Genomic DNA, 54,786 nt, shown 5'->3' on the forward strand with positions numbered 1-54,786 from the left:
GGGCAACCTCCTTTCCTTGGCTCCAAGGAGTTAGCTTTGAACAAACATCTTTGAAACTCTTCTCTCTCCCCATGACCATTACTAAGTAGTGGTTCCCAGGCTCCGGGGACAGCAAGCACATTGTCTAGGAGGTGTACGGTGCAGATGCCTTGCAGGCTCAAATCACCTACTCTTGACCACTCATGGACCGCCCCCCACCCTCCCCACCCCTGGACAAAGACTGGGTCTCTCCATGAAAGCACTCACCAACTACAGGCACTGCAGGGAGCAGCTTCTGCAGCCACGGTGGGGACAACATGTCTTTTGCTTTTCAAGCACCTAAAGCATACTTCCTCCAGTGAATGGAATTCCGATGCAGGAAGTGATTTGCATACCAGGATATTGATGTCATCAAAAGGAGTTTAAGTCATTTCTCTCTGAGAAGACTGTAACCCAATCCTTTCAGTTACCTCCTCTAGGAAAAGCAAAAGGAGGTACTGAGAGCCACAATGCCCTGGATACTCAAGAGCCGCGGCGATTGGCCCAATACAGAAGGCCAGCACCCACCCAGGGAACAGCTTCCCAGCCCCTGCTTCCCAGCCTGACCCTGAGCCACTTGGGCTCCATGGGGCAGACCACAGTCAATCCTCCATTCAATACATTTTATTGCTAAGGACAAGGTAATGCACCAGTTTTCAAAATAATTTGGTTTATAGAGTTCATACGTAACAAAAAAGGGGAAGTATTATAAATCTGACTCCTGTATACAGAGCAAGGTATGAAGCCCTCCAATATTGGGCCCAGGCAAACAAATTCAAGAGGAGCAAAAACCTGTTGAACCCCTTCAGTGTTGCCCTCTAGTCCCCCCCCCCACCCTTAACCAGCCCCACCCCACCCCTGACCAAGGGCGTAGCTACACCTGCCCTTGGCCTCCAGTGGCCCCAGTTCATCCTAACCCATAGATAGCCCCTGAATAACTGCAGTTTCCCCTGCATGAAAATCACCCACCAGGCTCTGCCTGTTTCCATCATTAAAATTCTCCCTTCAAGGTAGGCCCCACCCACACCCTCTAACACAGTGCCATAGGGGCTTCCGTGCCTGAAGTTTGAGGGCTCATAGTACATAACCTCCGAGTTCTACTTCAAGGGTGGACAGAGGTGGCAGCCAGCTCCTTAGCATCCCAATACTGCAGCTTTGCCAGCACTCTCTTGAAATCAGTCCAGGAAGGGGCAGATGGCAGCTCACCTCTAGCCATCCCCCAGGGCCCTTACTCAGCTTAGCTGAGGGCAGAATTTCACATTTTGTTTGCCTTGCAGAGGCAAAGATAAAGTGAAGCCCAGGGGCTGGCAGAAGCTAGTCCAGACCAAGCACACACACACTCATGCACACACACACACACACACACACACACACACACACACACGTACCTGCACACCCACACACACATTCTCAAGCACACAAACACACAGGTGTACACTCGCACACTCACACATACATAAATACAAAAGGGGATTGGGTCAAGCACCAGCACCTCTCTGCCTTGCTGGTGCAGGTGGGCGGTAGGAAGCTAGTCCTAGGCTAAGAAAGAGCAATCCGCCCAGCAGGAGCAGCTGACCCGTTTGGACTGGGGGCTGATGAGGTCACAGCATCCCGGTGTCAGCCCATCAGCTGGGGACGAGCAGCTGCTGCCAAGCGCCCGCAACCGGCTTGTGTTTTCATGGCAGAATTTGTTGAGGGAGGAGTGAGGAGGTGATAGGTCGAACACGTCATTCCTTCTTTGTACAGCTTCACTTTCTACGACTTCTGAGTTCCAAGTGTCTGCTGTGCTGTGGAACCCTAGAGTGCTCTCGCCTTGATGGCTGGGAACCTCTACTCCATGATGGCCCGGTACAGTGCCGGCTCGATGTAATCCTCCCGGTATCTCGAGTTGATGACCCGTTGCCTTTTCTTTTCTTGCTTTACTTCCTTCTCCGTGAAAATCTCATTGAACCGCATGTCTGAAGCTACTGACTACAAAGGAAAAGGCAAGCAAGTTGTCACTTTTGACATGGAACGGTAAACAGCAAAGGGACAATGACCTGCCAGAAAGCTCACTCACCAGTCTAGACTTGACTCTCTTGGGAAGCTCTTCATCCAGAGTGTATACATCGTCTCTCTTAACCACCAGCTGCGAGCCATCCTCAAACTCCACCTGACAACCAAGCAAAGGCCCTTTAGCTAGGGTACCAGAGTACCTGTGGGACCTGCGCACACAGTGGCAGTTTCTGGTCGCTGAAGGAAGGCAACACGGCAGGAAGGACCGACTGTCATGCCTAAAGGCACTACAGCAAAGCACAATAGCCCAGGTCTGTGAAGGCAACTGACGGGCAAGTTCCTTCAAGAGCAAAGACAAGCTTCTTGCCCAAGAGAAAACACTAAATGAAGTACCCTCCCACCCTCAAATGCCAGTTAAAGAACCTTTGGCTACCTGGTACATCTGGATAGGGTGGGAGGCCACAAACTTAGCCCCATAGACTTGACCATCTGTCCATCTGACTTGAACCACTTCGCCTTCAGCAGGAGGCCCCAGCTGGAGACAGTCCTGACTCTGAGGAAAGAGCAGAGGAGGAACGTGAAGAGCAGCTCCACCCAACCTCAGCGGTAAGTGCCAATGGCCCGGGAAGGACTCCTGCCCACTTGCTGCAGGGAAGGCAGCTAGCTCTGGGCTGAAAGTCAAACTGCAGTAAGTCAAACAAGGTCTGCCTCGTTCTATCTGCCCTAATTCCTGCTGCCTCTAGGTGACCAAACAAGCAAAACAAAAACCCCAGACAGGTAGAATAAACTCAGTAACTGTAGTTAACACAGAAGCAGGAGTGGGTTCTCGAAACCACAATCCCTGTGTCCTCTCCACTGAGCTGCTGCAACGTCCCTGGGCTCTACCGTAGAGGAATGCTAGGACTGTGTTTGAGTGTGTTCTATGACTCGTGCTTTTGAGATAGAGGCATGGGAAGAAAGGAAGGGAGCATCTAGAGAGAGAGAGGAGGCTCCCAGGAGACTGGCAGAAACGCTGAGTGAAGCCCAGCTTTGGCTGAGCAGTGACCTGCTGTGAAACAGACAAAAGCAAAGTCTAGGAATGTAGCTCCAGACCTGGTGCCCAGATCCACTAAAAAATAAGAACAAAACACAAACCACTAGCCTTTTCACCGTGTAGATATTTCTGGAAAAATCTATGTTATGTATAAAAAGACAGACCATGTGTGCGAATCTAAGACACCAAACTTTCGGAGTTTCTACTGTGTTCATTACTACAATGGATGCAAGGTTAGGGGTAAAAAAAAAAAAGCTTGGGTGCACAGAGCAGAAATGAATCGAGAGGGATTTACCTTGCTGTTTTCTACTGTTGTATTGTGTATGTGAGTATCTGTAAGACACTTGAGGCTAAAAGTACTTACTACGTGTGAAAAATTTGTGTCTAAGCTGGGAGTGTGGGGTTCAGTGGTAGGTCTCTAAAGCCCTGGATTCAATCCCCAGCACCAGTAGATGGAAAAAAAAAAATACTCAGAAAAAAATCACTTGTGACCTGTGCAATTGTGTAGTTACATAACCTTTTTTCTTTTTAAATTCCAGGTTGAATATGAACGCATACATCTTTAGTCCCAGCACTAGGGAGGGAGGAGATAGCAGATCTTTGAGTTCGAGGCCAGCCAGGGCTACAGAGAACCCTAGCTTTATTTGGGGAGAGTGAATGATAAACTCTGGTTACTGTGTGTTCTTAGCAGACACCTTCCTAAACCCAAGTGAAGAGGGCTGGAGAGATGGCTCAATGGTTAAGAGCACTGACTGCTCTTCCAGAGGTCCTGAGTTCAATTCCCAGCAACCACATGGTGGCTCACAACCATCTGTAATGAGATCTGATGCCCTCTTCTGGTGTGTCTGAGGACAGCTACAGTGTACAAATTGCCAATAACAAAACTCAACTTTTTGAGCATTTCAGAAAAGTAGCCCTCTTACCTGGGAACACAAAGCTTCTCAGAATTAATTAAACGATGTCTTTATGATGCATGTGTGCATGTGCCAGAGTGCACATGTGTCTATGTGCCACAGGACACATGTGGAGGACAGAGGACAAACTGCAGGAGTTGGGTATCTATCTCCCTCTGACATGTGGGACTTACAGTTGGACTCAGGTCTTCAGGCCTTGCAACAAATACCTTTACCCACTAAGACATCTCAGCCCTTCCCAGAATTTACTCTTCCAGGGAGATGGGCTAAGAATATTAATTTGATTTTTAAAAATGCATTAATAGTAAAAATTAGCATCATTTGGAAAGATCTCCACAGCCCAGCATGGCAATATTTTCTGAATGACCAGCATACATATAACAAATCAGGCACAAGACCCTCCAGTGCAAGATGGGTGGACGGACTTCATGTATGTCTCATGGAAGGCTCAATAGACTTTTAGATTTCACACTATTTGTAACTTTTTTAAAAAACTGTTCCTTAGTCAGGTACAGTGGCACACACCTGTGCTGCCAGTACGCAGGAGTTTGTGGCCTTACTGAGTTACATAAGGCCTTGTTCCCAAAAGCTAAAAGATCGAATTGTCCCAGTAACAAGACCTGGTAGCATAGTACTGTAATCTCAACCAGTCAGGAGGCAGGAAGGTCGGGAGTTCAAGGCCAGCCTCAGCTATAGATAGATTCTATTTCATATCTTAAAAATGTGAAGGGACCAAGCGGCTCTACGAACACAGCTAAGGCCCTAGTTCCAACACCCAGTACCAGAAGGAAGTCATTTCAACTCTTGGAAATGCTACTAAAATGTTCTTCTCAGTGGACCAGGGACAGGGCACCTCTGTGAGTTGCAGGCAGCCAGTGCTACACAGGGAGACATTGCCTTAAGAAATTAAATGTTACCTCAATTCCAACTGCCATTCTATGTCAGGTTGTCTTTTTACACTTTTTCCCATTTACTTTCTTTTTGTCTTTCACATAGGCTCACTGTGTAGTGAGGACCAGATCTGAATTCTAGAGCCACTGGTCTCAGTCTCTTAAGAGCTGGGTTCATAGGAAAGCACTACCGTGCTCTGCACATCAATCAAAGCAATGTAAATGAAGAACTGACCTGAAAGAAGATTTGTAAAACTGAAGAAATATGGCAATATGGCACATGCGCGTACACACACACACACACACACACACACACACACACACACACACACACGGAGACACATACGTACCCAGTGTTTTAAGCTCCCTTTGAGAGCTTAAAAATTTCCTAGAACAAAAAGCACCGGGACAGGAGCAGTGTTCTGAGTTAGAGCAAATGACCTTCTCATACAGCTACAGCACAGCACTGGGTCTGAGAGATTACGGCCGTGCTACTACCACGACCTTCCTCGTTCACAGGAGCACTCGGCCTTGTACCTGGTGGTTGGAAGGAGAATGGCCCCCTAGGATCCTCAGTCCTTACTTGATGGAACTGCATGGGGAGGATTAGGAGATACAGCCTTGATGGTGACAATGTCACTGGGGGAGGCTCTGGGGCTTCAAAAAACTCTTAACTGTGTGAGAGTGTGAGTGTGTGTTCGCACGCATGTGAACCTATGTCATCACGCCCACCCATCCCCCTATATTCTATTTGCAGATCAAGATGTGAGCTCTCAGCTGTCCCTGCTGCTACGTCTTTGCACCATGGACGCTTAAACCATAAGCCACAAATTAAGTGCTTTCATTTCTAAGTAGCCATGGTCATATTGTTTTGTCAGAGTAGCAGAGAGTAACTAAGACACTAATTAATATGCTTTTGGAGATGAAGCTGCTAATGTAGTGTAAATGCATGGAGAATTATTACAGAAGAAATGGCTTTGCCCTTCTATGTTGGGTGCATATGCTAGCACGTGAAAAGGAAGGCAAAGGCTGAGGAACCTGAGCTAAGTTAGGAAGAGCGAGCCAGGAAAGCCGGGCTCAGGTCCAGGTGTGGCTCTAGTGTTTCAGGTATTGATAAAGCTTTTTCGTGCAGTTTCTCTGTAGCTCCTGTTAGGAGCCCAAAGCAAGTCACATCCACATCCCAGAGAGGCATGGCAGAAATGAGGGTTGGACTGTTCTTTTAAAGACTCACACAGCTTTAATACAATGAAAAGCACCCGTTTGCTTCCAGTGTGTGAGCTTGCATCCTGCACTAGATGCTATCAGTGAAAGTATCAAGTATCTTTCAGTGAACTGCAGGAAACACTCCCTGGACTTCTTGGGAAGCCGAGTACCCCAGCATGAACACTCTTTCTTGAAAGGGAGCCGGGAATACAGGCTTCTTTCTGTTTGGGAACTGACAAGGGGCAGGCAAGGAGGCCGGTCGCCAGCTGGCAATGCTGAGAAGATGCCCCTAAGTCTCTCAGAAGCCACTCCCAGACGTTACCACTATGTCCTCAGGATAAAGGTTGTCGCTGAAGGAGCCGTCATCGAAGTTGACTTCGTAGAAGGTCTCGGTGGTGAGTCTGACCACCTCACACTGGTAGAAGCGGCCGTTCTTGTGCTTGCTGATGACCTTCTGGCCAGCCGTGATGCTCAGCAAGGCCCCCTTCGCACGCTACAAGAAACAGCCTGGGTTAACTGGATCACACAGACAGTCCTAAGAAGCCCCCCATGGGGGATGGGGAAAATAAGTGTGGCAAAAGAAAGACCAAACAAAAATGGAAGGCAGAACAGGCCTCTCCAGACACCTACGTTCCAGCCAGGGCCATGTGTCTTCTATAAACCACTCACCTGAGCTCTAAGTCAGCTCGTTCTTAGAGGGTACCATCTTTTTCTCTGATTATTTTGTTTTGTTCTCAAATTTGCAGCAATGTCCTGGCTCAGCCATGGTATATCCTATCCAAAACTCCATGAACTCACTACCCTTCATGATTTTCCTGAAACTAACCAAATAATACATTCTAATGTGTACACTTCCGGTCATAGCATCTGGATAGAGATTCAGTAGGTGCCCTGGGTCCTAGGCCCCAAACATCCCTGTCTGAGCATTAGCTCTACCCTCAGAAGAAGGGAACAAGAACTGAGGTTTCCTAAGATCCTCTGCTCCAAACAAACTGCCCCATTAACAGGGCTTGTACCTCACCTCACAGGGCCTCACTGCTGGTACCTCACCTCACAGGGCCTCACACTGCTTTTACCTTTTATTCTGAGCTTGTCCTTGATGTGATGGCAAGTCCAGCCACTCCCCAAACCCTGCCCAGACACTGCTCCACACACACCTCTTCACTGTGCTCTGAACACATGTGGTATTCATGCTCCTACCTCAGGGCCTTTGCACTGCTATTCCCTTACCCAAGATGCTTCACTACACACTTGCCCACACTCTGGCTCCCTTGCTCCCCAAAGACTACTTCACCGATCCCACTCTTCACAAGCTACTCTTCCTCCTCTCTAACCTGGACTGATTTTACCCACTGCACCATTCATGTTCAGACATACTGTATACTTACTAGTTTCCTGTGGATCCTTAAACTTGACTCTATGTACCTCATGATACTACATGAGGGGCTGGGTGACTTGTGCGCTGGTAAATTCCTAGCTGAGCCTGGGATGTGGCAGATGCTTAACTGACATTTGAAGAATGGATTATAAAGCAATACTGGTAGTGCAAATTCCCTCCTAGTTCCAGCAGTCTGCAGGTTTAATACTGAAGATAGTTCTGTCTGCCTTCTTGTTCATGACCAAGCTCAGGTCCCAACTGCCAAATGGGGTTTGATGCTATCTCAGGCTTTGACTCCAGCACAGCCTGTCCTGAGGTCTCGCCCATACCTTCAGGAGAAAGCGCAAAGGAGCCCGCCTGTAATCTCAGTAACCCCGCGGGTAAGACAACGGCCGCAGGCTTGCGGTGAGAGGGACCGCGCAGAGAGCTGGAAGCATGAAGCCCCAGAGAGAAACCCAGTACAGAGCCAAAAGGAAGGCCAGCTGTACCAGATGACTTCTCTGTCATCCCAAATGGCAACATGGAGAGCTCCCTGCCCTGAGTTCTTTCTTGCCTCGCCATACCACACTGTTGAGAGCTTGCGTATGGGATTGCCAGGGCTCATTTTCCAATGAAAACGGGGTCGAACTATCCTGCTGAAAATATCTCAATCTTTGCTCCCATCATTACCCCCAAGCTACCTGCTGGTTGCTCACGGCAACTACTCAAGGGCCAGTGAGGTGACTCTGCATGTAAAAGTACTTATGTCCCGGGGCTGGAGAAATGGCTCAGCGGTTAAGAGCACTGGCTGCTCTTCCAAAGGACTGGAGTTCAATTCCCAGCAACCACATGGTGGCTCACAACCATCTGTAATGGGATCCAACATCCTCTTCCGGTGTGTCTGAAGACAGCTACAGTTAAAAAAAAAAAAAAAAAAAAAAAAAAAAAGTACTTATGGCCCAAGCCCGAAGGTCTGAGATCAATACTAGAAACTCACATTTCGAAAGCTAGCCAAGTGTGGTAAAGCACACCTTTAAACCCTGAATTTTGGAGGTGGAGGGAGGCAGATCTGTGAGTTCAAGGGATCCGTGGTCTGCACAGTGAGTTCTGAGGAAGCGAAGACTACAGACCCTGTCTCAAAAAACGAAAACAAAACAAAAGCCAGCCACTGTGACAGGCACAGTGAAATCACAGCATGCCCATCTCAAGGCCAGAGGTGTCACCTGGAGAATCACTAGAAATCGAGTGGTCAGCTGGCCTGGGTGGGCCACACGAGGCAGCAGAAGCAGGAAACCCTGCATCGAAAAGGCGGAAGGGGAGAACTGACTCTCAGACCCTGTTCTGCTTCCCACGTGCACTTCGGTGTATGTGCACAGCTGCACGTGAATGACTTAAAATCATGACCTTCCAGAAGTTATCCTCTTTCAAAAAGAGAAGGAAACTTCTATGTGGTGGTCCGGGGCCTTCCCCCTTGGGCGCTGCTTACCTTCTATGACTAGCCGCCGGATTCCCAGAACCACCCTGAATGCTCATTCTTGTAAGACATACTCCTCCGTTTCTGAATCTTATGATTACACACTGACTCCCTTCTACTTCCTCAGGGCCACCCAGGCCCCTTCAGGACTCCACAGGTCGTGTCCCACATGTTAATGGCTAACTCGTTACCATTTCCGTCAAGGGTATGTGATGATGTGATAAATCGGCAGCAGGCAGAGAAAATGACCCCCGAAACCTGTGACGCCCTCTCACCTCCAAGTTGGGAATCTTGTGGCGGAAGCACGTGATGAAGACAACAAAAGGCCAGTCGTCTGGCTGCATCAACACCCCAGCAGCCTGGGCGCAGCTCACATGGAAGGCAGTAGGGCAGCGGCCGTGTGAGCACTGCACACAGCAGCCGGCATTCCGTCTCCGCCGCTTCTTACAAAAGACACACTTCTGCAGGGGAGAGAGGGCACACGATTCTGTGGAATGGCTGTCCCCCCCTTCTTGTTTTCCCTCCAAAATTCACAAAGCCCAGCCATCAGAAGCCAACCCCCTCCCTATACATGGGAGCACCCAGGGTCTGCTTTGCCCCTGTGCCCAGTGTAAAGTCCCCAGGAGACAGCTCAGCCGTGGGGGTACAATGAGGCTGACTGAACAGAGCCAAGCCAAACTGCACGCTGCAACTCCAGACTCATCAGTGGGGGACCATGCAAATCCGAAGCCCACTCTGGCTTACCAGTTTGAAGCGGGGCAGAGGGATTTTGCTCACATCCACTGGACTTCTTTCGGCAATGTTGACAAACCTTGCTTCTAGAATTGCCACAGCACATGAAACATGAACCCATCTGCCAAAAGAGAAAGGGCTCACTCAAGTCACCTGTTTCTGTGGCCCCAGGGACCTGCTGACAAAACGTCCTCCATCACCCAGGTCCCGGGACTCAGGAGGGAACGTGTCATTTACCATGTGTAGTACTGTGCACACACTGCCCAAGGCCTGTGGAATGTTGGGGTTCTACTGATGGTATGTGTCAAATGCACAAGGCCTTGGGTTCAGCCCCAGCTAGATCTACCCATAGGAAAACCTACAGGAGCTATGGACTTGGAAGTCTGCACTACTGGGAGGGCCATTACTGGGGACAGGAACACGTCTGGTTTTGTGACCTTAGAGGGCAGAACATGGATCAAAGGTTAAAGGGCAAAGGTGAGAGGTTCAACTAGCACCATTTCTACTCTAAACAAAGTGTTACCAGCCATCCCCTCCCTGCCCTGGGAGAATGAGTGACCACTAGGAACATATGTGTAATGGTGCATATGTGTAAAGGAATGAGGCACAGACACACAGCAGCATAGGGATCCTGCAATGGGCTTTATTCAGAGGCAGGCTATCCACCCATGTGTGCAACTAACTCTACACAGAAGCCCTCACAGAGCAAACCCTCAACAGCTTGTGTTTCCTCCTCAGAGAAGGTAGGCCTGAGACAGCACAAAGATACAGCTCAATGAGAATAAGCTGAGAAGCCCAGAAACTTCCAGAAACTTCTATGGCGCTGACAGTGGGTGGCCGGCCTAAGCTCTCCTCGGTGCCTGACAGTTCCCCCTTGAGGACATTTGCCTGATCTCCAAACAGCAGGTCTAACCAGGGAAAAGTACTTGGCACAGTACTTGCCTGTAATCTCGGTCTGTAGGAGGCTGAGGCAGGAGGATCAACAGTTAGATGCCGACTACACAGGACATCTCAGGAGACCCTGTCTTGAAAGAAAGAAACAGGTCCAGAGAGCTAACTCGGTGGTTAAGAGCACTGGCTACTCTTCCAGGACATCTAATAAGTTCAATTCCCAGAACCCACATAGTGGCTCACAACTGTTCGTAAATCTAGACCCCAGAGGTCTTTGTCTGGCCTCTGTGGAAACCTGTGCACAGGCTGCCCAGATATACAATGAAGAAAAAACATCAACACACATGAAATAAATTTTTTTTTTTCTTAAAAAAAAAAAAAAAAAAAAAAGGAAGGCATGCAGGCAACTGCAACCAGGCCTACTTCCTCACTCCCAGACCACAAAATGCCGGCATCATTTTCTGAGGGCGGTCATCTCTCAAGGAAGGACACTACCTACTACTTTGCCTCTGAGGAAAAGGCAAAGCGAGAGAGGCAGTCTAGGGCAGTCTTGTTCATTCTGTTCCAGCCCCATGTCATGTGCTGCCCTCGAAGCACTGCACAGGCTGCAGGACTGGACATGGGCATCGCAGACTCCCCAGGAACTCACCTGTCATCGTTTGCTCTCTGCAGGGCCCCTCCACGCAATGAGCATAAACAGCAGTCCTGCCCAGAAAGCAGAAGTAAACGGTTACCAACAATTCACCATAGACAGCCTGCCCTCCTGAGACTTCCTGTGGACAACTAAACTCTGCCAGAAAGCAGTGCAGTGGCAGGGAGGCCTTTAAGTACATGCCCTGTGGCCAGGACTCCCCCGGAAGAGACGGGCCACATGCATCATTAGAACTACATAATGAATCACTTGAGCCCCATTCTGAGACTCCAGACCCAGAGCCAGATTCTAAGGGAGTGATGGCCACTCCATGGGACAGCTACCTGATCTGCCCCCACAACACTAGCACAGCTCTCAGCTCCACTCGCTCTGACATCATGAAGTACCAAAAATCCTAAGCCAGCTGCTGTGGATATAAATTATGTCCAGCATAGAAAGAGCCTAGCCCCACAGTCACCACAATCTCCTGGAGAAGCATGGGCATACTCACTTCCTCCAGGGCGTTGGCTGAACATCGAGAGCACATCCATTCTGCAGAAGCCTTTGCAGGGGGGACACCATAGCAACCTAACAAGAAAGTCAGGAAGAGCAAATGAAACCCAACCCAGGGGCTGGCATTAGAATGTAGATGCCCTGTTCTCTTCCACAGACACCATTCCCAAAGATAGTAAACCATACAGACATCATTCAATTCTGGGCCAGAGTCCCCAGGGCTCAACCATACAGTAAAATCCCAAGACCCAGGAAAGTCAGAAACTGTGGATTCACTGGTATATCTCCCTAGTAAGTATCCAGGGACTAACTCCACCAGCCACCAACTTCCCAAGAGGGCATAAGCATCCTTTGCAGCAGGAAACCGAGAAGGTCATTTGGTGACAACAACCAAACAGGAAGTTTCCCGTGCTGCTGGGACAAAATGAGAGGAGGCGAGAAGTACTCACTAGCGTGGACTCGGACACTGCACTTCTTACAGGACACCAGCATGCTGGTGCCATCCTCCTCTAGGTAAGGGGTGGACAGATTGATGTCTGTGCTGCAGCCAGTTGTGGTAAAGCACATTTCGGGGATCAATGGCTTAGTCCTCTGAGTCTGGGCAGCTGGTTCTGAAGCATTCCCACAGCTCTGACCGAAGCCTCCAAACTCCACCTAAGTGAACGGCAGAGAACGGGCACGGGGCAGTGAGCGCACGGCTCCTAGCCCTCCACCTGCTCCGTCAGCAGAAAGCTGGGCCTCTTACGGGTGTGACTGCAGCTATAGCTCCCGGGTGCACAGCCATTATCCTGAAGCTACTAATTGAAGTTACCTCTAATGACTCAAATTCAATTTCTCACAGCAGCATCAAACAAAGGGCCCTGGGGGACAACTGAGAAAAGGGAGCAAGTAAGAGGCACCTGGGACTTCGGTCTCTCCAAACCAAGCGATAATAAAACGCACCGAGACACCAACAGCAAGGCACTGCCTGTCCCCCAGGTGCCGCGCCACATGGCAGCCCCAATCGGAGACAGCTCCTAGAGTCCATGCTCCTAATGGACCAGCACTGACTGCCTCTGCTGGGCCACGTCAGCAGGCCACCTGAACTGTGACACTGTCACATGGCTGGGTCCCCACTTGTGATTCCTGGCTCAGGGCCTCTCTAGAGAGAACATTATGTTCCATACTGCCCTTGGCAAACTACAGTCACTACAAATATCCTATGGCTCTGCCACTGGATGGCACCATGATCCCCATTCCAAGGACAGAGCCTGGAAGCGTGTCACCCTCTGAGCCTATGCCATACAAGAAACTCTGGCCCCCACCTAGTAGATCTGCTGACAGTGACAATCAGGCAGTCACGTCCCTCACGAACACAGGCACAAACAGTTCTTTGCTTTGCTTTCAATTAATACAAAGAAGTCGCTGTTGATCCAGCTTGTGGGTCTAGATGCCATCCTTCTACAAGCATGAGCCTGGGGCCCTGCCAAGCTCAGGGCAGCTGTGCCACCTTAACGGCCACAGGGAAACTGCTTACCTATTGCCACCCTGCCCATCTAAGCCTGAATTGGTTACTCGGCACCTGCTGCTGTGAATTCCTGTCTCATCTGCTGAAGCTTGACTCAAAGCAATCCATGATGTGAGGTCACCGTGGCCCAACATGTTGACCACAGTTGAGCCCAGGCTTCACTGTGTCAGAGCATCTGCCTTCCCACCTCCCTGGGCTCCCAACTGCCTTCTGCTCAAGCAGCACTCACTATGACAACAAAGAGGGGGGGAAAGAAGATGGCATGAGGGGACCTTGCTCTTCACCCAAGGATGATGTCAAATGGGAAAGAAAATGCATTCTTGTACCCTAACTGACCAGGACTGCATAGGAGCAAGCAGAAAGAGCCCCAGACCAGGGAGATAAGAAACATTATGCTCTGCAAACAGCGAGGTCTGTGTCATAAACAAGGGTCACAAGATCAAAGCATTCCTAAGGGTTATCTGCCTAGCAAAGCCACACCAGCAATACAGAACATGGATGCTAGGGGAAAGGCCCCCTAAAGACAAGCAGTGACAAGCCTTACACCCATAATTAAACCCAGCTTCCTCCGACTGCTGCTGGCCCAGGATGCCTGACGGCAGCAGAGCACGCTCACCTGATGGTAGGTCTGGAAGATCATACACACAGCACAGTGAGGGGCCTGCTGGGCCATGATCTCATTGAATTCCTTCTCAGCCTCAAAGTTCGGAGGTCGGTTCTGCCACAGCTGGCTCAGAGGCTTGGCCCAAGCCTCTGTCTCCTCAGCCTCTTCCTCGGGGGTCAGCTGTTCAGAAGTCTCTAGAAGAGGAAACAGAAGCAACAGTTAGTACCAGCCTGCACTAGGAGGTCTGCCTATAGTGTGGAGGAGCTCAGCCAGCACCCCTGGTCCCAGGTTAGGACTAAACCCAAGATTCCAGAGGGTGATAAAAGGCAAGGGCCAAACAATTATCAACAGACTCCTTTAAGGCCTGGGTGGCTTAGCTGGGATGTGAGCTGGGGCATAGAGGAACAGGGTGGCTGTTGGAACTGCTTTTTCTGGTCAGACAGACTCAGGGTCTCTATTCTTCTTCATATTTTGGGTGCTCACCCACTCTGTTCCCTGTAACAGCTGCCACATTCAACCCTCTGCCCTCTGTGGGCAGCAGAATAAAGCAGCAGCCTACCAGGAACTATGCTGTTTGCTGCCTCCAAAATGCCAGCAAGTTAAGACCTTTCTCCTCTGGGCTTTCCCTTCAGCTGCGCTGGGGAAGCAAGGAAAGACAGAACCGGTAAGGCCGAAAGATGTTAGTTACATCATGGCCCTAGGTCAGGACTTTCCGGCTCACTCTGAGAAGTCCGGGACGGGGGGAGGAGACAATCTGCCTGTCTTGGGCAGGACTTCCCAGGATCTCAGAAGGGGAATCTTCTTCCTGGCCATAAAATGTCTACGTCACCTTCCAGCCAGGAGCTTGTGAATAGAGCTCACAGGCACAACCCAGCCAGTCAGGAGATAAAACTGGCTGCTGCATTTTCAAAGATTGGGGCCGAGAGAGAGAAGTGCTGATCCTGGAGACCACCAAGCACTGTAAAGCCTGAACTGTTAACTTGCTGGCCTTTCTCATCTCTCTTCAGTGTGCTGGGCAGCAGGCCTCACAACTCAGGCACCCTTAACCACAGCCAAGGACAAATCCTCCCGGGCCCATCTTCCCAGGAGACTGGGAGTCACCGCAGAATGGAAAACGGTGGAAGTATTCTCACAGAACAATAAAGGCGCAAAGCCCACTAGTTCCTGGCACACACGGGGTCAAGGAGCAGGGCAGAGCCTTAACAATTCTGAATGCTGGGGGGGAGAGACACTCTGATAGAAGCAGGAGCAAACCTCAGAACAGACTGTTGTAATAAACAGGCACAGTGGCTCAGGTGGCTCACATCTGTAGAAACTGCTGCTGACTGTCGTTCGTATCCCTCTGACCATGCATTCAGTGACAGGAAACTGGCTTTGACGGTGTACCCATCAGGTATTGCCATGAGGGTACTGCATAGGGGACTATGTATTTACAATCCACCGAGTGCTGCTGGCTAAGATTAAAAAAACTCCTTCCCCCAAAGGCCTCGAGATCTCTGCAAAGCAGCTTCGAGTGAGCTGTGGTGGACACACCTATACTAGGTGCCCATTTGCTCACTCCAGGCAACTCTAGCACAATGCAGATAAACCACTTCTTCCTCCACCTTCATGTCAGGTTTCATCTAAAGGGATCCGGCAGCTGCCATTGTGCAAAGCCAGCCCCCATATGAAGGGCCACTGTAGCGTAAGGAGGTCAGTGTGAGCGAGCCAAACAGCCTCTGAGAGCCCCATGGTTTAGACTGGAGCCAGAGTGCCTGACCCAAACATGAGGGACCAAGATAGTACAGCAGGGACAGAAATAGACAAGCTCATAGCCCCGTCTTCACATACTGACATCTGCTCTACTCACAAAGCCAAAAGTGGCGCAAGCTTCAGAGCCACACTTCCTTGTTCTCCGTGCATAGATCTCTCAGTTCCCTCTTCTGTCTCTTTCCCAGGTCCTCCTGCTTCTGTCCTACCTCCAGCCTCTCCTCAGGCTTCTTGCCCTTCTTGGTGAATGAGACCCTTTCGTTTAAAAAGAATCCCACACATCAATGTCTTCCCTCACCAACTTCCTCTATCCACACTAAACTTGGGTTTCTGATGCCAAAAGCCTTAGGACACAAAGATGAGGCCATCAATCAACTCACCTTCCTCCCTGTGGACTGCCCTCCCTGCTCTACAGACAGCTGCCCAATCCGGCTGGTGCCATCTTTGCTACTTCCGCTTCTCCCACCCCACCAGCATCCGAACGGCCTCGGCAGGCTCGTGAGAGGAGCTGTGCACGGCCCCACGCCAGTCTTGCTCCTCAGCTGACTTCAGGCTGCGCTCCCATTCCCCGTCTCGGTGCTCACTCATGCTGTGCCTCAGCCTGGATGAGGCTCCTTTCTTTCCGCCCCACTACTCTGTGGGCACCTTGAGGGCGTGGACATATCTTAGCCAGTTTTGTCAGCACAGGGCTTGGCACCATTAACGAAACTTAGTATCCTGAAAAAAGCCAACCCTGTACCTCCTAGGAAAAGAAAGAGCCTATGTACAATTACACAGCCCATCAGCCCTCTGTCCTCTGCCCTCAGTGTCTGGGAGAAAAAGGGCCAAGGCTTGGGCCCATCCCTGACCTCTGATGCCGTGAGGGCGAGGCTCGGTGTGGGGACTTGCTTCCCCTCTACTGAAGAGAGGAGACTACTCACCGTCATCGCTGCCGCACTCCTGCAACACCAGCGGGTGGTGGCGGGGGAGCTTGCTCAAGGGCTGCCGGCGACCCTTGGTCTTCTTAGTCTCCTCCAGGGAGAGCATGTACTCATCTGCAACCTGGGCAAACCAGAGCCAGTTAGGTGATGAAACCACAGGGTGCTGTGACGACACACCCTGCAAACACCTGAGCGCCTGGGCACTCGGGAGGTGAGGTTAGAGGACAAAGAAGTCAAAGGCCGCATGGGCCACATGTGGAGTACAAAGTCTCCAAACTGGGAGGAAGGGAGGGAATGCAGGAGAGATGGAAGAGGGGAGCTGAGCAAAGCGGGGTACAGGAAACAAATGTAAAATCAATTTGGGGGCTGGAGAGATGGCTCAGTGGTTGCTTTTCTGGAGGTCTTGGACCATCTGTCTCCAGGGAGTTCAACACCCTCTTCTGTTTTTCTCAGGCACTGTACACACACATATGGATGCCAAATACACACAAATAAAATAAAAAATTAGAGAAATCTACAAAACATGACTCAGAAAAGCATAAGCCACAGTGCCATGCAAACTAGTCTATACCAGCATACTTCAGGGCTCAGGGCAAAACTCTGTTTATGTCAAACTACAGGACAAGGCAGGGACTCTCCCACTTAAAGGTCCCAGCCAGGAAACACACCCGGACATCAGAGGAGTCAAGGCACCCTTTCCTTTGGAGGTAACAATGTAACAATGTAACAATGCTGGCAGATGGACCACCAAGAACTTAGAAGACACACACAAAGGGAGGTGGCACCTAAGCCACTGCAAGGTGTGAACCCACTAACCCAGCTCCAACTCCACCTTCCACCCTCTGGAGACTCCAGTGGCCACTCCTAGCGCCCTTGGTGATGTGAGCTTCCTCTTCTCCAAGAAAGAGCACCGGCCAAGACAGAGTGCCTGCCCCCTGGCCCAGATGACATGGGAAGGTTGTTTAACACTGCATTTGCATCATGCATGAGCAAACATAATTAGGTTTAAGATGTACAGGACTGATTAATAAATACTCCAGGAGATTCTTTTTAATCAACATACTTAAAAGTCAGTTATACTGACGTTACGAGACACAGACTTGGCAGAACCGTTGAGGGGGGAAATGAGGCCTACTTTTCAGCACTTATGCCTTGGATCTACGGAAAAGTGGTGGCACTAAAGGCCCTTTGGAGGTCTCGTGGACCAGTGGAATGCAGAACATGTCAGAGCTTCAAGACAGCACTTGGGAAAACAGTTCCAAGCAGGCACAGTCAGGCAGAGCCTGTTCCTGAGAGTGTAAGTATACACAGTTTCCATTCAACACACGCTGACTGACACCTTCTGTGTGCAAAGGCCCCTCAGGAACAGAATGGGTGTGAAGCAACATACAACAGGACAGGCTCCAGACTCCCTGAGTGAAAGATCCATGGAATGTACCGGAATGAGGCAAAGAGAATGTGACACACTTCCAAACTGACCCTGCCTACATGGTATGCCCAAGACAGTTTTTCTAATGTACAATGGGGCACCACGGTGTAGTTCAGGGGCACTACCCTTGCTGAGCACATCCGTCCAGGCCAGACTTAACCCTCTGCGTCATAAAGTGGACAATGTGTGTAAGGAAGGTTCCTCAGCACCTGACCAGAGTCAAGTGAGGAGCCCTACACAGCCCTAACCCCAGCTAAAAAAGAAGTGTGGAGTCCCACAAAGCTCCAAAGGCTTCATGGAGGAGGAGGTGCCTAGGACACATGGCAAAGCGGTATCTAGACCTACTGTCTACTTATCTCAGCAGAGAAAGGAACAGGAAGGACTCGCACACACCTCAGCCTGTCTCTGAGGAGAGCAAGAGAAGTAAAATTGGTCTGAGGATGGAGTTGCCTCCAGGATGGACCATCTAAACATGATCTACAGCCAAAGAGAAAAGTCAGTAAAATGGAGACAGCAAGACACGTGACAGACAGAATGCCATCACTTAACCCTGTGAACACGGTATGTTGATGACAATGGAGACCTAAGACTGAGAGCCAGGAGACTACCCCCGATGATCTGGGCAGAACAGCTATCGTCTCTAAGGCACATACAGCAACAGCACCAAAGGGGTCAGGAGCCTGGTGCAGAATGTTCCTGCCTTCGATAAAGCTGGGCCCCAGGTTCCAGAAATTTCTGTCTCCTCTCTCGCATGTGGCACACAGAGTTGAAGCCGCTGTTGCCAATGAGGCTTGTCTTGCACAGACGCGTCTGTCCCCGGTCTTGCCTGAACAAGCAGTTCTGCGGCAGGCTTATCTCCGAGGCCTCCTAAGCCATGGGAACCCCACTGCCCTGACACTTCCGCAGGGCACTGTCACCAAAGGTGGACAGAGCCTGGATTTGGATGGCAACAAACACACTGAAAGCAAGTGAAACAGCAGGGCAGGTGTGAGTACCTAAGACGCACAGAGCTCTCAGGAACCCTCATCTTTCCAAACACACAGACAGTGCTGTCAGATTTTTTGGGACAGGCAAAGCTGTTGAACCTCCATGAGAACCTAGCTAAGCCTCCATGCTGCCTTCTCACTAAAACAAACCTGGCCTTCAGTCACTCACTCCACAAGCACACAAAGCTCATGGGCCAGGCTCGGACGATCTTCCTGGTGCTGAGCAGGGATGCTGTATGTAGGAGGCTAGCTTCTACATGCTTATCTTCCTTTCTAGCCTGACGCCTGCAGGGCTCCCAAGGAGAGTGAAGCACAATGGGAAGAGATGGCTTCTGACAAGAGCTGGGTTACACTGAGGAAGGTACCTATTCCAGGAGACCATGGAAACAATGCCTGTCTCCTCCCATTCCAAAAACATTACTGGAGAGGACACTGGAAACAGATGTTAAATTTGCCATTATGTTTCATTACATTTAAAAACCAAAGCAAAAGCCCTATGTATAGCCATCCCCTTCCAGCCCTTCCGCCTGTGCCGTGACGCCCACTTCAGCCCCCAACTTCAGCCACAGCCCTGGCTGGATCTTTCCCCATCAGCTGCAACCTCCCCCACTTCGCAGGCTCCTGCCCTCTGATTCAGGGAGCACCCGGCCACATTTCCCACTATCATGGAGCCGACTACACCATTCTATACTGAATCTGACCTCCCCGTGATCCTTCTCATCTTCTGTGTCCTGTGTCCATCCTGTGACATGTCCCCGCCCCCTCACCATCTACCTCTACCACACTGGTGCATGCCCTCTGACCACCTCATGAGCAGGTGACTTTCAATATGCCCTAACCGAAACTCACTAACCAAACACTAAAAACTCCTTTAGTTTTGCTTGAGGTCTCTTATTTTCCTCAGATGATGCTCTTGCCACTCCAGGAAGCTGTAGCCCAGTTCCCTGAGATGTGTTACATGTCAGCCATCCTGTCTCCTGGTCCTGAGTTCCTTCCTTCCAGAAACTCAGATGCTCCTTCTGCCCCAACTGCGTCATGCAGCCTAAACCCACCCTCATTACCTTCTCTCAAACCAAAGGGGCAGGTTCCCAATGAGATTTTCTTTTCTTTTCTTTACTTTAGATTTTATACAGGGTTTTTCTGTGTAGCTCTGTATAGCTCTGGCTGTCCTAGAACTTGCTCTATAGACCAGGCTGGCCTCAAACTCACAGAGATTCTCCTGCCTCCTGAGTGGCTGGAACTAAAGGGGTATGTCGCCAAAGCCTGGCAAAGAGCTTTTCTTCTTCTTTTTTAAATCTTTTTTCCTCCTTTCCTGGAGTACAATAAATAAAAGTAAGCTGGGTTTGGTAGCACATTCTTAGCCCAGCACTAGGGAGGCAAAGGCAGGTGGATCTCTGTATGTTCAAGGATAGCCTTGTTTACAAAGTGATCCCACGATAGCCACTGATACACAGTGAGACCCAAAAGATAAGGAAAATACTGAAGAGAGGAGTTGCGAGGCGTCTGGTGTTTAAAGTAGTAAAAGCTGAGTGGAGAACCGGGCACAACAAGAATTTAAGGTCAGATCTGCATGACAGGCACCGGCAAACGCCCCAGCACTCATGCAATCTCTGCCCATCTCAGAGTCTCTAAGCACAGCACACAGAGCAGACAGACCCATCATGCTCTGACCCTGGTGTGGGCTACTGGAACCATGAAGAAGAGAACACACTCCTTCCCTAGACCCCTGTTCCAATCGCCTTCCGGTGTATTCCTCCTGGTGTATTCCTCCAAACTTCAAGACTGAGCCAAAGGTCTCCTTTCTACAGCTATGAGGAACTCTTTCAGCTCAACAAGACCTAGCAGGCTGCCAGCTCTTTCAATGGGGGCTCTGCTACCCATCATCACCCAGTCCTGAGACTGTATGCTCCTGTCTGTACTTCCGGCTCTCGGGGAGGCCCTGGAAGGGAGAACACAGGCCCTAAGGACTCCACAGCAAAGCAAGCAGGCCAATCAGCCAAAACCTTGCTGGAGAACTGAAAGTAGTTCGAAGCTGCCAGCGCATACGGACAGAGAGCAGAAAGGAATCTCCGAGGAGGCCAAGACTGCCAGGCTTTCCAGCAGGGCTGAGAGGCATCTGAACAGATGCTTCCCTACCCTGCAGGTTACCATGGCGAAGGTGTCTTGGCTTCTGTCCATGCCATGGATGCTCAGTATGCAGCAGTAAGCTGCAAGCTGCCTGCTGCAGAGTGCATGCTAGTCTGCAACCCCTGCGTCTGAGAACCTGGACAAGGCTTTGTCCCTCCCCGAGCCTGTGAACATCAGGACAGCCTGTCCCTAGGCCATCCATCCGTTTGAAAGCAAAAGAGGAGCAGGACCATTTACCGTTTAAAAAGAAGTCACTTTGTTCAGTCATATTTACTGATAACAAAATGATACCTAGCTCCCATATGCCCACTTTGTTTTTATCCATCACTTAACTGATATCAAACATAGAAAGAAAAGGAGAAGACTGGTATTTATTGGCTTGCTGCAGGCTCTCTAAATATAAAAATAAAAATCACACCAAAAAACCTCCAGTAACATTAATTTACAGTAATGGACTGAACAATGTTCATAAAATATTTAGTATCCATTACATCGTTGCTGGTTGCTAGCTACTCTTTGGACTGTGATTACAACTTGAGGCAGGAAGTCAGGATTCTGCAAGCACAGGACAGACAGGGTGAACTGCTGTGCCACAGCAGGGCAGGCTGGCACCTGAGGGATTGTGGGAAGGAACAAGGTGGCATCTGTGAGGGCTAAGATGGCCCCCAAGCTGAAGGCTCTCTCTCAGGGTTACAGAGAGCAGCGACCACAGCATCCAGAGGAAGCATGAGCTGTTAGCCCATCAGCCTACCACCGCTACAGACGCACGGAGGAAGTCTACAGAAACTGAGCCTGGACACTCAGAGGAAGTAGAGAGAATTATGTGGGTACTAAAGACAGAGGAGGAAGGGCCATGAGACCACTCAGCAGGGAGGGGCACTGCCCACCACCAAGACGGAAAGGACGACATGGGAGTGTGATCCACACGATGGGAAGGAGAGCTGATTCCCAAGGCTGAGGGGTGTGGTACTCAGTGAAGCTGTGGTCCCCGCACTTGGGGGGCCAGGGTTGCAGGATCTTTAGATCAAGGCTACATAGTGAGTTCCAGGTCAGCCTGGGCAACTTAGTGAGAACCTCAATAACAAGATTTGTCTGAGTTCTGAAAGGAGGGGTGCGGGGTCTGAGGCAGAACAGAAGCAGGAGTCAGGGAGCAGAGAAGCTCAAGGCCAGCCTGGGCTGCATCAAGTAGTAAGGTCCAGAGCCATTCAGATGACCCACCAGGCCAAAGCACTTGCCACACAAACCTGATGACTTGTGCTTCTGTCCCTGTAACCCATATGAAAAGCTAAATGTGGTGGCAAACACATATAATCCCAGCACTAAGGCAAGACGGGAGGCAGGGGTGACCAACCAGACATTCTCAGACCACGTAGCCTGGATCATACTGCAGCAGCGGCAGCAGGAGGCCCTACCTGACAGGGTGCGAGGAGAGCACACTGACCTCTGAAAGCTGGCCTCTGACCTAAGTGTCATGTATAAAGAAGGTACCCCCATATCACATACACACATGTACATACAACCCTCTTCCCTCAAATCATGGGGGGGGGGGGTGATCAAACAGCAAGATCCTATCCAAAAAATAAAAAATTAAAAAGCAAAAACAAAACAAATCCAACATCTGGAGATGTGAGTTCACAGCTGAAGTTGTACAAACTCACACAGAGAGCACACATAACCATAATTCAAAATAAGTATTTAAAAGAAAAGAAAATCATAAGGGGGGGAAGGGGTAAAAGGCAACACTGGGGAAACCTGAACGAGTGAGGAAGAGAAACGGGCCAGCAGCATGTCTACCCGGCTGTATGTGGAAGGTCCACATGGCCTGTCTGCAAGAAGACAGCAGACTCCCGAGGCATTCCTGTTTTTCAAATAACCAACCAAACAAGTTGAAAGCCAGGTAGGTCTCTGTGAGTTCAAGGCCAGCCAGAGCTACATAGTGAGATCTTGTTTCAATCAACAACCAAAATACAGGCAAAGGAATGTAGACACTTGGGGTCCATGCCCTTGGTTGCTCATTCACCACAGTGTACATGTGGAGGTCAGAAACATCTTCGGGGGTTGGATCTCCCCTCCACAGTGTGGGTTCAGAAACGGAATTCAGGTCATTAGGCCTGTTGGCAGGCACCTTTACATACTGTCCAATCTCACCAGCACCTTTTTATAGTTTTTTTAAAGACAGGGTCTACTCTAACTCCAGGTTGGTCTCAAACTCATGTAGCCAAGGATGACCATGAACTCCTAATCCAACCTCATCCTCCCAAATTCTGGGATTACAGGTTTGCAGCCGAGCCCAGCTTGCCCACTTTACCCTGCCCACAATCTGTGAGGGATTACGTGGGAGAGGTGAATCAGCTGCAGCCCATTCACAGCTTTCTCGGCACGGCAGACCTGCCAGGAGCCACGGCGTACAAAATGAACCAGCTTCGGGTGACAGCAGGTACTGGGAAGAAGCCTGAACAAACACAGCTCCAGGTACAGCTTTGGAAACTCATCCTGGTCCAAAAGGATGAAGTAGCAATGACAAGCTAGGATTCCACAGAGCAGTGAGAATACCTAAGAAGAAAACGCCCCTTGAATGTTAGGGTGAGAAACGCCACTGTGGTGGTTTGACAAAGATGGTCCCTGTAGGCTTATTTACTTGAATGATTAGTGACCAGGGAGAGCCACTATTTGTAAGGACTAGGGGGTGTGGCCTTGTTGGTAGAAACGTGTCCCTTTGTAGTTTCAAAAACCCATGCCAAGCCTAGCTTTCTCCCTTTCTGCCTGCAGATCAGGACGACATCACTACTTCTCCAGCGCATGTCTGCCATGCTCGCTGCCCGCAACAAAATGCTTTCTCTTACAAGTGTTTATAAGGGTTGCCTTGGTCACTGTGTCTCGTCACAGCAACAGGACAGTGAGTGAGACTGCCACCTCATCTCAAACCTCAAAACATCCGGGCTGCAACGACTACTATTCAAGCCTTCCTGTCTCTCGGCAAGGACTCCGAGGAAGCGCGCCCACCTCGTCAGAGCATCCAGCCAAGCTTGGCTTTTACACCACACGGTCCCTGAGCTGCTGCTGAGATCTGGGCCTCTGGATTGAAAGGCACAGAGAAAAGGCAAGAGCCAGTGAAGAGCAAACTGGAAAGGCAGGAAGTATCACCAGGCATTCGGACACAACAGATACAGCGGTATGCAAGATGAGACAGAGTGAGCCTCTCCTGCCTTCACACACCCCTGCAGCACCTTCACCCCGCCCCCCGGCCCCTGGCCTCCCACAGTTCCACACAGAGCCTGTACCTCTGCCAGCTCCTGCTCACTGATGCTGCGGGGGGCGCTCCGCTTCTTCTTCACACTTGGCTCTCCTGTGGCAGCCTTGCCGTCTCCTCTGGAATAGCTGTGCACAGTGAAAACTCCTGTTTTCTCTTGGCCCTGGCAAGAGATGGACTCGGTGGTTTCAGAATCCGAAGAAACTGAATCCTGAGACAAACTGGAGCCGAGGCTGGGAGAGGCTTTCTTTTTGGAACCCGAGAAGACGAGGCTTCCTCCGACGGACGAGGGATTCACAGAAAGGTCCAGTGCGGCTGCCTCGGGCTCATCTTCCTCATCCTCCTCTTCTAGTTTGACATTCTTCAGCTCTTCGAATTTGACTTCAGTGGAGTCAGAGTAATCTGAAAGAATCAGGCAGGTAAACTTGATGAAGGTAGGTTAGTAAAAACAACAAACACGGTCTCTAAGTAAGAACCGGCTTCGCGTACTGGCCCTCACTGACATGATAGGGTATGAGCAAGTGGCTGCTGCCATTCCCTTGTGCAGCCGAACCTCGGCTGCCAAAGTCAAAAGAAATCTGCTAAGAGCTGGCCAAGCCCCAAAGTGCATGGCCACACTGCTATCTAGCCGTCAGACACACGGTTGGCATAGTAAACGGATTTCTTCAGGTCTAAAATAAGGCTGTCCCTAATGAATCCAGACAGGGTGCTCATCTGAGTAGCTGCTCCCAAAACCCCATGTCTCCTACAACATAAGTCCCCCAGCCTCCAAGCAAACAAACAGCATCGGGTTCCCTGACCTGACGAGACACCGTACTCCTCCAACATGGACAGTTATGTCTGATTAAGACTCTTAAGATGAACACAGTGGTGTTTGCCTACAATCCCAGAGTTTGACAGGCAGGAGGATAGCCAGTTGAAAGCCAGTCAGGGCTACAGAGCAAGACAATAATTAAAAACAAACAAACCAAGGCCGACAGCACATGCCTATAGTCCCAACAATCAGGAGCCTGAGGCAGGAGGATCCCCAGTTCAAAACCAGCCTGGGCTACAAAGTGAGACCTTGCTTCAAAAACCAGTGATGGAAGACAGAGAGTCTCTGTGAGTTTGAGGCCTGCCTGGTCTACAGAGCTAGTTCCAGGACAGTCAAGATTATACAGTAAAACTCTGTCTCAACAAACAAACATCAAAATAAAGAAAGAAAGAAAGAAGAAACAGACAGTAAGCCAAGAGTGGTGGCACATGCCTTTAATACCAGCTCTTGGGAGGCCAAGTTTGCCAGGAACTGTGTGCTACAAAAAGAGCTCCAGGACAGCCAGGAATACACAGAGCCTATCTAAAACTTTAAACATAAAAATGAATAAATAATAAAGTAAGAGCCAGTGAGATGGATCAGCAGGTAACAGCACTCACCTAGCAAACCTAGGTCCAATCCAGGGACTCACAAGAAGGTAAAAGAGCAAACTCTACCAAGTGTTTCTCTACAGTGCGTGTGCACACAAAGCATTCACAACAATAAATAAAAATTTTGCTATTGCTTTTCCTTTCTATTTATTCACTCACTAATTTATTCATTTTTGAGACAGATTCTTACTGTGTAGCCCTGGCTGGCCTGAAACTCAGAATGTAAACTAGGCTGGCCTCAAACTCTCAGAGACCCACCTGGTCCTGCCTTGCCAATGCTGGGATTACTTGGCCCCATAAAGTTCTAATAAAATGGCAGCATCCCTCCAGCATCCTGCCCCTCTTTATCCAGCCTAGCCACATACCACATCCATCCCTCCCAACCCACCATCAAATTTAGAGGAAATCACCAAGGGCTCCAAAAGATGGTGTTTCCCATCACCAAGCTTCGTCTGGCTCTTCCTCACTCAGATGTCCCTGCTGCACCCTCCCACCTTATGTAACTGAAACCACCTCCACAGAAGCCTTTGGTCTCTGGTGTTTCCCAGAGGCCTCACCAAGAACTGGAACAAGCCTTTTCCTCTGTGTGTGGCTGCGGCTGCACTACATGTTCACAAACAAAGTGCCTCTCACACCCCAACACAAGTCTGCCCACAGACCAGGGACCCTGCAACTCAGTACAGCATTGAGCCTCAGACAGACAGGTGTCAGGTAAGCTGTGGACAAACCAGTCCTGTCGGCTCACCTGGGAAGGGAAGGCTGTCCTCAACTTGCCGCACGGAGCTGTGGGTGGGCCTCACTGGGGCGAGCGTGGCCTGACACTCTGACATCTCATACTGTCCAGAACTCAACTCTTCCTTGGGGAAGAGCTCGCTCTGACTGACCTCCTGCGGTATTTCCAGACAGACTCGGTGTCTCTTTGTCCCTATTCGGTGCTTGGCCAGGCTGCAAGGAGAACAAACCTTCTAAGAGCACATATGGTCACCCATTCACCGTTCACCTAAATGCTGTCATACGTGCCCATAAAATGGCCAGGCCTGCCTCAACACCTCCCAGCCCATTCCACCATCTGAACAGTGCAGACCCTGCTGCCCACCCTGGACAGAAGGCAAGGTATGCGGGCCCCCCAAGTCTTTCCCCAACATGCACCGATCCTGTCTCAGACCTCGATGAAGCCGGTTACAACTCCTTATTACCCCGGAGCGGGGAAGTCTCGCTCCCACCACATTTCTTTCAAAAGACACTCATGTGGTGCTGGGGAAACATGGACTCTTCACACAGCAGCACAGGCTCACTACCCTCATTCCTGACCAAGAACCACAGGAAGCTGCTGGGTCATCAGCACTGTGGCTTCCAGAGCTGTTTCCGAAACCTGCCTGTGTGCATTGCAAACAATGTAGAACACTCAAACTGTCATGGCCGCCGCCCCCCCCACCTTTCCCCAGAGCCAAGCCCACAGCCTGCCTAGTACCTTCTCTTCACATCCCCCTCCTCTCCCTGCTCTGCTGCTTCCGAGTCCTCCTCTGGGCACTCCTCATTCTCAGTTCTTGGGGTTAGTCCACTGTCCTTCAGAAACTCGGCTGCTTCCGGTGTGGGCAGCGTGTGGTCAATAACAGTGCTGTCCTTCCCAGCTTTCCAGAGTTTGTAGCGCTCCGGCTGAAACCGCCTCACGAACACGTCCATGGAGATCTTCACCATATCTTTTCTGCAGGAGCACTGCCACAGGAGAGCAACAGTGAGGAACCTGGTCAACTCCACACACCCCCATGTCCCACCTCCTAAGTGGGATTCAAGCATTTAATTTAAAATCACATTGTTGGCGCAGGGCACAAGAGAGGATAATGGGTGAAATATGACCAAGTCCATTTTCACATACTTAAAAATGACACAAGACAGCGGTAGTGGCACATGCCTCTAATCCCAGCACTTGGGAGGCAGAGGCAGATGGATCTCTGAGACCAGCCTGGTCTGCAGAGTCAGTTCCAGGACAGCCAGGGCTACATAGTGAGATTATTTAAAAAAGAAAGAAAGGAAGGAAGGAAGGAAGGAAGGAAGGAAAGAAGGAAGGAAGGAAGGAAGGAAGGGAAAGAAAGAAAGAAAGAAAGAAAGAAAGAAAGAAAGAAGGAAAGAAAGGAAGGAAATGTGACAAAAGAAGATGCATTATTTTGTATGATATATTCCAAATTTAGTAGACCAATTTTAGCTGATGCTGAAGTTCAAAAAAAAAAAGAAAAAAAAAAAAAAGAAGAAGAACTGTCTTGGCTCCCAGGCTGATGGTTCGCTGTCCTGAAGAGCCTTCAAATCCAAGCAAACAGGAAAATCAAAAGACGAACGCACAGCACAAGGCTCAGCCAACCAAACCAATGGGTCTAAAGAGAACCGGGAGGGACAAAATCTGCAAACACTTCCCCAGTGGTGAGCAGCTACCTGCCCCTGGGTATCTATCCACACTGGGATGTTTACTCTTTTAGGTCAACAGTGCAGGCCCTGCTGCCTACCTATAATAAAGCAAACCAAGAGATGTCTAGCTAAGGAGCAGTACACTGCAATCTGAGAGGCCCAGGAAAGACAATCACAAGTTCAAGGAGAACCTGGTCTATAGAGCAAGACCCAGACTCCAAATAAAACATGTTAGGGGAGCTGAGGCTGGGACGGTTCTGCAGGGCTCTGGTGACAGTGCTCAGGTGGAGGCAGAGGCAGGCAGATCTCTTTTGAGTTGAAGGACAGCCTGGTGGACTGAGAACCTGTCTTAAAAAAAAAATGGCCAAGAATATAGCTAAATGGTAAACACTTGTCAGACATGAAAATACCTCATCACTTTCGCGAGTGTACACACACATGCACATGCTTGCAGAGCAAGCACAAATGGCAGCCTCCTTGGAAGTGTTTCCTATATGGGCGGCTTGAGGACCTCAATGCTGTGCCTGATGTAGGTTCTTAATATGTACACGATACCTTTGTGAAGCTCCAGGGCAAGTTCGGCACATCTCACACCGGCCAGGACATCATGCCCCAACAGTTAAAATGTTCTGACCATTATGTCCTCAAACACTTCTGCCCGTGGTTTTGGGAGAAATCACACAGGCTTACCAGTACAGCTTGCTTGCCATACTCGATCCACCGTCGGGTAGCAAAATTGGTAGACTCTGCACAGTTGAAGCCATGGTTGAAGCCAGCATGGTAACCATATGGAAAAGTGATCATAAACTCTCCCGCTTCTTGGGTCACCTGAAGAAGAACAGGTTTGAAGCAGCTGCCAAAGCTGGCAGGGGCCTAGCATACAACTGGCTCCTGGGTGTTCCTTTCTACCACTTAGGTAGATCAACCAGGGGTAAGTCAAAACTGCCAGATCTTGAACTGTTACTTAACCTATCACATGTTATGCTAAGAGACTAATTAACCAGTCCTCCAAATTAATCCTGTGAGCCCTCAGCACCAGGAGAACATATTAGCCACCTGCTGTTATCAAACTCCACCCTAGAGACAAGAACAACAGACTGCAAAACCCTGCTGAACAAAGACCAGAAGAGGTGCATCTGTGCAAGCCCAAGGCCTTCTGTGGGGACCACAGCCAGCTCACCTTGTCAAAGGGAATGCCGTACTTCTTCAGCATTAACGGGGAGATCAGGGTCATCTTGTGGCGGAGAAAAGCCTCACAGCTTTGAGCACTTCCTGGGAAAAAGCCTGTTTGAAGGATGGTAGGTGTGTGTTAATGAGGGCTCTGCCCAAGCTCTATGATTCTGGGTTACTTCCCACCTGCAGATCTCAGGGGTAATCACTGAGGGATGGTCACCAAAGTGATGCTAAAAGGGGCTAAGGAGATGGCTTAACAACACTGAAGAGTTTGGTTCCCAGCACCCACAGCGGGCAGCTCACAATCACCTATAATTCCAGTTCCAAGGAACCCAACATCCTCTTCTGGCTCCTCAAATGGTACTCACAAACACAGACAGACACTCAAGCATGTAAATTAAAATTATAATTAAAAAAAAGGGGGGGGTTGGGTGGGTGCGGGGTGGGGATTGTCACTGTGTACCCAGGGTTAGTCCAGAACTATGAAGATCAAGACTCAAAGATCAACCTGTCTATTCTGAGATTAAAAACGCACACGCTACCTAACCGAGAGAGAAAGAGAGAAAGAGAGGGGGGTGGGGGTGCTCATGCTGATGCTCCAGCTGCAAGAAGTCTGGACCTCTGCTGAGCCCCCAGCTCTCCCAGGGGGTCTTACCTGGGTAATCAGACTGTGGCAGCACCAAGACACTCAAAGTGCCCCTGTTCTTACAAAACTGAGGATGACTTATTACCTTCTCCAGGCCCTGAAAACTGAGCCTGTGCCCCCAGCCTTTTGAAGGCAACACATCTACAGTTTGATCTACCCAGGACCTCTTGAAATAGGAAAGACTCTCTAGAAGTACAAACCTACCACACCCCAAATCTACTTAAAGGAACCTAAAACACACACACACACTCTCTCTCTCTCTCTCTCTCTCTCTCTCTCTCTCTCTCTCTCTCTCTCTCTCTAATAGGGTAACTCAATCTGGCTTTCAAATTTGGAATTTGGGAGAAGAATCTGGCCCAGTCTCTTCCTGGTTGTAGGCAGAGAGAGCAGAAAAAGGAACCAGTCCTCAGAGACAGGATAGGAAAGGTTCAGGCTGGGCCTGGTCCACTAAGGTCAGAAGTCATCTGATAACAGAGAATGAACACCTCAGAGCAGGGAGGTAGAGGGGAGAAGGCTGACCCTGTACCTGGAGGGGGATACAGTACCTTTGGCAAGACGCTCCAGGCGTTTCCCATGCTCAGGTGGAACAGAGTACCTGCAATCACATAAGAACATCAGACACCAGCGGAGGATGAGAAAAGGCAGCGAGGGACTTGCTCTCCCTCACAAACACCTGAAAGAAAGAGATCCTGAGGATCTGTTACACATCACACACATGTACTGACATAAGGAACTGCTCACGGACATGCACAATTACTGTGTGCAAGCCGAAACTACTTTAGGGTGGCAGGACTCACTGTACAGCACCATCTTGCCTGGAACTCAGTATGAAGACCAGGTTGGTCTCAAAATTCTGAGATCTGCCAACCTCTGCCTCCCTGGTGCTGGGCATATAGGTTTCCTAAAACACCTGGAGCAAAAGGAACCTAGGAAGGCTGAGACAGGAAGATAAAGAACTCAAGGCCAGCCGGAGCAATATATGGGGAAGGGACGCTAAAAAGCAATCTATGGAAATAAAATACTTTAAGACGGAGTCAAGAGCCGACACAGCAGTATGAGTTTATTTCCTCTCCACTCACTCACTCGGCACAATGTTCAGCGTGAGAACTTACAGAATGGAAGTCTCTCTCCTCACTAAGGTGCTCTTTTATAGTATTGTTTCCTGATTCGGGGGTGGGGCATCCCTGTGAAGGTGTTCACCATGCTCCTGGAGGACAGGAAAGGCCTGACAGAGGCTGGAGGAGTGGGAAACCCGGCGACTATGCACTGGACACCTTGACACTTGGCCCCATACTCATGAGCCCATTTCTCTACCATACAAGCTACACTGATTACCCGATAGATTTCACTACTCCTCCACGCACTGTGCTGTCTGCTGCTCTTTGTGGCAAAACAAAGAAAATAAAGACACCTGGGACTATTTAAAACGTGGACGAAACTGCTAAGCCTCAAATTCAGTTACCTCATTTTAACCTTCATGACTTATACTGAAGGCTATTTCAACTTATTACGGTGAAACACAAGTGTGGCCCTGGCACCAGAGAGGCGGCCCTGGCCCTGGACTGTCTCTTTCTGGACACATTGCTGGACTTCTAAGGACATGTGCCTGACAGTCCAAGAGCCCCACACATACAGTTCGCCCCCTCCTGCTGCCATCCCTCCCAGCTCTGTCCTCCTTCACAGGTCTCTGCCTACTTCTCATCTTCTAGAGGCTTCTCTAACCTCCAGCCCACCCGTGTGTCCTTGCAATGTGACCCCTCCTTCACTGCTCTGCCGCCGTTCCACTTCCTGATGCGTCCTGACCGGCCTGGGTGGGCTGAGTGCCTCACGCACGTTACTCGCTGCAGTCACAGACAGAGCCTCCACTAAAGGCTAGGCCAGACACAGCCAGTACAGAGATGAAACAGTGATTTCTGTCTCCCCTAACAGCATGGAAAGCAGCAACATGTTCAGCATAGCCTCATTTGCTGCCCACCAAATCACCTTTCCACGAAGCAAAGAAATCTCCCTACCATCTGAAAAGCAAATTTCGAAAACTTAGCCTTTAAGAAATCCCCAAGAACAGGGCGTAGTAGCGCATGCCTTAGATCCCAGCCCTCGGGGTGCAGAAGCAAGCCCAACTTCTGCTCCAGTCTGAGGCCCAGACACTTTACTGCTCTACAGTAAAGTGAGTTCCAGGATAGCCAGACGGACAAACCTTGTCTTGAAAAGCAAAAGAAAAAAAAAAAAGAGAAGGAAAGAAAATATCAGGCCTCCTGAGAGGAGGGAATCAGACAGCAGCCGCCCTGGGACAGTCCCCTGACTCTGAGCGACTCCACTACCACAGGAAGCAAGGTTCCAAACGCAGTATGGAACACTCGGCTCTCTGAGCCTCTCTACTCGGCCATGCGTGGAGGCGCCTACCTATTCATTCCAGAATCTGGGAAGCTGAGAAGCTGAAGCCCAACCTGGGTGACAGGGTCAAGACCGTGTCTCACACAACCAAGACCAACAAAAGTAACACTTGCCACTCAAGGGCATTCTGGGCTCCCAAAGCACTTCAAAAGTTAACTCAGTGCAGACGCCGGCTCCTCCCAAGCCCAGTACTCAGAGTCTGCCCTTCCCAGGTATAGTAGGAAAAGCCAGAAGGTGCTGAGGAGGTGCGGTGCCAAGTGCGGGCTGACTTTACCAGGACTTTGGCTCTCCAAAGTGCAGGTAGTTGATGCTATACAGATCCATGTCCTCGGTGTGCCAGGCAAAGGACGTCTTCCACATCCCGAAGTACAGGTAGGGGGTGTTCACCCCCTCAATGGTGATCCCACTCTCCTTTTCCACCAGGTCCAGGATGGTCCTCAGCCGGCCGATATTCCACTCATCCACGTGCTGCCGAGGAAACAGCAACACAGAGCACATGTAAACAGCAGCCACAGGGAAGCTGTCACTGCGGACTAAAGTGTGGCCTGTCACAGCCACAGCATCCGAAGCACACACCTTCCATCCCTGCACTCAGGAGTCAGAGGCAGGTGGATCTCTGTCAGTTCGATACTAGTCTGGTCTACAGAACAAGTTCTGAGACCCTGACTCAACAAAGGCAAAAAAGGATGAAGAATGACGGACGGACAGACAGATGGAAGGTATGCAGGCAAAATTAGAAAAAAAAATTTGAAGAAATATTAAGTAAAATTTAAAAATATTTTAAGAAAGGGCTAGCAAATGGTGTAGTGAATAAAGGCCATCAAGCCTGAGTTCAATGCTCAGAATCCACATGGCAGAGGGAGACAGCTCACAGGTTGTCCTGACCACACCACATCTTCCCCTAAGTTCCAATGGGGCTCTCTTGAGCAGGCTCTGAAATGTGGCGCCCTGCTTTCCCCCCTCCATCTTGGGTCACCTCCACCCTCCGCCCACCTGTGCATCCTTCCATGTGGACCCCGGGACCCATTTCTTGCTCTCTGACCTTTTCCTACGCCACCCATCCTCTCGAGTGACTCCCCACCTCTAAACTGACGTCTACAAACTCAGAATTCACTTTTTAAACTCTTCCCTTTCGATAACTGAAGCCACTATTAACGCCAATCTGAGAGTTCAGCCAGGAAAAGCCTTATACGTTTCTTTATCACCCAAGACAGACCCGACTATTCCCCCTTCTATCACCATAGTAAGACAATTTGTTAGCTCAGAGAAGCACAAGATCCCAAGTCAGTAAACGCGTTAAAATAGCTCCTGTTACAGAGGCTCACTGGAGGACTCTGAAATCTAAATATGCTTAAGTCCCCGCCCCTCCATTTGATTAGTCAGAGAGCCGCTTCCTGCAGAGACCGACCACACCGCTCCTGTTCCCTCTGCCTCCCTCTCGCAATGCCTCACTTTCTGTGATCTATGCCACCCTCTCGGGGACTCATCATCAACCACCCGCACAGTAAGGGCGCAGCCTTGGAAAGGACACCACAGCACCCGGTTCACGTGCAACGTGGAAGATACAAAACCCAGTCCCGTGCAGAACTGCCAACAAGGAAGAGAACCGTGTATGGGCAGGAGAGCGTCTGCTGCTCATCTGGCCAATCAGCTTTCTCAGTACCTGCTGTGTGCCTGCAGGTCCCGTGTGCAGGTCTCACCTGTTCATACAGAGTGCCATTCACATCTGCTCCGTAGATGGGAGGGTTGAACGTGAGGTTTTTCCAGTATTTACGCTCAAGTTCTTCAAATTCGCTGTATCGTGGGGTACAGTACCTTTCAGATACAAAACAACGATATCAGCCATCTACAGATGTGGTTTCAGAACGACCCCCATAAACCCATGTTTGAATACTTGCTCCCAGTTGGTAAAACTGGGAAGGATTAGGAAGAGTGGCCTTATTGGGGGAGCTGGTCCCTGGGGGAAAGCTTTAAGGTTTCAAGAGCCTCTGGCCATCCCCCAGTATCCTCCATCCTATGAGGTGTGAGCGCTCAGCTGTTCCAGCCACCGTGCCTTCACTCCGCTACCACAGACTCTCACCCTCGGAAATCTTGAGCCCAACTAAATGCTTCTTTTTTAAGTTGCCTTGGTCACGGTGCTTTATCGCAGCAACTGAAGACTATGTTTATAACGCATTATGAACCGTATAAGATACAAGTCATTGTTCCAGGGACAACAAAACATTTTAAAAAAACAAGACACAGGCTGGGAAGGTGGCTCACCTGATAACGGCCCTTGCCTAGCATGCACAAACCAGGCATGGTGGAACGTGCCTGCAACACCAGGACTTGGGAAGCAGAGGCAACAGGGCAAGGTCATCCGCTACATGAGACACTGTCTCAGAAAAACAAAGGAGGGCTGGAGAGATGGCTCGGCAGTTAGGAACATGTACTGCCCTGTACAGGACCTGACTTCGAGTCCCAGCACCCGTATTGATGAATTACTAAGTAACTCTTAGTTCCAAAGGGCCCTGGCCTCAGCAGGTTTCTTGGACTTATGTGTATATAACCAAAGGCACACGCTAACTAAAAATAAAATATACCTTTAAAAAGACAACTGCGGGAAGGGGTTTAGGGGGCCTGACCATATGGCTTAATGAGAAAGGTTCTCAATTTGCAAACCTAAGTCAATGCCCAAACTCTAGGTAGGCGAAAGAAGAAAACAGACTCCACAGTGTGGGCCATGGCATACGCAATGCCTCCCCTGCCCCACGAAAGTGATAGTTTTTTTTCAATTCTCCCAGGCTGCAGAGATAAGTAGTTAAAGAGCAGTGGATGCTCTTCCTGTGATTTTCAGCACCCACATAGGGAAGGCTCCCAAGGCTTTAGCTCCAGCTCCAGGGGATCTGATGCCCTCTTGTGGCCAGGGTGAGTATTTGAGCACCTGCTATACAAGCAGACATGCAGGCAAACACCCAGACACATAAAATAAAAATTTTAAACTTAAAAAAGTATTTCTCCCTTTGAACCTCTCACTTTAAAGAGTTTTTTTTTTCTTCGCTTTTCTTTAATAAATCTGTATTTGTCCTGCTTAACAAAACAAGCAACTTTGGCCTTCCAAGTCCTAGCAGAGTCTCACTAGCATACTCTGGAGGTTAGATAGACTCACCGTGTGAGTCAAAGCCAGCCTGGGTTACCTGGGTTACACGGTGAATTCCAGACAGATCTAATACACAGTTTCTCCCTCTGGAGGCTTTGGACAGGAGGGGAGGATGCCTGGGGGAAGGTCACAGGCACAGATGTGAACCCACTCTCCCTTAGGCACACGGTACCCTCCTCTCTCTGGAGAGGTTGTTGCACCCTGCAGGTCCTGGAGTGACGTAGGAGGCCAGGCTTACAAACATAAAAGCCAAAGACACTAACCCAGCCACACCCAGACAGCAACCCCTCTGGGATGTGGGGAACAGAGGTCATGGACAGCAACAGCAAGGACACTGCTCCGAGCAGCTCACTTGTCAGTCCCCAGCAACCTCTCAGAGTCTCACACTCAAATTAGTGGGACTGAAAACAGTATTTGAGGAAAAATACGTAGCAACAACAGAAATTAGGGGCCTGAAAAGCGTTTTATGTATCAGGGTGGTGGGTGGAAGTGGAGCTGATTTTAGTAAAGACTTGCATGAGGCCCCACACACACGCAAAAAAGGTGAACAAAAAAAAAAAAAGTATGCCAGGGTGAAGGGGATAATCTGTGATTTAACGTAAAAATTACATGAGGAAAGAAGAAGTTGGGCCAGTGGTGGTGCACACCTTTAATCCCAACGCTAGGGAAGCAGAAGCAAGTGGATCTCAGTGAGTTCCAAGACAGCCAGGGCTACAGGGAGAAACTCTGTCTCAAAATCTAACAAAGAAGAAAGGGAAAGAAACTAACGTGTGCCCACAAGCAGAGAAGACCGAGGCTGGAGACAGGGCTCCACAATGAAGAGCACTGGCTACTCCTCCAGAGGAAGAACCTGGATCAGATTCCCAGCACCTCAGATAACACAAGTTTTCTCAGCCCTGAGGGATTCCACAGGGAAAGCAGGCAGGCAAGCTTAGCGCCGAAGGACAGAGCTGAGAGCAGCTCGAGGGAATGGCTCAGACTTTCACCTACAGAGCAGGCGCACTTCGACAGACATCTGCATAAACCCACTCACTGGCCAGCGCTGCAGGTCTTTTGTCAGACCTCCAACAGTCTAGTGACAAGAAAGGAGAAGGCAGAAGAGCAGAAACACCAGGGAGGGAAGGTAAAGAACGCTGAGCATGCCCAAGGGCTTGTAATGGAGGTGCTGCTCCAAATGCCGGGCTAAGGTCAGAGTACGTGAGCCAGCGAGACTAGGGGAGTGAGGAGGGGGGAAGGACCGGGTCCCCATGGACCCTCAGGCTGGGGAGCAGAGTGGGAAGTGAGGGAACTCAGGGAGGACGCATAAGAGAGCAGAGGCGTGGTAATGACTCATTCGCATGCCGAGGCATGAGCAGCGAGGCAGTGCTGGCTGCACTGTGGCAGACAGAAGAGAACAGCAATGAGCAGAGCCACTTACCTGCGAGCAGGCGGGACTTTCTCCTCTATGACTATGCAATCTTCCATAGTCAAAAACGCACCAGGCTGCTGGGGCTGGAGCTATAGACTAGGTGTCTATACAAGAGGCCTTGGGTACCATCAACACCAACAAATGTTTTAATTAAAAAAAAAAAAAAAAAAAAAAAAAAAACCACCAAAACAACAACAACCAAAAATGAAATCAAAACCGTACTGCAACTGAAACAGATGGCTCAGCTCTAAGAGGGCTTACTGATCTTACTGAGGGGTTGAGTTCAGTTCCCAGCACCCACACTGGATCACCCACAGCTGCCTGACTCTCCAGCCCCACTGGACGTGTCTGAGACCCTCTCCCGGCATGGAGGGTACCTAAATGCTAGTATAGAATCAGACACACAAACAAATAAAAAGACAGTCTTTTTTTTTTTTTTAAAGACAGGTAAGACCCATAGTTCAGGCTGACCTGAACCTGCTATATTGACCAGGGTGACCTCAAACTCCAGAGGTCTTCCTGTGTCTACCCCGATATTAAAGGTGTGTGCTACTACGATGGCAAAATAAGATAAACCTTTAAAAGAAAATCACTGGTACTAGAGAAATGAATGGTTCCGTGGTTTAAGAGGACTTGTTCTTGCAGAGGACCTGGGGTAAATTCCCAGCACCTGAACAGAGAGAGACTCACTACTACCCGTAACTCTGGTCCCAAGGATCCAACATCCTCTCCACATGCACAAGACATGCAAGTGGCGGACAGACATACATGCAGATAGATCACCTACACATTAAATAAAAATTAAGGAAAAAAAAGTAATTGCTACTGATAAGAAAACAGTAGGATCACTTTGTCTAAGAGCAAGGCCTGGCTGGGGCTGGAGAGATGGCTCAGTGGTTAAGAGCACCTACTGTCTTCCCGAGGTCCTGAGTTCAATTCCCAGCAACCACATGGCAGCTCACAACTGGCTGTGACTCCAGAATACAATATCCTCACACGGATATGCATGCAGATAAAACACCAATGCACTTTAGGAAGATGGTAATAAAACATTTTAAAAGAGAAGAAAAGGAACAAAAGCTGGCAAGGTGCCGTCGCGGGTAAAAGTGACGACCTCAAAGCCTGATGACCTGAGTTTGATTCCCTGGGACCCTTACAGCAGAGACAGAAGTGACTCCCACAGCTGTTCTTTCCATTTCCACACAGGTGCCATGGTGTGCGTGCTCACACACTCCCCAATAAATAATAAATATGTGTATGTGTGTGTTTTAAAAAAGAACATGGATAGGTTTGGCTTGTTAATCCCAGCACTGGAAGGTTCAGGACACCGTCCTTGGCTATACAATGATCCAGAGGCTAGCCCAAGATATTATAAGACCCCGCCTCAAAAACAAAAAACAAAGGCGAGGATGCCCACACCTTTAATCCCAGAACTCAGAAAGCAGAGGCAGGCCTGGTATACAGAGAGAGTTCCAGGTCAAAGTTACACAGAGAAACCTTGTCTCCAAAAATCAACATAATGGAATGAATTAACATACGTTAATTAAATATTTAGAAAATAATGCAAAGCAGTTAGGACTGTAGCATAATCCTGTGAGGAGAAAGCCTTCCACACACAGAGCAGATGGAACAATGATTTGAGGTTGATCCCCATAATCCATGCAAAGGTGAGTGAAGGAACCCCTTTCTGAAAGTTGTCCTCTGACTGCTCTATATATGGACTTAGATGTACGCCTTTAATCCCTGTGCTCAAAAACACTGGCACAAGGATCCCTCTGGGTTCAAAGCTGGTTTGACTATCCAGTTTCAGGCCAGCCAGGGCTACCTAGTGGAAACCTCTCTCAAATTTAAAGTGTAAAAACTTTTTAAAAGAGGCAATTCTAGGCACAGATGTTAAGACAGTTGGGAAGTGTATTTCAACTTGCTGAGCCTGTAAGTGTTGTGCTTAGAGGATGAGGGCAGCCAAGGCTCCAGAGCCAAACAGTGTCTCAGAACCAAAGCAGAACAAAATGAAAAACCCCAAAAGCATCTCTACTCACTTGTCACTATTGGCGATCTTGCGGAACTCACGAACAGTCATGGCTTTCTTCTGTATGTTGTACTGAGTGAAGAGGCCAGACTGACCAGTCACCAGCTGCTGGATGGGTGCAGGGATGACCAGATCATCAATATCATCGTAGGATGTTCGAGGTTTCCACTCTTTGGGAGGAACGACCTACAGGGAACAGAGGACATGGAGGCAAATGAGAGACTAGCAAGCCAGAATCCCACAAGTGTGTAAGCCACCCTGCAGACTAGCCATCCATTTTACCAGAAAGTAACTCTGATTTACTTACGTTCCCCCTAATCTAGGAAGTCCCACTGTCAAGCAAACAATGACCAGCCTACAATCTCTGTAACCTAAGAAAAACAGTACTTATAATCCTAGGAACCTTATCAGGTTGAAGAGTTGGTCCTTGAACAGCCCAGGGCTCTTTTGCAAACAAAGCAAAGAAAGCAGATGTGCTGGTGACACCCGTCACCCTTGTACCCCAGGCTATCTCCTATTTAAGACCAACATACCTAGTCTACTCTAAACTAGCCTTGGCTACCAGAAAACTGAGAAAACTGTAATTATTATGACTTTTATGAAAGAAAATAATGAATTGCATCATAAAAAAAAATCCCAACAGCTTTTATATAAAATCTAATAAGTATATCAATTTATTCCCCCACTATGTGTTGAAAAGCTTTACTATGGGCCCTACAAAGCCATGTGAAGGAGCCAGTTCCACTCAAGTGAAGGCACTAGCTGACAGGAGCCTCAGAGAAGACACCAAGATCCAAGACCAGTTCTCAACTTTGGAATTGAAGTCTTTGGTTTTTATGTATATTTTTTTTTCTTTTTTCTTTTTTTCTATATCCAAGGGGCTAGGAAAGTAACTCAGAGTTGGGCGTGGTGGGGGACACCTTTAATCCCATCACTGGGTAACAGAGGCAGGTTGATCTCTCTGAGTATGAGGCCAGCCTGGTCTACAGAGCAAGTTCCAGGACAGCCAGAGCTACACAGAGAAACCCTGTCTCTAAAAACAGAACCAAAAAAAAAAAAAAAAAAAAAAAAAAAAAACCCAAAAAGGTAAACAACTCAAACATATAGAGTGTTACATCTGAATCTTCAGTCCCACGAAAATCAAAAACCAGAAGGGCTGTGCACACACATGCAGCAAGGAATTCAAACCTGAAACATCTCCCGTGGCTCAGAGGAAGCCTCCCGCACCAGTTACGAAAGGGTTCTTTCAGAAGTGTAATCGATTTGCCGTGGGGGACTCAGGAAACCTCAAGGGTTACTGAATATAGGAAGGGTTGATTTGACTAGGGGTGGGGAGGATGGTCCTACATCAGTGTATAGGGAGAAAAGAGATACAAACCAGAAACCAATTTCAAACCACAGAGACCAGAATCCTTACATGGTCTGACCAGGGGTTCTCTCCCTTGAAGAAAATCCCTGAGGGAAACCCGAATTCTATCAGTGCAGGGGGTTCTGAATCCAGAGAGGCCGGTGTTGGAAGGTAAAAAGCTGTAAAGCACCGAACCCCAGGCCAGGTCTAGAGACACTGGCTCCGTATTTCCCATTCCTGTCCCACCTGCACACCCTTCACACTCTTCAGGGACTCAGCAGATATGACTGTCACGGGCTGTGTGAAAGGATGAAGGGACTGGAGAAATGCACAGACAGCAAAGTTAATACAAACCACAAGTAATGTTCAATTACAAAGACCAGAAATATTCACAACCCTGCTCACCTTGGCCAGCCCAGCCCGATGAGCTCCTTGGGATTCAATGTAGGCGATGTATCGGCTGAAGTTCCGGAACTCTTCCATGGTGGGGTAAAACGTCATGATCCGAGCGCTGGGGTTCAAAGTTTCCGATTCAGACGCCATTTTTTCCTCCTTTTTTGAGGCTGGTTTGCTTGGATAAAACCCTGAAGTGCGGAGAGAACAAAAGTAGATGACAAGGAGCTGCCTCCAGGATGCTTATGTACAAGCAGAATCCCTTCCATTTCAAAAGATCTGAGGGAGCCAGGTGACCCGAAGCCCAGCACGAGGGAGAAAGAAAGCAGGATCTGGAGTTAGGAAGCCAACCTCTACAAGAACACCTGGTCAAGGAGAAAATAATGTGGTAGTGGACAATCCTCTGCCTCAGGATGCAGAGGCAGGCCAGCCCCCCCCCCCCCCCCCCCCCCCCCCCCCCGTTTACAGAGTGAATTCTAGGACAGCAAGAACAACTATGTCTCAAAAAACCAAACCAAACAAACAAAAACTTGACCTGCCAAAACTGTCTATATCCAGACCTCACTTGATGTTGTTTTATTTAGCAAAGACACACACAGACACACACACAAGGCCCAAGCAAACAAAGCTATTATCATTTAGTTATTGGACCTATATAAAGCTGAACTATTTACTTTTTAATTTTTACCCTGGCTGCTTTAAGTTACTCCCCTATTTATGTAGCCCTGTCTGTCATGGAACTCTATGTAGACCAGGCTGTCCTCCCAAGAGCTGGGATTAACGGTGTGGGTCGCCACTGAGCAGCAGTAATCCCTTCATTAAGCATACTAGAACTTGATCTAAAAAGCTTCCTATGGGCTCTTTTCTAGAGCGCAACTTTACAAGATTCTAAACTCCTGAAGAGTAACTTTGTTGCGGATTACAAAGCTTGCTGGAGTTTCGGGTTTTAAAAGTACTTTGATGTTAACAGTATCCTGGGAGCTTAAGACATCACAGTGAAACTGTTCAATCTAAATGAAAACAGTTTCAGCAGTGTTCGGGAACTCAGTTGGTTCAACTGCACTGAAACCAGGCAAAGCTGGAGATGCAGGGTAAACTTCCCAACTGCCGGGAGAAAATACTCAGATCTTTGTGGATGAGGTCCTCAAGTAAGTAAGCCGACCCGGAAGCCCAGTGCTGGCAATACAAGAGATCACAACTAGAAAAAGACAACGCATGCTATGAAGCCAGATTAGAAGCGAAACTAGAATGTCCTTTACTGATTGGACCTCCTCATCCACAGCTCAAGAGTTCTGTTTCCTCGAAGCCGCTGGAAGTCCTACTTACTCTATGAGAGGAAAACTGTCTACAGCCTTCCCACATCCTAGCATGGGACTTGGGAGGCAGCATGGAGTAAAACCATCCAAGACTGCAGAATAGAAACCCTGTCATCGTAACTCTTGGGCTCCCATTCCACTCAAAGTGACTTATTTGTGGCTACACATTTTTCATTAACTTTGCATAACAGGTCTACTGTTATTCCTGCTTTACATACCAGGAAATGTATCCACAGTCCCCTCCCTAAAGCATCTTTCACCACTTTCTGCTACCTCATCCCTGATACTTACCTGAACTAAGACCTCTGCACGAGAATACTCAAGTGCGGGGGAACTTGAAGCCTATTCAATTTAGGAAACTTTCCCCTCTAAAACGAAAATTTCAATATATTCTACTTTTGAAATTTTTACCAAAATGTAACATAAATATCGGACTGAGGCTCCTCCCCTGGGCTTCAGAGAGGGTCATAACCTTTCTTCATCCGCCTCTGAATCTATTTATCTTTGTGTTTCCAAAACCCAGAACAATGCACACGCCACAAAGTAGGCGCTCAGTAACTGCAGAATAACTCATTTCCTCTGTTCACTTTAGCGGGTCATCCCATTACTTTAACCCTAGGGTTCCGTTCCTGCAATATATCCCCTAGGGAAAATCTGGTCTGGGGCACCTTCCCGTCCGCATTCAGCAACAAAGCAAAGAGTACGGGGATCTAAACCTTCGGCTCTAGAGTGAAAACTCTTGAATACTGATCTTATCTCTGCCACTTTTTAACACCTTGGCTGTGTGAGTGGACTGGGTGAGTCTCAGTTTCTCCACCTGCAAAATGGGGATCCCAAACCCCTCTGCCTTGCTGGATCGTATGATTAACTCAGATGATGCAAGCGAAACCTAGACGCTAGGCCCGGTAATCACTCCATAAAGGCAGCTGCTGCTAACAGTGGCCTGAAACTCCCGCACTCTCCGCCCCCGCAGCCACCCCCGCGGCATCCCTCCAAAGGCAGCCCGGCTCCCAATGTCCCCGCACCACACCACTTACAGACTCTGCCCCTCCCGGCCCCACCGCCTAGGCGAGGGAGGCCCGGCCGCAGGAAGAAGAAAATAAGGCCCAGTGGGCCCGCCCCCCCCCTCTCCCGACGCCCATAGGCCACTAGAGATTGGAAAGAACCAATCACAAAACTCATTTTAGAAGCTCCTTTTTCTATTGCTCAAACCACATGTCGATCACGGAGCACAGAAAGACCCACCTCACCCACCCTCCCCCACCGGAGCTCACGGCCAGGGTTTTGGCAGCATCAAACCCTTGGAGATCCAAAGCCTGATGGCTCTCACCTGGAGCCTAAAGCCCTAGCAGGGCTCAGGCTCGACTCCTGCTGTCGCCACTCGCCGATCCCACTGTCTTTCTTGAGGGCAAAAGACAGAGCTCCGCCTCCTTTAAAGTCGGACTCTGCGCAGCCTCACAGAGCCCATAGTGAACCAACCCAAGGATGGCTTTAAATCCTCAGCTAACCAATGAGCACTCAGTACAGCTGCTCGGCGTCTGGGACTACGAGTCCGCTTAGCCTATGAGCGTCGTCTCGGGCTGTTGCCAGGAGAAAACGCTGAACCTCTGGGGACTAGGGCCACTGAGCTTCAGGGCTGGATCCAGAGTTAGCCTATCAGAAGCTGACTCAGATCTCCATAGCTAAGCCGGATAGAAAGAAGCGAGTACCCTGAAATGGGCTGGCCGGTTGTGGGGAAATACGAGCAGGTGGTTTTAGGATGTTTCTAGCGAAAGAATAAGCCTAAGTTTTCTTGGAGTAACTCGTTTGCCTAAGATATAAAAGCGATGGAGAACCTCCGGGAAAGTTTCAAAAGTCAAGGAGTTCAGAGAACGTGACCAGCATGTCCGGGTTTGCCCAGAACTCTCAGTTCTCAAAGTCTTGAGTTCTAAGAAGCCCCTCGCCAGCTGGCAAGGCGGGATAGGTAGAGATCTGTTCCAGGAGGAGCCCTCGGGGGCCATTAGAACAGATCCTAAAGGAAGATATCCCTGGGGTTTTTAAAAAGCTGCTCCCCTTGAGCAAAATTTTGGGGTCATTAACGACTCTTGGAGGAAAGAGGGTGATTCTAAGAATCATTAAAGGCACTTCAGGGCGCCGAAAGAGATCCCTAGAAATCATTAGGAGCAGTTTCTGAGAGGCTGTGAGTGAGCAACCTTAAGGCGTTCCCAGGTTGTCAAGGACGATGAGGAAGGAGATGTTAACAGACTATAACACTCTTATAGGTCAAATAAGGAAGAGAACTCACCGAGGCATAAAACATGAGCAAAATTCCCAATAGCACGGGAAAAGAATTGTATTGTGTTTGAACTGCTTTCAAAACCAACCCCTTGGTACAAAAAGTGACAGAAAGGAAGGCACAGCAAGCCTTATGATCTAAGGTAAACCGTTGAGGAAGGAGAGAATCAATAAAAGGTCACAAGATGTCCTCCTACTTTTGTGGGATGCAGTGCTGCCACCGCCAAAACAAACACACTAAATAAATAACGTCACCACCACAAACACACTAAATAAATAAGTAATTTTTTTTAAAGTGTTTTTAAGCAACTTCTTGTCCATGCCTAGATTTTTCAAGGGGAAGAAATTCAAGGGAGTTGAGATTGATGACCAATGTTAACTAAAAAATGATACTTCATACAATGCTGTGGGTTAAATGTCTGGGCATATATCTGACGAAAAGGTTGCTTCAAAATGAGAGGTCAGCCTGTAATAGGGAGTTCCAGGATAAAAGCCAGAGTTACATAGCAAGACCCTTTTCTCAAAAGGGTGAGAGGCAGGGATAGTTATGTGGGCACAGTGGCACACCCCTGCCGCTTAGCCCTTGAGGGGTAGAGGCAGGAAAATCAGTTCATAGCTGGGTATGGTGACAAATGCCTTTAATCACAGCATGTTGGAGGCAGAGACTGCTGGATCTCTGTGAGTTTGAGGCCACCCTGGTCTACTTAGGGAGTTTCAGGACAGCCAGGGGTACATTTTCGACCTTGTCTCAAAACAAAAGCTGTTCAAGGACATTCTTGGCTACATAGCAAATTCCAAGCCAGCCAAAAGAAGGAAGAGAAGAAAGGAGAAGTGACAGTAATGAACTATTCCTTGTGTGTCCCCTTGGTACAGAGAGATGGCAGAAAGGAAAGGCACAAGCCTTATGGTCTGAGGTAAGCCATTGAGGAAGGAGAGAATCAATACAAGTTCAGAAGATGTCCTCCTACTTTTGTGAGATGCAGTGCCACTGCTATCGTGTGTGTGTGTGTGTGTGTGTGTGTGTGTGTGTGTGTGTGTGTGTGTATGTGTGTGTGTGTGTATGTGTGTGTGTGTGTATGTGTGTGTGTGTGTATGATAGATAGATAGATAGATAGATAGATAGATAGATAGATAGATAGATAGATATTTTTCAAGACAAGATTTTTCTACGTAGTTTCAGTTTTCCTAGAACTTGCTCTGTAGACCAGGATGGCCTCTTAAACTCACAGAAATCCCAGAGAGCCTGCCTCCCGATTGCTGGGTACTCCCAAATCTTTTAATTGACAATATTTATTTTTTTCCTAATTCTTAAAATTGCATCTATTTAGGCTGGACATGATAGCACAATGCCTTTAATCACAGCACCCAGGAGGCAGAGGCAGGTGAATGTCCGTGACTTCAAGGCCAGCTTGTTCTAAGGAGTAAATTCCAGGCCAGGCAGGGATAATGGTGAGACTCTCTCCAAGTAATAATATGCTCATGTGTTTGTTGAAGGCCAATGCATATTCATGCGAAGATAAGGACCACTTCTAAATTCAGCCCTTCGCTATGAGTCCTAAGGATTCAACCTGAATTGTCTATCTTAATAGCAAGACCTTTACCGGTTAAGTCATTTTGCTAGCTCTTTTGTTGTTGTTTTAAGCCAGTCTTGAGTTCTTTTGTTTTTTTTTTTAACTTATTTATTTTATATATGTGAGCACACTGTTGCTGTGTTCAGACACACGAGGAGAGGGCATCAGATCACATTACAGATGGTTGTGAGACACCATGTGGTTTCTGGGAATTGAACTCAGGACCTTTGGGAGAACATCCAGTGCTCTTAAGGGCTGAACCATCTCTCTAGCCCTAGTCTTGAATTCTTGACTTTAAGATTCTCCTGCTCCTTGGGCTGGACAGATGGCTTATCCGTTAAAGGCAAGGCTCACAACCAAAAATATAAGATTCTCCCGCTCCTACTGCTTGGAGCTGGAGCGGTTGTTTGGTGGTTAAAAACGTGCTCTGGCAGAAAAGACCCCCAGCATCTCATTCTGGTGGCTCACAACTGCCTATACCCCTGCTTCAGCAGACTATGAGCCTCTGACTTCCACCAGCAACCGCACTGCATGCGCACATGCTTCCTCCACACACAACACAGCACATGCATGCACACACATGAAGGGACATAATTTAAAAGGATACATCTTAAAGATGTAATCACCAAGATAGCTCGTCTAATTTTGGACCATTTTTATCCACTCAGTAAGAGTCCCAATTTCACTTCTTGAGCCTGTTTACAGGTGATCTGGGCTCCTGCCCCAGCTGAGGGAACCAGTCCCTGTGTAGATTTTCCTCTTCTGGTTGTTTCCTGTAAATAAAGCCGTGCCGTGTGTGGTTGGTCCTTTGTGTCTGGCTTCTTTCACTGAGCACAATGTCTTTTGGAGAGAAACCCATGTTGCACTTGCATCGTGTTCCCTTCCTTTCTGCTGTTGAATAGCATCCCATTGTGGTTTTGATTGACAACTGGATTGTCTCCACTTTGGGGCTGTTATGAATAGGGCTGCTATGAACATTTATGCACAAGTCTTTGTGTGAATGTCTGTTTGCATTTCTCTTGGGTAGATAACTAGGGTGGAATAATTGCCGGGTTGTATAGGAAATTTGTGTTTATCTTTTTAAGAAACTGCAAAAACTGTTTTCAAAAATGTTCATTCCCATTAACAATATATGAGGATTCCCGTTTCTGCATACCCTTGCCAACATTTCATATTGTCTGTCTTGCTGATTACAGCCATTCTAATGGGCATGAAGTAGTATCATAGTGTGGTCATAATTTGCATTTTCCTGATGACTAATGAAGTCGACCGTCTTTTTATGTGCTTATTAGCTGTGCTAATATATACATAGGGGCATCATCCAAATCTTTTGTCTGATTTTGAATTGGGTAGTTTGGATTGTTATTACTGACTTGCCAGAGTTCTTTGTATGTTCTAGATCCAAATCCTTTGCCAGACATAGACTTTATAAATATTGTCTCTGATTCTGTGGCTTGTCATTTTCATTTTCCTTCTGGTGTCTCTTGAACCATGTGAGATCTCCACACTGATGCAGCTCCTCTTTATCAACTTTAATTTCAGCAATTGTGCTTTGCCGTTAACATGGACTTGGCTCTGGTTTACGTCTAAAATCCATCGAAGAAGGGACCACTGCCCCTGACCTTCACTGGCCTCCACTGCACCCAGGTCCCCGGCCATCCACAGTTTGAATAGAGTAACTCCCCTAGGCTCCGAACTGTCTGCTTCTGCCCGGCTCCTTGCAGTCTCCTCGCCACGGCAGTGATTCTTTCCTAGAGGCTAAATGATGTCTCTCCTCTTCAAACCATCAAAAGACATCCCAGTCCATTCTGGAGAAAAGCCAAGTCCCTTCAGACATTAGGTCAACTCCCACCCCAATATCTCCACCCCAACCCCATCTTCTCCTCTAGTTCCTTATTCCCTGATGTATGGCTTGTTCCCTCAGCTCCTTGATGAAATGTAGCTTTTTCATCGAAGTCCTCTGGGGACACCGTTGTATGCTTGTTCTAGTCTGGTCTATGATTTAGTCCTGACCTATGCTGAGGCAGGAGGATCACAATTCAAGATCACTTTCTACATTGATTTTAGGGCTAACCTGGGTGACTTAGTGACTTAATGGGACCCTATGGCAAAAATAAAAAGTGATGGGGTGGGGCACTTAGCTAGTAAGAGCACACACACACACACACACACACACACACACACACACACACACCGAAGGAACACTCATACCCATAAATAAAATATTTTTTAAAGCAATTAGTGGCAAGATAGGCCAGCAGGTAACTGCTATCAGCCTGAAAGCCTGAGTCCAACCTCTGGGATCAAGATGGCAGAGGGAGAAAACCTACTCCAGCCAGCTCTACCCCGACGTTCACACCCACACAGGGACATGCATGCATTCACATGTAAACATACCATAAAGAAACAAATGTAGTTTGAGCACACCTTTAATTCCAGCACTTAGGGCACTTAGGACACTTAGGAGACAGAGGCAAGCAGAGCTCTGTGAGTTCCAAACCAGCCAGGGCCACAGAATGAGAGCTTGTCTGAAAAGGGAGGTGGAGATTCGTAGGAATACATGCCTTTAATCTCAGTGCTTGGGAGGTGAAGGCAGATAGAACCCAACCTGGTCTACATACACCGTCCCAGGGCTGGATCGGACTACATACTCACCCTAACTGTCTTAATTAGTTACTCAATACATTTAAAGGTTAAGAAGTGAATCCTGGGAGTGGGAGAACATACCTGTAACCTAGCACTCAGGAGGCAGAGCTTTGTGGATCTCTTGAGTTGGATTAGCCTGGGCTACAGAGTTCAAGACAACCAGGACTACACAGAGAAACCCTGTCTCAAAAAAAAATGTTTTTAAAGCACATAAAAAGCTATGCCTGTAGAGACGTTGCCTGGTCTAGGTGAGGCTCTGAGTTGAGTACTGCCAGGTGAATTAAATAGATACCTATTGAGTGGTTTGGGTTGTTTTTTGTTTTTTTTTTTTTTTTTTCTGCATAATGAACTTCAGATTTGGAAATCAGCAATATTACTCATTACCCTTGGTGTGTAGTTGAGAGATTGTGGATATGCTAATGACTTTGGCCTTCACCTCTGGTTCAGCCACACCTAACCGTTGCCTGTGGCTTTAGCTGCTGAAAGTAAACACTTTTCCGGGATACTAGCAGAGGCTTTGGCCACAAGAATAATAGGCAGCAGGAACTCCGACTCAGCCCCACACATCCATCAGCCAGTTCACTGAGCAGGGGACGTGTGCAGCCTGCCCCATCATGTAAATGAGGAGAAACTGGCCTGAACTTCACCTTGCAGACAAAGGGCAGTTGAGAAGACCAAGCATCTTGGACAATGAAATACAGAAATACAAATACACATATTTTGCATAATTAGACGGGCAAGATGGGCTCAACCAGTAAAGACGCCTGCCACACAAGCCTCATGACCTGAATTTGATCTCTGGGACCCAGCCTCATCTTTTATATAACTGCTTGATTTTGTTCTGCTTGTTTTTTTAATTTTTTAATTTATTCTTTGAAAAATCCATACATCCATCCATACATCCACCCATCCATCCATCCATACATACATACATACATACACCCATACATACATACATACATACATACATACATACATACACCCATACATACATACATACATACATACATACATACATACACCCATACATACATACATACATACATACACCCATACATACATACATACATACATACACCCATACATACATACATACATACATACATACATACACCCATACATACATACATACATACATACACCCATACATACATACATACATACATACATACATACATACACCCATACATACATACATACATACATACACCCATACATACATACATACATACATACATACACCCATACATACATACATACATACATACATACACCCATACATACATACATACATACATACACCCATACATACATACATACATACATACACCCATACATACATACATACATACAAACAATATATTTTGGTCAAATTCAACCTCAACTCTACTCCTCTGTGCCTTGGGGAGTGTTTGTTTGTTTGTTTGTTAATGAGGTTTCCTGTAGCCCAGGCTGGACTTAAAACTTACTCTATGTAGCTGAGACTGGTGGAAGGAGAGAACTGATCCCCAAAGTCGTCCTCTGGCTGGCACGTGTGTCCCATGGCTTGTACATACAGAGTAAGTACCTTTAGTTTAAAAAATGAATTCAATAAATCCCTTACTCCACTGAAACCTCTTTAAAAGCTCCACTAGGTAAGGGTAGAAATGTATTCCTATAACCCCATCCTTCGGGAAAGAAGAATGAAGAAAGCTCTTTCTCTCAGTTCCAGAGTTCCAGGCCAGCCTGTCTCTGAACAGCGAATCAGCTGGCTGCGGAAGTTCACGCCTGTACTCTCACATGTGGCAAGTGAAGGCAGGCGGGAGCTGCACATTTGAGAGCAGCCTAGTCTTGTCAAGTTTCAGACCCAACTAGGTCTATAAAGTGAAACCCTGTCTCAAAAAAAGAAGGAGAAAGGAAGAAAAGAAGGAAGGAAATAAAAAATGAAAGGGGCTAGGTATGGGGCACATGCTTTTTTTAAATCTATTTATTTATTTTATGTATGTGGTTACACTGTCTCTGTCTTCAGACACACCAGAAGAAGGCTTTGGATCCCTTTAGAGATGGTTGTGAGCCACCACATGGTTGCTGGGAATTGAACTCAGGACCTCTGGAAGAGTAGTCAGTGTTCTTAACCACTGAGCCATCTCTCCAGCCCAGGGGCACATGCTTTTAATTCCACTACTTGAGAGGCAAAGCAGTTGAGTTTCTGTGAACTTGAGGCCAGCCTGTTTTAACTAATAAAGCATAGAGTTGGTTTTAAGACAATCTGGGCCACATAGTGAGGCCCTTTCTCAGAGAACAAAGGAGAGAAACAGAAAAAAAAAGTGAAAAAACCTAGGTATGGTGCCTGCCTTTAAGCCCAGCACTGAGAAGCAGATTTATGAGTCTAAAGCCAGCCTGGTCTACAGAGAAAGTTCCAGCACAGCCAGGGCTACACAGGGAAACCCTGTCTGTGGTCAGGGGGCAGGAATAATACATAGAAAATACTTCTCATATTTGGTGCTAAGAAATGCTAGCAGATATTATTTTAGTATGCTTAATAACACAGGGATATGGCATGGAATAATTATCTAAGATCGTACAAGAATTAAAATGTTCTTTTTAAAGGGAAAGGGGTTTTAGTTCCTCTTTACTTTTCCTTTTTCTTTTTTTAATAATTGTTTATTTTTATATATTAGTACTCTGTCGCTGTCTTCAGACACACCAGAAGAGGGTACCAGATCTCATTACAGATGGTTGTGAGCCACCATGTGGTTGCTGGGAATTGAACTCAGGACCTCTGGAAGAACAGCCAGTGCTCTAACCACTGAGCCATCTCTCCAGCCCCTCTCCCCTCCTTTTTTTGAGACAGGGTTTCTCTGTGTAGCCCCGGCTGTCCTGGACTCACTCTGTAGACAGGTTGGCCTCAAACTCACAGAAATCCTCCTGTCTCTGCCTCCCACCCCGCCTGGCCCATACAGTGGTCACTGGACTGACAACAAAGCTGACTTGAGGCTAGTCTGGTGAGGATGGGGAAGAAAGGACTTGTGTAAGGCGTGCCAAGAAAGGCAGCTAGGATTTGGGAATGGCATTTGCAAGTGCAGCGTGGAGCTTTGCTACTCTGACACTTATCAAAAGAAATGCACGTCGAAGGTGGGGAAAGTAAAAAATGCACTTGGAATAGATAGGGTGCACAGTCCCCAGATCATTGCTAATGTTGCTGGCACACGTCTTTGTCAGCCCTCCTCTAATGTTAACGCTTGTACCAGCGCCATGAGGAATTGCCAGAGTTGCTCGGTGTCAGCAGACCCAGAGTGTGAGTCAGGGTCTAAGATTCTGCATTTTCAGAGTACCCAGGGGATAGTGATCTACACACATGTCTCTATATCTCTAATTTGGGAAGCTTCCAACGTTTCAGCATTATGAATGTTGTTGCTGCAGTGTTTAAATTATTTGTGTGTTTCCCTTATATAAGTTCCCAAATATGTATAGCTGTGTAAACGATGAAGCATATTTAAATTTTTTATCTATCATCTATCTTCCTTCCTCCCCCCTCCCTCTCTCTATCTATCTATTGACTTTTTGAGACAGGACTTCTCTGTGTCGCCCTGACTGTCCTGGAACTCACTCTGTAGACCAGGCTGAACTCAAACTTAGAAAAATCCTCCTGCCCCTACATGAATGATGGGATTACAGATTTGCACCACCACTGACAGGCACTGTTTACTTGTATGGGTATTTTGTCTGAATACATGGCTGGTGCCTTCAGGACCACAAGAGGGCTCTGGATCCCTTGGAACTTGAGTGACAGGTGGTTGTGAGCTGCCGGGTGCTTGAAACAGAACAGGAGCCTTCTAAAAGAGCAGCCACTGCTCTAACCACTGAGCCATCTCCATAGCCCCACCTTTTGTATAACTGCTTGTTTTTTTAAAAATTGTTTTTATATACATTTATGCAAAAATGTTTAATTTTTTTCTTTTATCTTTGTTTTTTAAAATTAAGTTAAAAAATTGTTTTTATTTATTCTTTGAAAAATCCATCCATCCCATCCATACATACATACGTTTTGGTCAAATTCAACCCCAACTCTACTCCTCTGTGTCTTGGGAAGTGTTTGTTTGTTTGTTTGTTTTTTAATGAGGTTTCATGTAGCCCAGGCTGGACTTAAGCTTACTATCTGTAGCTCAGACTGGCCTTGAACCCCTGATCTTCTTGCCTCCATATTCCAAGTACTAGGATTACAGACAAGTGTGTGACACTCTCCCTGGGGAAGAGTAGGTTTACTTAGTCAAAGAACGGTTACCACCAAAGTCCACCTTAGTGAACTGATGAGCTTTAGTGGGGATACTTCTAGGAATATGAGAACACAAATGACTCAAATACAGCTGCATCACTTAAACCCCTTTATGACTGACAGCTCACAGAAGCTGGAACCTGGAGCACGGTGCATGACCTGCAGGCAGCTCAGCAGCCTAGAGAGTATCTTTTCAAGGCAGCTGAGGATGTAAGACTAACTCAGTGCTATGGACACTGGACTGACGATGTCTCTCAGCTGTCCTTACTGTGTACATATATTTGGGGAGGGAGAGGACTACTGTTTCTGATCAATTTCAGGGACTTCCTGAAGTGCTGAGAGGTTCCCTGAAGGGTGGATTGTCTCACCTCCCTTTAGAGAATTCTCAGTTTTGTTTTTTTTACATTTATTTTTTATATATGAGTTTTTGCCTGCATGTACAGATGTGTATCACATGTGTGCCTGGTGTCCTCAGAGGATAGAGTAGACTATCAATCATCCTAGAACTGGAGTTAAGGATAGTTTGAGCCACTACATGGATGCTGGGAACTGAATCCAAGTCCTCTGCAAGGGCATCAAGGCACCCTAAACTGCTGAGCCATCTCTCCCATCCTAGAACAATCTAAGGCATGATGAGCTTTGGAAGATTGTGTCTGTTGTTGGTTTTTTGTTTGTTTGTTTGCCTTGTTGTTGTTATTTTGTTTCATTTTGTTTTTGAGACAGAGTCTCACTATGTAGCTCTGACCATCCTGGAACTCACAGACATCCACCTGCCTCTGCCTCCTGGGTTGAGGTGTGTGCCACTACCACCTACTTGGATGGAAGGTTTATTTGAGAGGAAGTTTTAAAATAGCTTGTATACCTCAACACCTGGCTAAAAATGTTCAACTAAAACTTCCTCTTTGCTCAATACTGAGCATTAAGGACCCCACACATGCTAGGGCAGTTCCCTACCACTGAGATACAACTCTCTCCAGGATGCCTTTTTGTTTCCTAGAGTGTCGTGCTTTCCACACTGGCTTGGAACTTACTATGTAGCTGACAATTAGCTTGAACTCCTGATACACCCGTCTATACCCCAGGAGTACTGGGAGTGACAAGATTACACTCCACCCAGTTTATGTGGAGTCTAGGATTGAACTCAGGGCCTGGGTAAGCACTCACTAACTGAGCTACATCCTCGGCATCCAATATGACCTTTGACAAACATTGCAGAATTTTCTCTGAAAAGGTAGACTTGGTCTATATTCCCACTAGTAACATGTGTCCAATTTGCTGTGTCAATATTGATGTATAACTTTTGCTAATTTTTTTTTTATTTTGCCTATTTGACAGTCAAACACCAGCACCTCATTCTTGTTTCAATTTGCATTCCTTTGACTACATAGTGGGGCAGAGGACCTTTACTGATCATGAGACTTTGTAATTTTCTTTTGAATTTGCCTATTTGTCTCCATACCCATTTTTCTAGCCAGGATTTTTATTTTTGCTCCTACTGTTTTGAAAAAAAAAAATCTTTAACCAGTACATCAAAGTTTAACCTCCCCCTCCCCCACACACATTTTTTTTTTTTTCCAGACAGGATCTCACTATGAAGCTTAGGCTGGCCAGGAACTAGCTATGTAGCCAAGACTGGCCTTGAACTCACAAGTCCATCTGCCTCTGCCTCTAGAGTTCTGAGATTAAAAGTGTGTGCCATGAACACCAGGCCACAAACTAAAATTTTTAAAAGACTTTTAAAATTTAATTTGTATTTGCATGTGTATATTTGTGTCTCTGTGTGTGTCTGTGTGTGTGTGTGTGTGTGTGTGTGTGTGTGTGTGTGTGTGTGTGTGTGTGTAGGCCCGTGGCATGTGCCCCTGTGATGTCTCTGAGTGTGTGTGTGGAGGCCAGCACTTGGCCTCACATGTTTTCCTCCTATCAATCTCTGCCTTTCTTTCTGAAGTGGTTTCTTATTCAACCTGGAGCTTACCAGGTTGAATAAGAACAACTAATGAGCAAGTTCCAGGATCTACCCGTTTGCACCAGTTCCACCCTTTATTGCAACACAAGAGTTACAAGCACTGGCCACCACATCGAATTTTTAACCTTGGTACTTGGGATTCATAGTTCCTATTGTGTAGTTTATCCACAGAGATACTCTCTGGCCCCAATAGCTTACTTTTGA

The 54,786-nt window shown here is 48.0% G+C and overlaps 1 protein-coding gene across 1 annotated transcript; it reads right to left on the minus strand.

Annotated features, from left to right (window-relative positions):
* Positions 1 to 924: 924 nt before the first annotated feature.
* KDM4A (lysine demethylase 4A) lies at positions 925 to 43,331 on the minus strand. Its single transcript, XM_080921493.1, has 22 exons — positions 43,204 to 43,331; positions 40,570 to 40,748; positions 38,827 to 39,002; positions 33,941 to 34,055; positions 32,515 to 32,708; positions 30,392 to 30,441; positions 29,208 to 29,311; positions 28,718 to 28,855; positions 27,099 to 27,343; positions 26,373 to 26,572; positions 24,255 to 24,625; positions 16,432 to 16,552; positions 13,775 to 13,956; positions 12,101 to 12,305; positions 11,650 to 11,726; positions 11,157 to 11,212; positions 9,629 to 9,737; positions 9,160 to 9,345; positions 6,376 to 6,546; positions 2,447 to 2,566; positions 2,078 to 2,170; positions 925 to 1,989 (listed from the first exon to the last, which is right to left on the minus strand). Exons 2-22 carry the CDS (start codon positions 40,705 to 40,707, stop codon positions 1,849 to 1,851), a joined length of 3,192 nt encoding a protein of 1,063 aa, XP_080777619.1. The 5' UTR covers positions 40,708 to 40,748; positions 43,204 to 43,331; the 3' UTR covers positions 925 to 1,848.
* Positions 43,332 to 54,786: the final 11,455 nt, after the last annotated feature.

This window comes from Micromys minutus, assembly GCF_963924665.1.
Source record: "Micromys minutus genome assembly, chromosome: 9".
Classification (NCBI taxonomy): Eukaryota; Metazoa; Chordata; class Mammalia; order Rodentia; family Muridae; genus Micromys; species Micromys minutus.

Coding starts and splice junctions, on each gene's coding strand:
- KDM4A (XM_080921493.1), bottom strand. CDS start 40,707: ATGGCGTCTGAATCGGAAACTTTGAACCCCAGCGCTCGGATCATGACG. Junction 34,056..38,826: donor AAGATCGCCAATAGTGACAA/GTGAGTAGAGAT, acceptor TGTATCTGAAAG/GTACTGTACCCCACGATACA. Junction 9,346..9,628: donor CTCTGCCCCGCTTCAAACTG/GTAAGCCAGAGT, acceptor TCTCCCCTGCAG/AAGTGTGTCTTTTGTAAGAA.